The following is a 64,778-nucleotide window of genomic DNA, read 5'->3' on the forward strand; positions in this document are numbered from 1 at the left end:
CAAACCTATACACCCTTGATTCAATCCTCTGATTGAATCAAGTAAAGACCAAATGGAAAGAACAAAGACAAACAGAAAAATAGAGCTTCTAAAAAGCAGATATACAGCGATATAAATAAGAGAAAAGTTAAGAGCCCTCAAACACGTTTGTGATGAAGTAGAGGAAGGCTTCTTGAACTTTGGGTCTCCTCTTGAATGTCTGGAAGACTTGAAGGCAGGAGGAGACTTCTTTAATGCTGGGAAGAGGTGGTTGAATGGAGTTAATGGCTCTCTTCCTTCTTTTTCGTTCAAATCAGTTGCAGATGAAGGATTCTTGTTTTCTTTGAGTGGAATGTTACTTCTCTGCTTTGCTACAGTCCTCTGTGGCTATTTAAGCCATTTCCCACGGAAACTAGCCGTTAGACACACTTTACTAGCCGTTCTGCACATTCTGCACATCCTGACAATGTGTCCGTTGGGATCGGAGTCGACTCGCGCGATCTGGAGTCGACTCGGCTGTAGCAGGAGTCGACTCATGCTCTACTGGAGTCGGCTCGGCAACTGTTCCGGATTTGAATTAAAGTGAGCTTCTCGACTGGGAGTCGACTCGACTTAATCCGGAGTCGACTCGCCAAAAACTGGAGCTGACCTGGCATTTTTGGAGTCGGCTCATCCCATGGAATCCATAGAGCCATTCTTCAACTTGGCTCACTCGAGTCGACTCGGAAATTCTGGGAGTCGACTCGGCGCTCAGAGCCCGAACTCCCGATCTTCTGTCTTTTGGCTTGTGCAGTCTTGGAGTCGACTCGAACTGTTCCGGAGTCGACTCGGCTCTCAGTATCCAAAAAACAGCTTTCTGTATTTTTGGAGTAGCGCTGCCTTGGAGTCGACTCGAACTGTCTTGGAGTCGACTCGCGTCTCAGAGACAACAATTCTGTCTTCTGTCTTTTTGGGGTCGCGCTATCTCAGAGTCGACTCGGGCTTTGCGGGAGTCGACTCGGCTCTCAGTGTTCGAAAACTGCTCTCTGACTTTTGCCTTGTATAACACTGAGAGTCGACTCTTGCTTTCTTTGGAGTCGACCTGCCAACCATCGGAGTCGACTCGCGTTCCTCAGGAGTCGACTCGGCTCTCAGGGTCGAAAATTGCTCTGACTTTTTTGTCTGTAACTCCCTGGAGTCGACTCATACTACTCCGGAGTCGACTCGGTAAGCATCGGAGTCGACTCGCGCACTTCAGGAGTCGACTCACTGACAGGTTTTGAGTTGAGTCTTTCTGTTCGTCTGTCAGTTCTCAGTCGGAGTCGACTCATAACGTTCCGGAGCCGACTCGAGCCTGTGCCAATGCTTCTGATACGCCGGGAGTCGACTCGTAATATCCCGGAGTCGACTTGAGTCTCAGACTTTAATTCAACTTGACTTCTTAACTTATCCAAAATATCTTGAACCAAATCTGGATGCACTTAACCATAAATTTATAAGATTTTCACTGAAACACTAGATTGAATTCATTAGTAAACATAAGATATACTCAAATGCTTTGAGCTCATCAAAATCAAATAGGGTTATGATCAATCACTCCACACGTTCCCAAACCTCTCGACCTGGCGCACGATTCCTCGACCAAGGTCGAGATGCTCCGAGGGTCGACCGTAGAGTCCCAAACTCCCTCGACCTCGGGAAGCGTCGCAGGTCGACAGAGCGTTCCCAAACCCCTCGACCTGGCGTACGATTCCTCGACCAAGATCGAGATGCCCCGGGGGTCGACCGTAGAGTCCCAAACTCCCTCGACCTCGGGAAGCATCACGGGTCGAGAGTGCGGCCCCAGACCCCTCGATCTCGTGTATGATTCCTCAACTAAGTTTGAGATGCCCCGAGTGTCGACCGTAGAGATCCAAACTCCCTCGACCTCGGAAAGCGACGCCAGGTTGATAGCAAACCCAAGCTCCATCGACCTCGCGCTCGATACCCCGACTAAGGTCGGGATGCCCCGTGAGTTGACCGTAGAGTTCCAAACTTCCTCGACCTCGGGAAGTACTGCCAGGCTGATGACGAGCTCACGCCCCCCTCCTCAATCCGAGGAAACCGGGGACAATGCCTTAACAGTCCTCCGGGACATTCAACAGCAACAACGGAGCAACGCTCGCGAAGGCTTTCGACAACGGCAATACCCCCTGGCTCAATTGGTATGTCCGAAATAGACCCCAAGCTAAAGGATGACTCCGAAGGCCAGCCAGGAGACAAGGTGATCTACTCCACTACGAAGCGCGCAATCTCGGAGGTGCAAGAGGTACATCCTACTTGACATCCGCCTTGTTATATTCATCTACCTATCTATTGCCAACAAAATCCCGATTGAGATCGGGACCTCATCCCGGCCAAGGCCAGGTCGCCCCTACAAGTCGATCCAAGAACGAGGTCCCACCGACCTCGTGCGCGCTTCCTCTACCGGTGACCCCCATGACAACTCATGCAAACTTTTTTGAATAAGGGCCTGATTCGGCCCCCATACGTTGAGACATCGAGGTCGACCTGTGAAGATGACTTCGATTACGGGCGTGCTGATCGAGATCAAGAGGGCCGAGGTACCCTTTACAGGTTCCGACTCCGCTTGCCAGAACCTTGGCAGAGCCCAAGGGCAATAACCATGAAAGCCCCGATGACAGTTCGACTATTGGCTCATGCTCCCCTTCCAGGAACGGCCCTAACATTTTTTCGGACCTACGCTCCAAAAAGCCAAACTCAAAAGCTTGGCCAAATACCCCGATAGCGACCTATGCAAGTCTAACAAGGCCCCTCTCGGGGGTCCGAGGCCCGAGCCTGGCGCCTCAGAAATCCAAAAACCAAACCTAGCGACCTATGTGAGCTTCAAGTCCGAGCTCCAAGACTTGCTGAAGTTTCCTAGAATCCAAGTCCAGACCCCCCCCTAATTAGCGTAATCGGAACTCGGGCACTTAAACAAGTTAGGGGAAAGAAAAGCAAAACACGACCGAGAAACAGGTTTTCATTGACAAGCAGCCCAAAGGCTAGAATACAAAGTCGAAGGTCGGTAAAACAATAGGTTGAAATACTGGCCTTGCTCACAACGGAAGAAAATAAAAGGGAAAAATAAGCGGGGAATGGCAAAAGAGAACCTTGTCATTAGTAAAGTGCCGGAAGGCCAAATACAAAAGTAGAGGTCGGCCGTTCAACAAATTTGAAAACCGATCTCGTCTACAATAAAGGGAAGATAAAGGTCTAAGTCCTAAGGGGCGACGGCTGCGTCGGCGTCACCCTCGGGGTCATCTATGGCGATGACCTGAGGGCCTTCGGCGGACACGGGCTCGGGGTCTGCGCCGGGGACCTCGGCGGGCGCCTCGGAAGCGTCCTCGGTGACTGCACGAGGGAGAGCCTCCGTCACCGCCGGCGCGGCTGCGTCCGCCTCGGCCTCGGCAGACTCCTCCTCGGGCGCAAGCGCGGCAGGGACGTCGTCGTCGGAGTCGACGCCCAACCTCATCCTCGGACGAATCATTAAGAGATCGAGCTGAGGGCAGAACCGAGCCATCTGCCTCCGAAAGTTGTCGAAGCCACGGAGGAACCCATCCACGGTCTCCTCCTCTAGCATGTCGCGGAATTCGTCCGAGTCCTTGAAGAAGTCCACGGCATGCTCAGCTCGCTCGAGAGCCCTCCTTTCTCGGGTCTCAAGTTGCTTGATCTTTAGGCGCAAGACCCCGCCCTCGTATTTGAGGCCCGCGACCTCGGACTGAGCCTCCGCCAGACGCGCCTCCGAAGCGCGCAGGGCCGACTTGGCCAGGGAATGAGCAGCCCTTTCCTCCTCGAGCTCCTCAATGATGGCCAGTCGCCCAGCCTCCGTCGCTTCCCTCCGCGCCTCGGCCTCAGCCAGCGCGGCCTCCAGCTCGGCGACCCTCTTCTTGGCTGGCTCCAACTGCCGGCTCAGTCGCCGAGTCTCCTCCTGACATCCCTGGGCAATGAATACCAGGGTGTCGACCTCGTGAATATGCTGCAAAAAATTAAGAAAAAGCAATCGTAAGTAAAGGATATATATACACTAGTCGTCGAAGGAAAATTAAGAGAATGGCTTACCCGAACAGTATTGCAGTAAGTACTGTCGACAATTTCTTCCAGCGACAAGTTCTGGAACTCGGCCCGGCCCGCCGGAAGCATGGCGCGCCGAAACACCGCGCGCGCAACGTCGGCGTCATGAAAGGCCGAGCTCCCCTCGACGAGTGGGGACCCCGGCTCGCCCGACTCTCCCCCTAGGCCCCGCGAAGAGCTTGGCCCACCCGAACTTGGAGCCTCGGGGCCCCTGCTCGGCCCGAGCTCCGAGCGCTGCAGCTGGATGGCCGTCTGCCCCTCCCGCTGGGAGACAGGGGCAGGGCGGGGCAGGGCCGCCAAGTCGGATGTCCTCGCGGAGCTCGAGCCCGCGTCCCCGGCGGCCGACGCTCGCCCTCGAACGGCTGCCGAGGTCCCCACCTCCGGGCCTCTTATCCCGGCAGGGGTAGAAGTGGCGGCCGACCTGGACTTCTTCCGGGGCTGAGGAATAGCCCCGCCGGCCTCGGCCTCTCGCCTCTTCAACCGAGAGAAGAGGGATGTGTTGCTGGTCGGCATGTGAGGAATGTCTGAAACAAAGAAACCCTTTTGAGTGTTAGACCTACGTCAAAAGAACAAGAGGAAAAAACAGATAAAGCAAAGACGAAGCAATGCGACTACTCTTACCCTCGGAACGCGCCGAACTCAAGCCAACGCTCGCCAAGGCGCCCTCACTTAGGAGCTCGGTCAGGTTGAACCCCTTTCCGAGGCCCCGCAAAGCGTCAAGGACCCTCTGGTCCCTCCCCGAGGGCTCGGAGAGCCTGTTAAGGGCCTTCAGCCGGGGGTGCCCCCACCTCGGGTCAAACCCCCAATTTACCTCGGACGCAAGAAAGAAAAACTTCCCCTTCCACTCATGAATAGAGGAAGGGGCACCCTAAAAAAGCGACATACCACCCCGAAAGGCGAAGTATAGCCACCCTCCATCCGCCGAGTTTGTCTTCAACAAGAAACACCGGCGGAAAACGCTCACCGAAGTCGGGATCCCATGCGCAAGACAAAGGAACAAAAACCTGACTATGGTCCTCCACGAGTTCGGAGCGAGCTGTGCTGGGACGAGTTGGTACTCCACCAGCAAGCTGTTCACGAACTCGTGTAAGAAAAACCGCAAGCCGGCCCAGAGCGTTTCACAATGAATCGCGATCCGACCTGGGGGCAGCCGCGTCACCCTATCCTCCGGCCCTGCGGTTTCGAGACGAAACCCGGGCTGGAAAAAGAACCGGGAGCGGATTAACTCCAGCTCCTCCCCCGACAGACTAGACCCGACCTCCTCCAGACCAAAACCCATTTTGGAGAAAACCGAAGTAACCTAAAGACAAAAGAGATGGAAAAAGGAGGAAGAAGGAGAACCCCCTAGCTAACACAAGGAAGAAACCTACGGGAAGAGTCGCCGGAAATCGCTCCGAGCACCGCCGGCGAGATTCTGTTGAGAAAGAAGACGAAGGTAGAAACGGCGAAAAAGAGAAGGCAACCGAACAAGACTCCTCTTAGGGCTGGTTTGGGGGGTTTATATAGACCCCCCTAACGGCCCAGATCGGCGGGTTCGGTTTCCACACCCCCCCATCTGGATTACGCCACGTGTCGGCCTCGGAAGCCAAAGTGCCGCATTCATGTCGGACCAATGCCTCGGGCGCAGAACCGAGGCGCCGTCCCATCGGATCTCGCGGCCTCATCATGGACCTGCTATACCGGATCACCTCGAAAGGCGAGCGAGTGCCGCCCCCGCTCCCCTCATTAAAGGAGCCCCGGGACACGCGGAGCGCCGACATAATTGCAGCCTCCCAAATCCCCGTTCGGCCGATATGAAGATTAGATACGTCCGACCTCGACTAATCGGCTTAATCCTCGATTCCGGACTACCAGCTCGGCTTTAAATCCCGAGCGGCTGATCTAGCGTCCGACCTCAAGGCGTCTGGTTCAATAAATGTCCTCCGCCCAGATCATGCCACGTGTCCGCCTCGAAGATCAAGGCAGCGTATCAAGAAGGACGCCTCGAATACGGAATCAGAACACCGCCCCACCAGGTCCCAAGACTCCATCATAAGCTCACCATACGAGACGACAATTAAGGGACAAGAGGCGCAACCCCCCGCCTCCCTTCCGTTATAAACGCTTCGGGACGCGTGAGGGCGCCAACATAGTTCAACTCCCCTCGATCTCAGTTACCATAATAACGACTTCTACTTCCCGCGTCCGAGCTCGCAAGCGGCTCGAACTCGGAAGTCGGGGGGTAGTGTTGGGGGAACGCACCCTTCCCCCCCCCCCCCCCCCGAGTGCATGAAAACTCTGCCATCAGAGGACCGATGACGGCCGACCTCGAGCGGCCGAGCTTAGTGCCCGACCCCGGAACGTCCTACCCGAAGAGCTCCCGGCCTCGGAAGTCCGCCCTCGCCGTCCACCTACCGCGTTTGCATCCTGCCGAAGTCTGGTCAGGGGCTATACCCTGCCACCGCCTCCAGCGTTTAATGCGCATGACCTCTGCAAACCCCCGACTCACTCAACAATTAATGCATGTCTCCGACTCACTCAACGATTAATGCATGTCTCCGACGCACTCAACAATTAATGTGTATCTCCGGCTCACTCAACAATCAATGCGCATGGCTCCTGTTATCTACGGATCCTCAGTCCTCCACGGCAAGTCGGCTCGGCAGTGTTCGGTCAGCCGTGACAACTCTCTGATCCCGGCCTCACCTCCGACATCGAAGCATTAATTCACCTGATCGCGCACCGACTCGAGTGACGTGCTAAGTCATACGGCGACCTCGCCCCGTCACATCACAGGTAACCCGACCCCCCTATAAAGAGGAACCCCTCCTCCTCAATGGGGGGTTGGACTCAGAAAAAAGGAAGCAGAACGCTTCTCCCCTCTTCCTCTCTCCCAAATTTAAGCCCCCTCTAACTTAAGCATCGGAGGGCCAGCGCCGGAAATCCCGGCCACTGGCTTCTTGCAGGTTTTCCCCTCCACGGAGGACGCCGCTTGCCAGAATTCGCCGAAGCTCCACTTCCTCAGCCGACGGCCGCCCCCGGGTCCAATTTCCAGCAACAGGCCCCATTTTACATTCTAAGCTTAGATCTTGCAACTTGCAGGATTGTTCACTTAGTAGGATGGAGCTATACGCAAGCCAATGCCAAGCGCTTTGACTTTTTTTTAATTAAGGCGAAGCGCGGCGAAGCTCAGCGATAACAGATCGGAATATATTGTTTTCGGATTAAAAAAAAAAAGTCTTGCGAGTTTGGGGAAGGGCTGATACAGTCATTGATTATGACATTCCCTTTTTAACTCCCTAGACTCCTTTTGTGAACCTCGAGGGATGGTGTGCACCACAAGGAGTGATCACACTACCATTGATGCTTATACTACTTATCATATCTGGTTGGCTAGGAATACAAGATTATTTGAGAGTATGGACCAGTCCTTGTGTGACATTTGTGAAGGCCTTCACTTTGGCGGAGGAATCCATCCGCACTATGACTATCAAGAAAACAAGTATTGCTAGGGGAAGCTAGTATGATTTGCCTCATTTGGAAACTTCCACCTCTGAGCTATTTCAAGATCAACTTCGATGTAAGTATACTGGACAACGTAGCTAATGTCGGTGCAGCCTTTTTCATTCGCATCTTTAATTCCAGTTTGATGATTGCCGGAGGTATTCGACTCTATGACATTACAGTTTCTCTGGCTGAATTAGAGGTGCATGAAAATATATTATCTATGCCACAAATATCCAAATTAGGCTTTCTTTTTTAATTTAAAAATAAATATACTATTTATCTGGTGCATGTATGTTTTCTCTCTTATCTGCCTTTTTTTTCTTGATTTTTTGTTAATTTATCTTTTAACAAGGATTAAGAGGTGCATGTTTAGATATTATATTATAAAATTATATATGTATAGATAATATATAATATATTATTTAAAAATAAATTTTATCATTGTTAGTCGTTAGATTAAATCGTTCCCGAGCCCAATCCTTAACCCCTCAATCGTGGGTTCCCATTTCCCGAGCCCCTTCCTATCTTTCCGCTTCTTCTTGCCGACGACCGTGCTGCTAATGGGGCCATGGCTTCAAAGCTTCTTTACCTACCTTAAACTCTCTCCCCATGGCCAACTATTTTTGCCTCTCCCCTTCTCCTCTCTTGAACCCTAAATCCATGTAGTTTCCTCATCTTCTAAGACCTCTCTCTTTCGAAGTTCTCACTTTTAAACGTTTCCCCCCTCTTTCGGTGAGACTCTGGCCGACTATGACCAATGTCGAGGCTATGGATGGACTGCAAGTCTGTGATCTGCTTCGGCTGGGGGGGGGTGCTGGGTGGGATTCTACTCGGGTTGGCCAGTTGTTTAGGATCATCTTACAGAGAGGAAACGGTCGATTCTGGTGCCGGTGTCTGCCAGCCCGGATGTTAGGGTATGGAGCATGTCCTACATACCTAGAGTCAGAGTGGGTGATGTCTATGGCTTACTCCAGAGTAACCAACGGCCGGAGTTGGACAACGCTTGGATCTGGAGAGTTGGTCTCCATCCGAGAGTGGTCTTATTTCTTTGGAAGGTGGTTTGGGGCTGACTCTCGACGAGAGTATTATTGGATGGGAGGGGGTTGAGTATCCACCCTCATTTCCTTGAGTGTCAAGTGGACGAGACTGTGCACCATGCCCTGTTCTAATGCGAGCGTGCTAGGAGGATCTGGAGGATAGCAGCGGTCTCGCTAGAGGTTTGGAGTCGCTTGACCTCCTTTCTACAAATGCTTAGATAGTGGGTCGTTGCCCCGTAGTCTCGGCAAACGACCATTGGAGTGACTTACATTGCATATCAGATTTGGCTAGCTAGGAATGCCTGGACCTTTGGCGAGAGTTGTCTTTCCCCGAGGTTTGTTGTGCAGCGGGCCGGGGCACAGATGACGGAGATCAGCCAGGCGGAACTGTTGGATAGACCTTTGATAGCTCGTGGCACTTGGAGCTCTACTTTAGCTCATGTAGCGTCCCGTACGGTGCATTTCACCTGGGAGCCCCCACCTCCGAGCTTTCTCAAGATCAATTTTGATAATTGCGTGTTAGATGGTGGTAGGAGGGGCAGTGCTGGCTTTGGGATTAGAGGTCCGGATTCTAGGGTGGTTGCGGCTGGAAGTTGTCAGATCTTCGACACCTCAGTTCTGAGGGTTGAGCTGAGGACGACATAGACCAGACTTAGTTGTGCTCGATGAGTGTTGTAGTCTAGTGCAGTGTTGCTCAAGGAGGATTCGGCCACGGTGATCGGATGGGTTCAGCGGACGGTTGGCGGTGCAGACGTATGCCATCCTCTAGTTTGAAACATTCAAGTTTTGGTTTGCAGTGGGGTGGCCTTTTAGGCCACGCATGTCTACAAAGAGGCCAATAGAGCTGCGGACTGGGTGGTCTCGTATATAGCCAACCACTCTGGGGACATCCTTTGGATTGGAGAGAGTGAGATGCCTAGTGTACTCTGAGATATACTATATTTTTTTTTTGATGTATTTGTATTAATTCTGTATGAATTATCTATTTTAGGGGGGAAAAAAGAACATTTTCCCCTCTGAAGCCCTTTCGATCTTGGATACTGTTAGGGTTTTCTCCTCAAAGAGAGCTAGGGTTTTTCTCCCGTGTTGCGAAGAATGTGGGTGGAGAACTACCGGAGAGTATAGTCGTCGATGCGGCTGGGGGGCGGAGCACGCTGCTGGAGAGGTTCGGGCACCTCACCGAGGAAGCCCCAGATCGCCCGCTGAGGTGGCCGTGGGTTATAGGTAAGCGAAGAAACATAAGTGTCATGAATTTTTTGTTGTTTTGGAGTTATTTAATTTTTTATCGGTTTCAAGCATTGCTTGGGTTTGATGTTTTGGTGCTGGGGAGCTAAAGGTGGTATGAATCCTGACATTCTCGATGCTGGATTAGTGAATTCTTATGTTTGTTTTGTTTTTGATGGTCTTACTGTGTGTTTGATGGAATTATCTAGCGTTTTTCAGGTTTTAACTATTGTTTATGTCTGATGTTTTGATGCCATTGAGCTAAATGCGGCGTCTTTAGGGTCTGCGACATTCTACATGTTGGAATAGCGAATTCTTAATGTGTATTCTGTTTTCTGTGAGTGTTCGATGCGATTGTAATGCGCATTCAGTCTTGTTAGTTCGTTACAGCTCGATGAATCCCACAGGATTAGTCAAAGTGTCAAAAAAGATCGGGCTCCTTAGTGGGATTGCTGTTATGAACAGATATAAACTGATGAATCTTTTATTGTACACCGTTGGAATGAATAACTGAGGTTCAGCAATCACTTTGTCATAGGAAATGTGATCATAAAGCCTGCACAGGACTTTAGTTGTGCCAATGTCTTATCTTTCAGTCAGTTTTAGCTTTTGTTTAAGGGTATATAATCGCTAAAGCATTTCATTTACTTTATACATGTACTCCATAGCACAGTTTCTTCTGCCTGTGGTCGTTTTTATCATTCTTAGTTTCCTCTCGTGGACCCCCATTAAATGGGCATAGAGAAAAATGTGTGTGAATGGGTGTGTTTATACCATGGTTCACCAAATCGGCCGGTTCAGGCTGTATTGGATCGGTCTAGCCAGCTATCGGTACGAGCCGGTTCTGTGCCGCAGACGAAGAAGACGAAGAGAAGGAGAGAGAGCGTGGGGAAAAGAGAGAGGGAGGAGACCTGTGGCCGCCATCGGAGAGCCGCGCAGGGGGTGTGGCGGTGGGGGCGAGGGCGCGGACGTGGCTTTTTAATTTAGAAATTTTAAGTGAAATCGGCAAATCCATTGTCGACTTCACTTAAAAATTTTTAAATTTTTTAATTCAAAAATTTTTAAGAGAAGTCGGCAACCGATTTGTCGACTTCACTTAAAATCTCCAAATTAAAAAGCCATGGCCGCGTCCTTTGTTTCGAAAGAAACAAGAGACGTGGCTATGGCCTCGGCCTCCGCCGCGCCCCCACGAGTTCCCCCCCTCCCCCCCCCTCGCCGCCCCTCCCCAGCCTCTGCTGCCCCTTCGCGGCTCTCCGATGGCGGCCACAAGTCTCGTCCCTCCCTCTCTTTTCTGCGCTCTCTCTCGTTCTCTTCTTCCCCGGCTCCAGCGGGGAAGAGCTGGCCAATTCTGGTACGAACCAAAATTGTACCGATCCGGTAGGCGACCGGTACGCCTACTGAAACCATACCGATCTAGTAGACGACCGGTACGTCTACCGGTACCGGTACCAGTACCAGTACGGCGAACCTTGGTTTATACTACCACAAGATATAAAAAAAATAACGTTACACCCACTACTGAATTCAATATTGGTAGTCAAAAAATAAAAATGTATGCCATTGTACACGACCCACGAGGCCTAAAATATTTATATATGAAAATTTATTTATTTTCTAGATCTCTAATTTATGCATCTAAGTCATCCCAACATCAATGCCTTGTAACATTCCATAATAACCATATATCTGGAGTGGCTTGATGCATGGATCACAGGTCTTCAAATTGCATAATTTTTCGTCTATGGATATTGTAGACTTTTTAAAATCATATCTAATGGTTTATATTTTATTTTTTGATCACAAATATTGAATTTGATGGTGGGTGTACCAAGCCTTTTCGGAACACCCGTATGTACTAGAGCCATTCCACATGTGGCTCTCACATGCTTCTTATGGCTACATCTTTTCCCTTCATAACAAACTAGGGTTAGCTCAAACTAACTTATATGTAGGTTAAACCATTAAAAATTAGGCAAAGAGCTGATTTAAAACTTTTGAGATTTGTCCTACTATTCAAAAATCTCTCTCTTAACCACTAAGATAAAATGCATTTATTATAAATGCATTTATTTTTTTCTATTATTAATATATCTTTCTCACGGATTGATCTGATAATGTCCGCTAACCATGCTTCTGGCGTCTAGGTATTTCGTATCATGAGGTCTTCTGAAGACTGCACAAATGCCTGAAGGATATTTGTTCCTCTACCATGTCTATTGTTTTTCGTGCAGCCATCTTGTAATCTTTCCACATACACATATGGATCATCGGACTATGATTTATTTTCAGAATTCTCAATCAAAGGAGATGATCAAGAATTCTGCTGCACCATCCAGTATCAATGAAACCTCCCTCTACAAATTCGTCCTGTTTTCTGGAGCTTATGACCATACATATTTGCAGAATTTTAGCTTCTCTTTTTATACCCCTTTCTTTTTTGGTTCTAGATGCATCGGGTTTTACATTTATTACCTTTGTATCTTGATTTATTTGTTTATTGCTTTTGCTTCCTAAGAAAATGTTTTCTTTCTGTACGATGGTCTGTACTGCACCCTTCCATCACAGCAGCAAAAGCGGCGTAATCCCAAAAGCCATCTCCAGAGAGATACTGAGTGCCAATACTAGGGATCTGATGGCATCAACATAGAAACCCGAAAGCCAATAAATCGAATGAATAATTACACCCTTGCGTTGAGGAATTGTTATATACCCAGGGACACCGCAGTCCAGCGAGCACATTGGCTGAGAGCAGCTTCACCAAGCTGTCCAATTCCATACATACATAACCATACATTTAGGTACCATGAAAATCTTCTCCCGAGCATTTTGTCATAAAGCAAAGTTGGCAGACTCATCAAATTTACATGAGCTCGCAAGCAAGAGAGTTTTAAAACATATGTTATTTTTGTATATTATAATTAGCATTTCAGATCGAGTTTAAGCTTTTTATTTTTCAACCACCGACCTTTGATGATGCAATGGGTGTAAATTCGTCCCTTTATCCTGTGTATTCTATATTCACCAACTCTGTGTTCTGCACTGGGAATTTTTGCAACCTGCTAGATAGAAAGCTTGATTTCCCTTGACAAAGGAAGAAGAAGAGGAGACTAAACCTGATAGTTACCTTGATATCTGCATGGTTGCACGCATGCCGTGGGCCAACAGTGGTGCACGCACCCCGAGGCCCAGAGGTCCGGGTAAGGGAGGTGTAAGAATAGTTATCGCCAACCCAGAAAATTTATTTGCAGCAACAGTGACTTCTGCCAGTCTCATTCGTTCTAGATTTATTCATATTTTTGAAGTATACTCCCTAGTTATCGCCATTTGACCACTTAATTGGACAAAGAGCTCCTCCTTCGTTCCTCTCTTCATCTCTTGTGACGGAGCTCAGCCATGCACACCCTCCTCAAGTCAAGAAAGCACCGTCACCTTGGCATCAACCAACTGCTCTCCCACCAATTTTGATGTCCAAGTACGCCAAATCTCCAAACCCACAAGGTTCCAACATGAAGCTTGGCAGCTGACAATGATCTTCGATGAGCCTTGGGCACGATTTAAAACTCTGGGTTCGGCTCGGTCGAGTTCGTTCAGGTTAGAAGCCAACCTGATCTCAATTAGCTTGCATTATCCAGAACCAGAACCGAACCAATCAATATCAGATATATGTTTATCATAAGCTCCAAAGACAACCGTAAGGTCAAGTCCAGGATATTCGAACACTAACCCAGAACCGAGCAATCAAATTGGGTGTTGATAAACTGGAATCGGCATTGATCTAGTTCTATCTAGAACCCGAACCAAACCAACCCAACAAGATTTGTTCATGATCCAAACATATATGTAGCCCTAACAACATATATGTGGCCGAAGGAGACTTGGCCTTCCCTAAGTGGCTAACCATGTGACAAGAACACAATAAAAAGTCATATTGGACCTTGAAAGGGGGAAACAAAAAAAGAAATAACATTTTGGATGATTGAATCAAAATTTGTAAACCGCAAAGAACTACATCACCTATAACTATAAGCTTCTTTGACTTGAAAATCTTTTATGAATTGCAAAACGGTCAAATGTGGGTCTCAAAGGGATTGAAGGCAAGTCTCTTTTATTTTTTTTTCTTTTTCCTCCTGCATCCTATAGCAATTGTCAACAAAGTACATGATACTAAAGAAAATAATAAAGCCTGCTTGAGTTTCTGACATTAGGAATGCTAAGGCCCCTAAAAATTGAAGATGCAACAGTTGCAGATTTCTTTAATTCAAATATTGTCAAGGTTTACTAAGATGATCTATACACGGCACATATGCCAAAATACTGAGAATGAAATGCACGGAGTTCCAACATATGCTAAGAACACAAGAAAAATCCATGGATGTCTCGCAGCTCCAGTTTTCAGAGAAGAAATTTATGGTCCTTAGATGCCTTTCCATAGACTGATTATATAGCAGGAGTCCCAGCATCATGTGAAATGTCTGCAATCTGCCATCAAGATAAATTTCAGCTTTAGTAAACATGTTTGATTGTAAGAATTAAGTCTGTCAATTTAGCCACTTTAAGTTTACCCTCACATACTGCAATACTCTAACATGTAATATTATGACAAACCAGCGATACAAGCAGTAGCAGACAACTCAATAATGCAATTTTAAAGGATATCGTGCTCCTAGAATCCATATTAAAAGTAATTGTTGGGACAAAACAACAGAACTTAAATTTGATAAAAGTAAATCATCCTAAACTAATTCTACAGCCTAACCCTCATGAAGAACATTAACTCTAACTAGAAAGTATACAATTAATCAATTTATATGAATGTTTTAGTTGATAAAATCTAATGAAAAACATTATATTGAAAATCAAATAGAATGTTGGAAGAATGTTACTGTTTCAGAGTGTGCGAGTATCTTCCAAACACGACTGGCATCAAAATATTCAATTTTGGCTAAAGATAAAGATGCGAAACCAAAGTCTTTCTTTTTTCTCTTTCCAAGCACAGAAAGGTACACTTCAAACATCCGGTCAAACAAACAAGGTCCTCAATCAATCACAGCGAGAGCATTCAAGTCATCTGGGAAATTGTGAAAACAAAGTATAGCTTTCCTTCCCTGGCTAGTCAACAGGCTATTTTTCGAAACCAAACTCGAAGTATTGATTTGAAGTAAATTTAGAGAATTTAATTTCAGCAGCAAGCTTTCAGCTGCACCATGATGCCATGATGGTTAGCCAGCATGCAAATAAGTTGGCAGGAATAAAACACTGCCTTGTCTTGAACATAGCCTAATGTTTTAAAAGGGTGGCTGTGGTATGCAGATGGTCAAGGGACTGCCCAACACATATATAATATACAGGCCACATAGGTGGGTGCATGGGCAGCTAATTTTTTAAAGCCTTTCTCACTTTAAACAGAATCCCAGCTTAAATCATCTTAGCAGTTTTTCAAAATGGTGCAAACATTGGGTTAATCCTCCTAACTCTATTATGACACTGCTTAGATCTCATACTCTTGAAATAAGCATACATCATGACTTGGCCGAGTTGCAAGAATGTCTGACCTGATATATAGTCAATCTGAGAAGTTCCTGAGCCCATATAATTGAGGTAAGGTCATAAGGGCTTCATACCCACTCAACCTCAATGAATTTTTTTTTTTTAAAAAAAAAAGTCATGCCTGTTTGAAAAGGGCTTCGCCTTCAGCCACTGACAAGTAAATCAAACTCAAAGACCGCTGACATACCATACTTGTGCCAATGAGAACCAACTCCATCAGCCTCCAACCAAGCCCTCAGCTTGGTAACCTCTGTCATTATAGCAGATCCATACTAGTGATAAAACAGAATCCACAAGGAAACAGATCCAAAAAATTTGAATTTGAAGCTCTGTATGGACCACCTCTAAATCACATGATCAATATGATAACCACAATCTACTGAAACAGGTTTGGGTTCCTATGACGACAGGAGAAGGGAATATTTTAGAAAAGGCAAAGAAGATTTGTATTCTTACAAGAAACATTGACAAAGACATTTACAAACCTACATGTTCATGAAGAAGAGAACTGCCAAATGACGAGACAGTAGAAAATATCTTTATATTCAGTAGTTCTACAAGGCAGAATGCCTATCCAGAGAAACTTGAGAAAGAAATAATTCAGGAATATCAATAAGGATGCAGATCTTGTAAATTGTTTTGTAAGAATGGTGCATCTTTAAAGTAATATAAACATTGTCAGAAAAGTGTTGTCACCTGATTTTGTGGAACAATCTGGCTTGAGGATGACGAGCCAATTTGTTGCATATGCAGACCCTCCTGATCAGTGGAGTTCTCGATTGGCTATATATCACGAACAAAGAAGAAGTATTAGATAAAGATTATAATGTTGTTTCTAAGCCCATGCATAACTTACCAAAAGCACCTGTTTTGTATGAGATGGTGGCGAACATGTATCATGACATATGTACTCCTTTAGGAGCTGACTCTGTATAGCTTTCGCAAGGGATTCTAGTTCCACATGTTTTTGTCGCAACTTGGCATTTGACAGTCGAACAGCCTGTGCCTTTTCCTTTAAGGTGCGAACCTCCTCAATTTGCTCTGAGAACTTCCGGATGACCTCTACAAAGCTAGTTGGTTGGCTCAAAACTTCACTAGGTGAGACACTCAGTTCTAGCATGTGGACATTCCCACGCCTCTCAGGTCCCATAACCTGTGAGAGGACATCATCTTTAGCATGAACCTTTCTTGCTGTTAGATCTTTTAAAGAGTTCCTACTTCAGTTAGCATATATAGAACAGATGCATTATACATTATCAGCAAAAGTATGATAACAAATATAACAATTGTAGATGTGTATGGTGCAGTAAGGTTCTGGAGAAAACCGAGGTTTTCTCTTGCTTGTGATAAACAAGAAGCTCCTTACAGAAGATAATCTGAAAAACAGACATTGACCTTCAGCTCAAGGATGTCCTTTTTTGCTGCAGAGAAGAAGAGAATGTGAACCATTTGTTTCTGAGATGTCGTTGTATCAGAGGCATTTGGAGACACTTCAGACATAAACTGGGTCTTGGAAGGTTTGCTGAGAGAGTTATGGATCTACAGACAGATTGGCAAGCAAGGCATGTTAAGAAACGTTGCTGCTGAGGTTGGGACATGGAGATGGAGGGTGTTCTGCGGGGAATCTGAGTGGAGAGGAAAGCAAGGGTGCTCAGTGGACAGAGGCAGAGCATCTCCAAATTATTCAGAGTGAAGAGATAACTCAAGAAGTGTTTCAGATAGCAACATCAAAGCTTCATATTGTAGGGGTGGCAATCGGGTTAGGTTGAACGGGTTACGGGTCGGGTCGGATACCGGATCGATCCAAAATTTGTCAATCCAAACCCGACCTGTTTCTCAAACAGGCCAAAAATTCAGACTTGAATCTGACCATTTTAATAAACAGATAACCTAACCCAATATATAATGGATTGAATCAAGTTAAATGGAGCAAATGGATAAGCATCGCCGCCCCCATCAAATTATCATAAAGGGGCTGTTTAGAAAGTAGGGACATTAATCTTCCTAGCTGGTTTATTATATCTTTATTCCCTAGCCTTGGAGTAGAGTGCTCTACTGTTCGATTGTTATTATCTTTATGAAGATAGGCTAGACCTGGTGTCAACTATTTCTTTAGAAAATAAAAGAAGCAAATGTAGTTATGTAATGATCTAAACGAAAACAAAAGTGGAAAAAAAAAAGGAAAAATACTAGTACTTATACCTGCAGGTGGCTACGAAGGCTTGGATTTGGCTGGAAACATATGTCATCACACTTGGTCGCCTCAGAGGCCTGGCTCTTAATGGCTCGTATAGTCTCCAGAAGAACAGACAGTTGGGCTACTAGCTCCCTCTGTTTCTGTCGCAACTCAGCGTGCTCTTGTTGGATGGCCTCTAGTTCTTCCTTCAAGGTGCGAACCTCCTCATCAACCTCCATGGCCTTGGTCTCAAGAAGGCTAGTTTCTTGGCTCCAGAGATAATTAGCAGAGGGACCCAGCTCTAACATGTTGCTGTACCCATGTCTCTCCAATTCCATAACCTATGCAATGACATCATCACAGACAACACAGATCTGGTGTATCAGGCAATAAAAAGTTTTTAATTTAGTTAGCATAGCTAAAAGCAAATGCACTATATATTATTGGATAGCAATATAATTTCAAACCTAGAGCTTAATAACAATTATAGCTACATAATGATAATAAAACTACTACTAGTTGAACCTGCAGGTGGTGATGAGGGCTGCGGATTGGTGCAGCTCGAGAGGCACTGAGGGGCCTGCTTCTTGCTTGGAGTGAAGGGAGCTGAAATATTATAGCATATGAACTATTACCACACACCAAAGCCTATTGATAATGAAATAAACTAGAACTTAACAATTAAAAGAAATCCACACCTGCAAGTGGCTCCGGAGGCTGTGAACAGGTGGAGCTCGGTGGAGGCTACGAGCACGTGGAGCTCGGTGGAGGCTGCGAACACGTGGAGCTCCGTGGAGGCTGCGAACAGGTGGAGCTCCGTGGAGGCTGCGAGACCAACGGCTACGTCGGATTGGAGGGAACTGAGATATTATATCATATGGATTACTAACAAGATCTAGATTCCGTTAATGATAACCTAATCAAAATAAATTAAAAATCTAATAGTGATAGTTGATATGTAAGGATAATAAATGAACAAAATATCTGCACCTGCAAGTGGCTGCGGTGGCTGGTTATGGCTTGGTTAATATGGCCCCGATGAAGGGCACGAAGGATTATGTGCTGCTGGCTGAAGCTACGAGGAATGTGACGTGCCGGCAACCTAGTCCGAACTCTGCGTGCCATAGTAAATATGTGCAGCTGTCCTACATTAAATTAAAACATAACAGAATTTCTGAGACTTACTTTGGCATGTAAGAATGTGCTATAAATGCAAATTGTAGTGATATGAAAACAAATCATAAGAATCAAGACACATGCATCGCCAAAAAAATTAATGAGTTACATGAACACAAAGACAAACTGAAACCTAATAATAACAATGTAGACAGGTCAAGATGAGAGCTTAAATTTGGAGATAGAAAAGTGAAGGCATGATATTTAGGAGGGTATAGTATGGATTTAATTATGCATACTAATGAGTCCTATTCTAGACCATAAGTGAGCTTCTTAGCTGCTCGAATCTAGTCAAATGTAAGAAAGTAACTAAATCAATTGTCAGAAGAGAGTGAATGCAATTGAAACCATGAGTCCAATTAAGAGGTTCAGTCAATGGTTTTTCTCACAAAGTTGTGGGTTGAAGATACACTCTTTTTAGAATAACAATGTAGAAAGGGACTTACTCAACCACATAACATTTGATAATGTTACGTAAAGAAAGTATATCACCTCTTTCTACTGATGACTTTTAACACTCTCAATGATGCAGGAGCAGGAGCCCGAGTCATCCTAAATGTGCATCGTGTTTGGATCGTTGCTTGGATGTGCCCAAATTACAGTGGGTCTAAGATTTTCAGCACCTAGTTACATTGGGTTCGAGTGTTTCAACGTCCAATTATATTGAGTCTTTTTTGTTTGTTTGGGCATGTTGAGTCATATGGAGATTGAGTATTTTAGTTTGATTGTGTTGAGTCAATTGGAGTTTGGGTCCCAAAGCCATGAAATCACATTGAGCCCATGGCGTTGAGGAGTCCTTGAGTGATTAAGAGTTGTCTATTTGGTCCATATGGCGTTTGGAAAAGAATCCTAGTTGATTTTGACTCTCTTCCATGCATCATGAGGAGTCCTAGATTATTTGGAGTTTTATTTATTGAATCCATGTATCGTTTGAAAGAGTCCTAACTGATTTGGACTCTTAGTCCATGTGTCTTTAAAGAGTCCTAGTTATTTTGGAGTCTTAGTTGGTTTAGTGAATTTCGTCAGTTGATTTCATCAGTAAATTTCATCAGTTAATTTCGTCAATTGATTTATTTGATTTAAAAAGTCCATATTTAGTTAGAATCCTAAAATTATGGTTCTAAAAGTCCTTATTTTTTCAATCTCTTACTCTATATAAAGAAGAGGTTGAAGAATAAAATTCAGAAATTTTGGCTTGCAAATTGCGGGAGGCTTCTTTTTCCTCCTTTGGTGAGACTCCAAAGGTTCCTTTTTTCCTCGAATAAGATGCCGGAAAATTCTTGGGTTTAGAATAGAGGTGACTCTTCTATTCAGCTCATAGTTATCTTGTTACTATCAGAATCGCAGCACCTTCCATTGTTCCTTCTTCCACCCGTCAACCTTCATCATGCCATAGCTCTAATCCCTTAAGCGTCCAATCATCACAAAGTCCTTTAGGTTTCTGATCTAAATCGTAGGCCTAATTCCTTCCTTCCACATCCTAACCCAAATTAGCTTTGAATCTAACCAATTTCAGCCATCATCCACCAAAAATTCAGCAGCATCCACCCTCGTTCTGCGTCAATTGGTATCAGAGCAACCATCCCACCCCCGTTCTGCATCAATTGGTATCAGAGCAAATCGATCCACATAAGTACAAGAAGAAGCCGTCCCTACTATTATAATCCCTATCATGATGATTCCTACCATGACGATCAATACCATCCCTACAACATTGAACAACAACAAGATGATCTGATGGTTGAAGTTCAAAATCAAATGGCTGCCCTAGCATAGAAGATGGATATCGTGGAGGCAGAACTACGATGTCATAGCCGTGTCAAACCACAAGTTGGGCGACGACCTTCAGAACGCAGCAACAAAGGCACTCCTCCTCGAGGTATTTTTCCATCTATAAGATCTGAAATTTCTGCAAATAAGAAAACATATCTGGAGTGAGGAACAACAAAATTCAGTGAAGAAACAATAAATCCCATGCCGCAAAGAAAAGGCAAACCCGATTGCTCCAAGTGCGGTGGCCGAGGGCACCTCGCTGATATTTGTCCCACTAAAGATCAGCAGATATTCAAAAAAGATCTTGATGCTGATTTTGAAAATTTAGCAACACTATCTGATGATGTCCCTGCCGCTAAGATCCCTTCTCCTTCCTCTGAAGTTCCTCATAGACCCGCTGAGATTGAGGACAAGAAAGAAGCCAACGTGGAAGATAAAATTTCAGAGGTGATCTTTCTGATATAACTCCAGAAGAATTGCCTAAGAAAGACAATTCAGAAAATTCAGCAGAGATTGGCCATGAAGATAGAACCGTGTTCGCATCGGTTGGTTCTGAAATTTCAAAAGAGATGCCATCAGATTTCGAGTACAATAATCTGACTTTTAGTCAAAGCCGAAAGGAGCACAAGCAGCACCTTCAACAAGATCTTCAGGTTCTTCGATCGGAGAAGTTTTATGTAAGTCTGAAAAGATATTCCTTTGCTGATTTTCAAGATCTCTTTCTAGAATTCATAAATTCAAATCGAGGCGATCAGCAGATTACGGCATGCCAAGAAGGATATCAGAAATTCTTGGTGAAGTAGAAGAACCAACCCCTTTCAGAGTATTCGTGGCTGAAGACAGAGGAGATCCCGCGCCTTTGCACGAGCTCTTCAGCCCCAACTCGACGGAGTCGAGTTCTTCTCAGTCGGAGAGAATTGATGCAGGAGCAGGAGCTTGAGTCATCCTAGATGTGCGTCATGTTTGGATCATTGCTTGGGTGTGCCTGAATTACAGTAGGTCCAAGATTTTCATCACCTAGTTACATTGGGTTCGAGTATTTCAACGCCCAATTATATTGAATCCTTTTTGTTTGTTTGGACATGTTCAGTCATATGGAGATTGAGTCCTTTAGTTTAGTTGTGTTGAATCAATTGGAGTTTGGGTCCCAACGCCATGAAATCACAGAGTCCATGGCGTTGAGGAATCCTTGAGTGGTTAGAAGTTGTCTATGTGGTCCATGTGGCATTTGGAGAAGAATTCTAGTTGATTTGGACTCTCTTCCATGCATCATGAGTAGTTCTAGATTATTTGGAGTTTTATTTATTGAGTCTATATGTTGTTTGAAAGAATCCTAGCTGATTTGAACTCTTAGTCCATATATCTTAAAAGAATCCTAGTTATTTGGGAGTCTTAGTTGGTTTAGTGAATTTCGTCAGTTGATTTCGTCAATTAATTTATTTGATTTAAAAGAGTCCATATTTAATTGGAGTCCTAAAATTCTGGTTGTAAGAGTTTTTATTTTTCCAACCTCTTACTCTATATAAAGGAGAGGTTGAAGAATAAAATTTAGAATTAATTTTGGTTTTAATTGCTCTTGTGATCTAGAGGCAAGAGGCTGCTTCTTCCTCCTTTGGTGAAACTCTAAAGATTTCTTTCTTCCTCAATGAGACATCGGAAAATTCTTGGATTTAGAATAAAGGTGAGACTCTTCTATTCAACCTATAGTTATCTTGTTACTATCAAAACTGCAGCACCTTCTATTGTTCCTTCTACCACCCGCCAACCTTCATCATGCCATAACTCTAATCCCTTAAGCGCCCAATCATCACAAAGTCCTTTAGGTTTTAGATCTAAAACCGTAGGCCTAATCCCTTCCTCCCACATCCTAACCCAAATTAGCTTTGGGTCCAACCAATTTCAGCCATCATCCACCAAAAATTCAGCAGCACCCACCCCCGTTCTGCATCACTCAACTTCCCAAACTTTCTATAAGGAAAATCTTTCTCTCAACTTTATATGTATTGACAGATGCACATGCAATATACAGGAAGAGGCAATCTAGCAAGCATTTTTGATGTCTTTATATGAATCTTGTATTTCAATACTAGCTTTTAGAAGAATACTTATGTGCTAAGATACAGAACTTATTTTGGACATTCTACTTGCTTTCTTACTTTCCAATATGAACTTTCTTAAACTACCATTTTAACTACTTCATAGTCCATTGTGAATCTAGTAGTGTGCATGGCTCTAGGTCAAACTGAGAACCAAATTGAACCATCTTATTGGGTCAATATGGGCATATATCACATCTTTCCAAGTTGAGGGTTTAGGTAAGTCAATCCAACCCAAGGAATGTGGAACAGTCTCGAACCGTCCGGTTTGGGGTGGACCAAGCCCTGCCGGCAATGGACCGGGATAGTTCCGACATTCAAAATAGTAAACCGGCATATGGGAGGAAAGTGAGAAGGAAAAGGAGTAAAAAAGAGAGAGGGATAGAGGGCCGCTAGAGGCCTCCAGAACCTAAAATTTTCAAAATAAATAAAATAAAAAAGGGGCCCAAATTTTAATTAAAGTCGGCAAGGGGCCAACTTAACTTAAAATTTTTAAAATAAAAAAGGGGTCCGGAGAGCGGAGCCCCTACTTTGGTCCTTCGAGGCCCCTTCGACGCCCTTTCCTCCCCGCTTTCTCATTTTCTCTCTCCCGTTCTCCCTCGCCCTCTCAGTTGTGTACAGGCCCGGCACTAAACGATACAGGGACGTACCAAACCGTGCAGCCGGCCGATCAATATGGGCTCCAATACTGGCACAACAGACCTTGATCCAGCCTAAATTGAACCTAACCTAACCAAACCAAACTTAACATAACATAACCTAATATAAAGTAGTGTAACGCAATGTAGCGTAATGTAGTGTAATGTAATGCAATGCAATGTAATACAATATAATATATATTACATTAAATTTTGTTGTGTCATGGTCTCATGATTTATGTTTTGTTTTGCAAGGTAGAGTATCATTTCTTTTCCATAACATGTTATATCCTTTTCTATAGTTCGTCTGTTGGGTTCTCTTGTTGCATGATGCAGTTGAAAGACTAATTGTTGGTTTATGTTGTTATTGGTCCAAAATGGGTTTTCCTAAATAAAAATAATAGACTATTTCTCTGAATTTTATTTTTTTTAAAAAAGAAAATTGGGTAACCCATGAACCAAAGCATGGTTGGGTTGATTCAAAATTTGGTTCCAGATACAGAAATTGAGAACTGACAGGACTGCTTCGTTTCTGGATTGATTCTAACCTTAACCAACCTGACGTGTAGGCACCTTCAGTGATTTTTTTTCCTTCCTCTCATCATTTAATCTTGTATGGAATGTCTATTTTAGAATATATCATGCAGCTAATGTCACTAACTTGATAACACTTCTAACAGAAATTAGCAATAATAGGACCATCAATCTTTTTATATTTTAAAGAAAATGATTTCACACCATTGATGGGCACATCAAGTCCTAATATCCTCCTTTTTCATTCTTATTTTACTTCCTAATTTATATGCTTGGAATGATTATACAACCTTGGATTTAGATCAATATCCATACGACTACATGGATTTAGCACTAGCTCAGTCCGGATCACAACTAAATCCATTTGGACTAAAACAACAAATAAAGTACATGAGATTGGTTTTTCATTCCTGAAATTCAATTGAACAATGGTTCATGGCTTCATGCTCAGGTAAACCAAGAAACCATGGAACCTCTTATGAGCATGTCATTTTCTTGGCTGTTTCCTGCAACTTTCTTCACCGCCACTACAACTACTCATTTTATCCCCCAAGTATTGTCTACTTCAACTATGTAATTAAACAATAAAATATTTTAATTGATTTGAGAACTACTACCCTTTGAAGATAAACTAATCCCACTACCCTGTTGACTTTTCCTTGCAAAAAATTAATAATTAGCAAAGCTTGCTTTGTCGAGTTTTGGAAGACATAAGTTGGTATGCATATTTCATGGTCATGCTGAATGTTTCCTTCCTTAGTATTGCAATAATGATTAGCCTCCTTTAGTGATTCTTGTTCAACAAAGGTACATCTTTAAGTGGTCGTATGATTTTGATCGGATGAAGATCAATATCCATAAAATTTCCTAGATTTACCATGTAGATCAATCTATCAAGTATACAACTGGAGATAAAAAGATTCAATTATTTATCTACAACCAGTTGTTCATTCTCGCAATGCAACTAGAAACAATGCTCTATAAACTCCAAAAAACAGAAGTTTTCTTGAAAAAAGTCAATATACATTTTTTGTTATATATTACAAGTATGTTTTCCAAAGAATATGCAATCAACAGTAAACTAAATAATTGGGAAGACTCTTAACTTACTAGCTCAAACTTAGTTTTTAAACCATACTTTTCTTCTCATGCAAATGAAAGATAAATGCACATACATGCCTTCATGTAAAATGATATTCCCATTTAAGTCACTCTTTAAGCTAAAGCAACATTTCATGTTGTCAATCAAATCAATTGAATTTTGTGTTTAGAATTTCTTTTTGATTACTATAATATGCTTCGATTGATCTTCTACTCTTATTTAAGTCACTCCAAGTTGCAACAGGCTGGGGCAACCTAACACAATTGGTCACATCTTGAATAGGAAATTTTATATGATCTAGTCAAAAAGTAATGGAGATCTTATATAATGTTGAATTGGGTTGTTTAACCAACACAATGACACATGATATTGGAATATACTGCTAATTGGACCACATCTCTTAGAACAATGTTTTCCTAGTTTGGATGTTAAAACCTTTTTTAGTTTTGAGATGACACTATACTAAATTGAGGACATGAACATCATAATTTTACAATATAGTCTAGATCGGTGGCGAAGCAAGGTTGAGAAAACTCAAGCCAAATCATTTGCATGCTGATAAACAGCAATTTACAACTACCAAAATTATTTTCTGCACCCTTCTGTCATCATTCAAGTACTTATAAGGCGAACGCAAATTAGGAGGATCAGAACGGTACTCGCCAAATGCATGGATGTTGTCAACTTATAGAACTAAAGCTGTACCTAACAAGGCCTAGGATAAGTTAGACGACCTTTGCTACCATGACCAAGAAGTATCTGCAACATGATGATATGATAATGTAGGACTGGTTTGGTAATGTTGCCGATTTTGTGTTTTTGTTTCCTAAGCATAATTGAGACACTGCATGAAAATTGTTGCTGGAGACAGCATTTGCACGGAACTACTGACATTCCTTGCTTTTATTTCACTTTTTTGAAAGCAATAAATATTTGCTGCCAAGTTTTGCAAACAATTCAACGAACAAAATATTTTCATGATAATATTCATTCAGTCTAGTTCTTAGAAAACAGAAGCATATAAACAACAGGCCCATAACTACTTTTTGTTATGGTCATTAGAAAAAATTTCTTAAAGTTGCCATGGATTGTAGGAAGCATAATTTTAAAAGAAATATATCATGTCATCACGATCTTTACAAAACATCACAACAGTTTACAATAAGACACATTCACTATTACAAGGCTATATATGTAAAAGAATATAAGCTCAAACAACAACGCAATCACTACAACAACAGTTGCCAAGATATGGTCGATCAATGAAAAATTACAAGGTGAATGCGTGGAAAGATCAACTAACTTGCTCACTCCAAACCTCTTTCCAAAAAAAAATCACAGAGAAATTCATAAACATGGTTCCATAAAATTTCTTTTTTCAAAAAAAAAAAAAAAACTAGTATAGGGCTAGGGAAACAGAAATCACAACCCAAAATCTAAAGGAAAAAAAAATCGAAGAAGAGATGCCAATAGAAAAAGTGGGGAGTAGGATCTCGAGGCTTAGGGATAGGTTACCTTGTGATCTGGCTCGGAGATTTCCGCCGTGGCGATAAGGAGGAGGAGAAGGAGGACGAGGAGGAGGAGGACGACGAGGGCTGCGCGGCGAAAGGGGAGGACTAAGAGGAATCGGAGGCCAATACCTCCCGTACTCGAAATCGTCGGGCCAGTGCGGCTTAAAAGGTGGCTGAAAGAGATACGGCCCGCCGCTAAAATATAGATACGGGAGTGCTGATCCATACTTTTATATTGTTGCCATTAAGTTTGACCCTGTTCATTTGGGTGTGGGTTTCGGTCAACCCGGGAACCAAACGGAACCAGGCATGTTACATTTGTTTGATTTGGTACAGATAAAATTTGGCCTGCCCCGACTTCTAGAAAACTGATTGGATAAGTCCGGATCTAGGCCAAGGAGTTGGATAGTCTCTAACCCCAACCAATTTGATCTATGTGCATCTCTAGTTATACCTAATCGTATGCAAAAACGTTTTCTCTATCCGTAGAGATTGCACATTAAGTGGTCAACAACATGAGAATTAACTCTTGTATAGCAATCAAACAAAGAGGAGATACTAAGTTTCCTTCTAAAACTAAGGAGAGGACAATTATCAAGTGCTTACATGTACACCATAATTTTCTATGAATTTTTTTTTAATCAATAGTTCAAGTCAATTGTATTAAAATAAGCATATAATTTGTAAATCACAATAAGCGTATCATTGAAAATAAATTAACGTACCATTTGTATAAATTAAACACAATTCCAAAAACTATATATATATATATATATATATATATATATATATATATATATATATATATATATATATATATATATATATATATATATATATATATATATATATATACACATCTTTCTCTGAAAAAATGACAATACATCTACGGTCCCTTCACTAGTTATATGATTTGAGGTAGGGCATTTCGTGTATTTCGATTCAAGAATTTCTCTTATAATTTAAGAAAGATCAAAATCTTTCGAGACTTTCTCCGGTAACATGTGAAAAGGACTTGCTAATATGATCTATCCTCTACATTAAAGAGCAGTCTGCTGAAAAGATGTGTGCAATATGCGTCCAATTTTACCGCATTTATATATAAGTGTCTAATTTTTCCGCATTTGTATAAAAGTTGCAGGCCTACGAAAAGATATATGACAAGTGTCTAGTTTTTCCGTATCTACACATGGGTTGCAGGAAAAAAATTATGTTCTCATTAGAAAACATATGAGTTGCAGGCCTACTAAGAGATGTGTGACAAGCGTCCAGTTTTCAGATAAATATTGTTGAAGAACACCAAAGAAGTGGGAGAAGACGGGAAACTATAGTACAAGAGTAGACAACGCATGATAGGATAACTCTATACACACAATAGTGACATAACTTGCAGAAAATGGCTTACAAGAAACCCAACATTATTGTTTCTTGATGTATCAAAAATGTTACGATTGAAGAAGAGGTTGCTAGGGATCATAACGAATCTAGCCAAAATTATACAATTGTTTAGGATTGGGCAAGTGAAACTTGGGTTCAAAATATCAGAAAGATTGTAAGGTAAAAAAGAGGTTAGAGAAGAATACGACCCTCTACAAGAGATAGGTTGCAGTAGTGAAAGTTTATCATCTCTAGAAGAATCTTTTTTCCGGGCCACCTTAGGATTCCTTCAACTTAATCAATCTGAGACCATATGTACACAGGTGTACAGATACATGCAATTAGATAATCGTGAATTTAAACGACAAGAAGTGTTATGTGTATACGTATATACATGCAATTAGGTTGGATTGGGATTAACTTTTCCAACCAATACAAATCCCAAATTAAACTCAACCCAACTTGACGTTGGAATAGAGTTTCTCCCATCCAAACGGCTGAATCAGGTGAATGATAGGTTGGGCAACATTGGACTGGATCATCAAGTTAGGATGGATAGTTTAGGCAATTTAACACTATGAAAATATTTTGGATATTTTTAAAGGCTAGTTTTAGGTTGGTTGTGATATTTTTCACATGAACTTGACACAAATAACTTAATGGGGTAAAGGCATCTTTATCTAAAAGAAATAATAAATTAAGACATGCATAAATTAAATGTATAAGTATGCTGATAAAAGATTAAAGTACCCAAAAAATAGTAAGGCACCATTCAAATTTAAGATCCACAATGCATTGACGTACATCATTAAAATAAGCAAAAAAATAATATATTTTAGGGATCTTTAATGCACACAATTTTTTGAGAACTAAGAGTGAGCTTGATCAAAACCAAATAAGATAAACTCAAATTACCGATGCCCAATATCTCAAGTGACACTCCTAGCCCACAAACCAAATGGATGCAAATGTGAAGGGTATCAGTTACCCTAATATGATGGAATTCGCAAAATTAGAGAATTTAAAGATATGTTTCATGGATCATAACCTATACTTGTTAAAATATGATAGATTTGGTCGATTTTGAGCAGTATATTATAATAAAGGATTTTTTGCATGAATACCCTCCTAAATATCGGATTTTGCATAAATACCCTTCCAAAATTAATATTTATATATATACTCTCGTAAAACACTTGTTTTGCCATTCTACCCTTTTTTATTTTTGTTTTTGCATATGTACCCATGCAATCTAATAACGTTAAAAAATTAACGATTTCAAATTAAAATGACTAAAATACTCTTAATAGGTAGACATGCAAATAGAGCGCGATTCCGATAGCAGAAAAAAAAAGACAAAGACAATAGCATAATTTTTTAAAATTTTATTTTATTTTTAATTAATATAAATATGATTTTTCTTAACACCGTTAGAATAACCTTTATATTACGGGCATTTGTACAATAATAAAGTTTTACGAGGGTATACATGCAAATATCAATTATGGAAGGATATTCATGCAAAATCCAATATTTAGAAGGATATCCATGCAAAAAAAACCCAACAATAAAATATAAAATTAAATTGTTAAAATGCCTAATTTTGTACAAATTGATCGTTGGGTTAAAGACAACCAAAACATCATTAGTGTCTAGAAATTGTTAATGATGCAGATTATGTATGACTTTGAATCTTCAATTTGAAAGATCCATCATTGATTTCGAGTTGCTAAATGATATCAAAGTTTTAATAGTTAGATAAAACTTGATTTGGATTTAAGCTCATCCTCCATATCCAACCCAACTTGGGGTTGGAACTTTTGAGCCCAACCCAATCCAAGTACATCCAACCTGGCCCCAACGATCTAGCAAGTAGATTGAGCTGGTTGGTTCCAGGTTGAGCCAACCTAGGTTGCTCCCCTCGGGCGAAATGGGACAGGGCAATGAGACGATTAAAAGGTGATCCAGTTAGCATGTACATTAGCTCCCCAGCGTCAAGCAGGAGGGTCTCCACTATTGTTTGATGAGGTTCCAGTACCAATCTCACCAGGTAATGGCCTTGCAAATGACCTTGGACGCTAAGGGCCTGTTCTTTGAGGGTTAAATATCATGAAAATATTGGTAACTTTTTCATTGAGGAACTTACTCATGTTCTCATACTCCTCACAAAAAAAGCTATATTGCTAAGTTATTTTTCATGAGCAGCATTCTTCGATGAATAGAAACACTTACCCATTTAGAAGATAAATAAATTAGTTGCCCATCAGCCACTAACGTGACCCTTTTTTCCCCTAAAATACCCCTTTATAACGATACACTGACAAACCCTAAGCTCTTGCTCTTCATCTACAATGAATTCTAACCCAAGCGGCACCACTGCAATCCCTACCAGTTTTCAACCACAAGATCGATGAATTCCGATGAGTCTTTTATATTTTTATCTTTTTTATTAAATTTCTATAATTGATTTGGTGATATTTCTACTGTTTTTATCTGAAATTGGTATTGATCAGCAAAAGAGAAAAAAAGGATTGCTTTTAGGGAAGAAAATTCATCATTCGGATCCTAGGATGTTTCAATTTGTTATTAGGCACCATAATTTCTTTTAAAATTCTCTCTCTTCTTATACCATTGCTCATGTTTGGTACGAGAAAGTTGTGCTTCAATCACAAACAGGTGGTACATGATAAATATGTAAACTGGGTTTGAAATATAAGGAATATTATGGAAAATATAGATAGATCTTAACAACTTATTTAGAAAAGTAGTAATACAAAAAAACACAAGTAACCAATTGTGGAGAAACTTTTCAATGCATAAAAAAATATGAAAAAAATAATTTTTCTATTAAGTGTTGCTTGGATAACACTTATCAAGAAAAATACAGATTCCTATAATAAGTTTCATGCCTCTCCAAAGAATGAACTTTAAGGGAAAAACAACAGCATTTTTTTCAGCCAGTGTGTAGATATTTAAATAAAGATAAATTGAATTCGGATGAACAATGAAAATATCAAAATTATGGTCCACATACTAGAATAACAATCAAATGATGGCTGTCACTTAAATTCACTTCATCCATATAAAACAAAAGGCAAGACCTCCAAAACCATTACAATGGCAGTTGTAACGTTACAGCAGACATTATTCTAAAACTTGGTTTGGAGATTGGTATTATCTCGGATAGCAAACATCAAAAAGTGCATTCAAAAACTGTTGAGCTTATCAAGGGCAAAGAGAAAGTATGAACACGAGTCTTCGACAGGGGTGGAAATAAAGACTTTCATCCACATAAACAGCAGCTTCTCTATATTCCAGTAAGAAACTTGGAGTCATTACTCAATAGCAAATCTAGCAAACATTCATGAATATTTGAAGCATCAACTAATTAAATAAGTCATAATTGAATAATCTGAAGTTTGTTGACCTCATATGAAAAATATGTAACTTAAAAAATATCTAACTGTAAATCACACACAAAATGAATAAGTTACAATCACATATTCGGCAAGTTTTATTGACCTCAAATGAAAATTACATGGAGCTTAAAAAAATTTATTGTCTACATTATAATCACTTAGAGGCAAAAATTATCTAATATTTAGATTTTCCATAATGCATTATTGGTCATTATCCTCCATGTTCCTTCAGGGTATAATCAGTAATCATATACATGATAATGCCTGTGAAACATTCCTGGAAATCCTGTCATGTATTGGCTCCTGTACAAAAATAAAAAAAAGGGTAAGACATCTGCGTCTACAAAATAAATGAAGTCTAAGTTCGTCCTCTCAATACCTCTGCTTGCGGCAACTCGAAGTTTGAGTTTGTAATTGTTTCAAAGAGGAAGATGTATCTGTCATACACAACGTGGGTCAGCTCTCTGTATGTGCATTAAAAGATGGCTATTCCCTATCTGAGATATTAAATTTAATTCAATGTGTGAATGGCAGTAATGAAATGTCATCAAAAAATTACATTCAACCTCAATCTTTAGCTTTTGAATTATCATAACAAAACCATAACCAGTAAATCGCTTGCAAATGTGTGTCCAATTATTGTTGCATGTCAAACACATTGTGCACACACGATGAATACAGACGCATGCACATGGACCACCACAAGCTAGCACAAACAGGAGTCTAAATGGTGAGAGTATTATTTTACCACCATCCACTTAAACAAACATGTTTGAAGAGGGAAAACTAGGGGTTTCAACCTACATCAAGTAGAAAATTTGGTAGTAAGATCCAGTATTGGAAGCCAGACACAAGATAGATCAAGGTTTAGAAAATTCGGTTCCAGTTTTTGATTTTGGTTGGGCTCATCGAGTTTCAATTTGAGCAGTTTTTGACAGTTTTGCCCCAAGTTTTGGAGCTTTTGTAATAAAAGTAGGAGAAATAGAAGGAAAACAAATGTAAGCCAAGAAATTTATCTCCAATTTGACAGTTTTAGGATGAAGTTAATAATGCACATAAGTAAAATTGATAAAGTATAGAAATATTTTGGACCGTGAACATATTCTCCATCAATTTTAGTAGAATTTACAAGTATATTGAATTTGGCCATTTCTTCTTCATAATTTTAGGGTTAGCTACTTGATTAAATGTATGTTGTTTCGAGAATGTTATATTTATTTTATATAAAAAAGATGTCATTTGTATGAAAGGTGTTGCTTTCTATTAGCTGTTTAGATTAGTTTTGATAATTACTGTGATAGGGACCTTTTCATAATCCTTGACCATCAATGATTATATTTACCAACTATCCCTTCTTTTAACTTAAGAAAGGAAAACTAGCAAAAATTGGCATTATATATTCTACATAGACAGTAAACACCAAAATAAAACTAAAAAACAATCAATAGCTGCTTTCAGTCGGTTCTGGCTGCAGCTGGCCTGAAAACCAGTCAATTTCAGCCGAACCTAGGACCCAGATCCTTATATTCTACATTTCATAGAATGATCAAACAACCATACAAAGATAAGTGTAGAAGGAGGCATACCGCCATGCAAGTTCGCAAACAAGTTCTTCAGGAGCCTCTGGCAGCACCTGAGAATTTAAAGCCACCAGATATCCTATACTAAATGCAAATACAATAATAGAAATAAGTTGACAAAAGTATAGATGGCATACCTCATCTTCATATGGATTGCAATGGTCCTTAAACCACAATCTCAAGAATTCCTATCAATAAAATAGAGGTATCAGAAAATTGCCACCAACCAACTGGGCTCTAAGGTGACAAACAATATATAGGTATAGGGAGCACAAGCTGCATACTGATAATGAAATAATTATATTGGGGAAAAAAAGACTACCCAGAAAACCATATTTAATATTGTCTTAGATTGTCATGTTTTTACATGCATAAAGCACCATAAATACGTATATGCACAAATAAAGAATGCCAAGTTATACACCTTATCAACATTTTCAGGTTCAAGCCCAGCATTAAACCGCTCCTCATAAGAGTTAGCAATCCAATATCTACTGGAATCAGGTGTATGCACCTAAATGATCACATGGGACAAAAATATGGTGAGTGTAAAAACAATTCCAGAAAATATTAAATACAACATATTCTCATCTCAATTGTGAACACTTTCATTTCAATCAAGACAAATTTACTGAAACAACTGCTGCAACTACTAAATTATAAAGACTCAGGTTGCCATGGCATAATTAAATTCACCAGTCAGTTTCTGAAAAGATCAATTTGAGATTCCATATTCAAGTATGGCAGCTTCGATGTATTCTAGGAAATTAAAAAAATGGCAACAGGATACAGTACATTTGACTGATTTACCAATCTTTTTCCAAACTATATACAAATGCATTTCCATGTTTATGATGAGTGAATCAGATGTGAGAACTGAGATAAAGAGAATGTTTCAAAGGTAGGACATAGAAATAATATTAAACCACATGAAAACAGAGGTGGTATTTGGCTCAAATAAGAAACAAGTATAGTTTGATTTGGCTTGGAAGTCTGAGCCGAATGCGTCCTCGTTCTATTCCTTTGTAGTTACGGAAGATTAAGAAGGATGACCTCCTGGAGTTGCTGAAGGAGCATTAATCATATAAAATCTGTGCAGAGACGAGACGACTATGCAGGCAGGGACGAGGAGTAGCATCAAGTCTGTCCATTTTCATTTTAAGGGCCTTGCTGTGCATCTCAAGAGTTTGCCTGAATAACCTGTTTCCCAAAATGAAGTTACATCTAAGTGACTATTTTATGTGATTTGTAGAGCAGTTTGGTAGCATTTACCATGCTTAGATAGTACGAAATACTCTTTTACCTTCATTTTCAGAAAAAATGCGCCTTTTGACATCTTTTCTCTTTGTAAATCAAAAGCCTTGCATCCATTTTGTGAGCAAAGGAGGAAACAAGCGAAGGATATGCAAAAGTAGGAAACTAGTTGCTGCACCATTACTGTCATCAGCGATGGCCAAACTGACCAAACCAGATGGTTGTCCCATACCGAACTGTGCCGACGCCGACCCAAGATGGTTCAACCGCTCGAGTCAGTCCAGCCCTCCATTTATAAAAGCCCTTCCCCCGACTCTCTCTATTCAGCTTCAAGGGTTTTGCTTCTTCTCCTCTCTCATTCACTTGTGCCCATCTCACCCTCGACGACCAATGCCATCACTCCTAGGTTAGCCCTCCCCCTCTCTCCCTCCCTCTCTCCCTCTCTTCCTCCTCTCTCTTCCCCCTCTCCACATGTCTTCTCACCAGAAACCTCTCTGTCGCTCTAAGATAAGCCCCCCCATCTCTCCCTCTCTCTCCCCTCCCTCTCTCTTCCTCCTCCTCCTCCTCCCTCTTCCTCCTCTCTGTGAGTCTTCTCACCAGACACCATCTATCTTGATGTCATGACCCCCCTCTCCTTTTTCAGTATGCCTAGGTACAATACGACATGAACTCATACCATACCAAACTGGTCGCCAGCCGACATGAGTTCTGGTATCAGTCCCGCAGACCTTGACTACCATTATACTCTTATTTATTGTCTTATTGTGTGAGTGCCTTTGCTACTTATATCTCTTGTTACTTAAAAGAATCATCATATGGTTGTCCTGATTCTTAACAAAAAGAATCCCATGCAGCAAAGTTTGGATTAGATGGTGAAGTATAAGAAGCATCAAACAAGTACCTACTTTATACCAATTTAGGGGCATGTCAACTGGACTCGCACATCATGCTTTTTCAAGTTAAAGGTACTGGAATATGAAGAGGATGCATACAGATTAGATATATGTATAGGTCAAGAAAAAGAATTGTTGAAGCCAAGGTCCGTCGTACCGATTGTACCGATGGACGTCAGTATCGGTACAGTACAGAACCAAACCGGTACCGTACCGGCGAAGACAAAAGCAAAAATTAACGCGCACACGGACGCAGTTCGCATGCGCGTTTGCGTTAAATGCCACAGAGTCACTCTGTGGCATTGAATGGGGTGAGCTGTCCCGTGCGCGGGCTGGGGAACCGCGCTCGCGCGAGCGTGGTTCCCAGCTCGCGAGCGTGCGGCCCCGTGCCCACGCGGGTGCTTTGTCCCGCGCGGGGCGTGCTGTCCCTCGCGCGGGCGCGCGGAGCGCCCGCGCTTGGGCCGATGCGAACCAGCCACAGCGAAAATTGGTCGGTTCCGGTCCCTGTAGAGCTGGAACCATTTTCAATAGCCGAACTGTACCGGTGGGTATCGGTACCGGTACGGTACGCACTGAACCGGCCGATGCGGACTGGTTCAGCAGACCTTGGTTAAAGCTAAAAGAAATAGCTCATAATAAGTACATAATAAAAAGCTGAATGAAGGATCAAAACAAGGATTAACTAAAAATTTGAAATGAAGAACAGCTCATGACTACATCTGAATGTTATGATATCAGATAGGAGACCCAAGAATAACCCAAGGAATATGGCATGGACGAAAGTATCCCTAAGATGAAAGCAAAGGACAAACAGAAATACATAAGCTTGAGGCCAAATAGAAAGAATGAGGCTTCTTACTACTAGTTATGCTGAGCAAGGAAATTTGCAGAATATTTTCTAGTGAATAATAAAGACATACATGAAAAGTAGCTAAGATATGGGCAAGATATGATGATTCAATAAACAAACATACGTAAAGATTACATCTGTTATGAATAATGCATTAAGAAATCTTACTTAAGGAGCAAAAGGGTAAATCTAACTGGTCAAATCAATAAAGTTGAAAATGATATACTAAGTGATATTGAATATTAGACCTCATCAATCAACATAATCGTCCCATCAGCTCCTTTTCCAAATTCATACTTCGTATCAACTAATAGCAGGCCATTCTCCAATGCCACTTGCTGCAAGCACCAAAATCAAAGTAAAGCCAACCTATTATAATATTTACATCATGTAAGAAAACAGTTTGCATGCAGACATTCATATCTTCCCATTAACTGATTGATGTATCCATGCATTGCTGCAAAGTCATCATGTAGTCTATGTCATGCTTTATTCCGACATGAAACACGTAAGTATATGTATGATCCCCACTTGTAGAAATAGCTAAAATAACAAAGTAGATTGAGACCTTTAAGATAAGCATGATCATAAATGATTTCTAAACTGCAGAACTTTCACCTGTCCATATGCAAATAAGCTCAAGGCTTTGCTGCTTACTTCATCGTATTCATCTTGTGTCATCAAACCCAATTTGATGATCTGGACACCACCAAGCAATGCATTAGTAAGTAGACATGGAAACCAGCAAGACCCAAAGAGACAAGTTAAATACTCACTTTTAAATGATTACCAGAGCAAATAGAAAAGCTAATAGTTGAAAAGCAAAAACATGTCCTGCCCAGCATGATATTTAAGCATCCTAGATTCTTGTATCCAGCTCAAAAAACCCATGTTGGACAACCAGCGAGATGTAAATGATGACTATAGACATTTAGATATTTATCATTATCAAATTCTTTCACTGCATTCTTTTAAAGACTGCTGGAGTTTGATTCTTCCAATAATGAGTTCTACTAAAATAACTCTATCAGAAGTAGGCTTTTGTAGTTTAGGGGGCTTAGTCAATGATGTATTTTTTTTTAAGAGGATGAATTTCATATATCTTGTATTATCAAGCTAATTTTATAGTTCTCGAATGGGATAGATGTATTTCAATACCAATATTGGTAAGACTTGTAACACCAGGCTTTTAGTTACTGATGCCTTACTTCCTTTTCTTATTATTCTTGAGATTTCCTTTGACTGTAATTAGACATAAAACCAAATAACCAATGAACAGTCTTATATAGACTTGTGATAACCTAATACAATCTTTGAAAGCATAGTCAATTTACCAGTGTTGGGCTTCCTAACATACAAACAGGACGTGTAACACTTGTTCAAATTAAGTGTCATCGTGAATCAAGTGATCATTTATCAGCTAGTCATTAATGAGTCATCAATAACAAATATGCACTTGGTCATCATTACATAAAAGATGCTGTAATAAAATCTATCCTTTAAATTTTTCTAAAATATCAGAAAAATCAATTCATTTGTGTGACTATCATATTTAGTTAAATTATCTTTTCCCAGGTGTCATTGAATCTCTTTTTATCTCCTCCTGCTGAATCAATTGCTTGAATATAAATCCAAGCACCACTCTCATGTCCGTGTCTATGCAGCAGTTATATAGTTTGTAGGATTAAGCTTTCTTTCTCCCCTTTGAAGGACAAGCTAGGTTCCATCCAATGATTTCTATAATGTTGACCTATAGATTTTATTAACAAATTGGTGCCTAGTACATTTGAAGCATTATATAACCCATAATAAGGCAGCTGCATACTTATGCTTTCATGGTTAACCAGAGCTATCAGATAACTAAACCTCACATTCCTTGAAGTTCATGAACCCTTTGTGGGTGATAACTGAGATCGTAGTGGTTTATACCATACCAAACCAGTAAGGAACCGATACTCATACCCCCCTTCCCTCCCCCCAACCCACCCTCCACGCCAAGCATCAATACCAAGAGATATATCATATTGACACTCGGTACAGGTATTGACCCCTGGTATGACCTATACTGGTTGGCCGCTATTATGGATTTCCAGATCAGTACTTAAAACCTTACCAGGGTGATCTGTCCAATACTTAAAACCTTACTAAAGAGGGTGATCCATGAGTAATAAGGTCGGACTTCATAGGACAAAATTTCTTTCGGTGTGTTTAAATATGAAAAAACCAAAAAACATATTAAGCAGCAGCATGCTTGTTTTATACATCTGCAAATTAAGACCTCCTTTATCCAAGAAATTCTCCAATAGGACCCAAATTAGTTTTCTATCAGTCATAGTGAAATATATATTGAGTTTCTTCCATTACTCCAGTCCCTTGACCCTCTAGAGCTTCTAACTGAAAAAATAAATTGCTCCACAACACTACTATCTCCAAATCTAAGATAAAATCAAAATCTTAATTTGATCAATGGTGATAGTGAAGAGCTAAAAAATGACGACTACAAGGTCAACAAGCATGTGTGACTCACTAGTTAGAAGCTCCAATGGGCTAAGGGGAGAAATGATAAAGAATACAATACATATTCCATTGATAATGGAAACTTAAGTTAGGGTCCTATTAGAGAATTCATTGGATAAGAAGTTCTCAATTTGAAAACATATAAAATAGAGGTCTTTATATGCAATTAATCTACAAAGGAAGGGTTAAATGTGAAAAGAAACCCATATCAATACAGATATAAAAATCAAGTATTATAAATTTAGTGATAGAATATCTTCCGATTTATATTTTATTAGTCCAAATTAAATATATAATCTTTCAACTCTGTTTTATTATTATGAGAAATTTTGAGATAACCCTTTATCTCATGGGTATTTATTGAGAAGCCCCTTAACTTTCTCCATCCTACAAATTAGCCCAGCAATTAATCAGGTCAAGGTTTTAAGTCCCAGTGAGATGAGGGGCATCCTAGCCGTCCTATCCCATTCTTGTGAGAAAAAGGGACCAAAATGGGTTACCCATCCATGCAGGAAGAAAAGGAGAAAGAGGAAAGAAAGAAGGGAAGGAAAGATGGAGAAAAGGAAAAAGTGAAAAGAAAGAAGAAGAAGAAGAAGAAGAAGAAGAAGAAAAAGAAGAAAAGAAAGGACAGAAGAAGAAAACAAAGAAAGGAAGGAAATAAGGAGCAAAGGAAAGAGAAAGAAGAAGAAAAAGGAAAAAAAATAATGGAAGGGACAAGAAAAAGAAAGAAAAGGAAAGAAAAGGAAAGAAAAGAAAAGAAAAGAAGGTAGAAGAAAAAGAAGAAAGGAAGGAAAGAAAGAAGAAAAAGAAAGAAACAAAGAAGGAAAAGGAAGAAGGGGAGAGAAACAGAGGATATCTACTGGGATGCATGGCTAGGGGTGGCAATCTATGACCCGACCCGTGAATGACCCGCTTTAAGTAGGTTTAGGCTTAACATAAATGGGTTTAGGTCGTAAATGGGTCAACACGTCAAAACCTATTTATTAAATGGGTTGGGTTCAGATTTAAACCTTTAACCCGTTTAACCCGTTTAATAATTGGGTCGGTTTATAACCTGACCCGTTTAACCCGTTTAACCTATTTGAAATCTGCTTAACCTGTTTCTGCCCTATTTAACCCGACCTACTTAACCTGTTTAACCTGTTTAAATCTATTTAACCCGTTTAAAATCTGTCTAACCCATTTAACTCGTTTAACCTATTTAACAAATGGGTTATGTGGGTCGGGTCGGGTTTCTTGTTTAATAAACAGGTCGGATTCAATTGAAATTTTGACATGTTTAACAAACAGGTCGAGTTTGGGTTGATAAATTTTTAACCCGACCCGTATCTGATCCGACCTGACCCGATTGCCACTCCTATGCATGACCAGGACTGCCCCTGGGATAGGGTGGGACAGCAAGGCATCCGGTTCCATGGAGAAACTAGGATACCTCCATCCCATAGGATCTAAAACCTTATATCTGGCAATTATTTTTTTTGATCCTTAATTTTTCCTTTTTATCAAAGCCATTGACTAATATAATCCTAGTTTATATAATTATAATACCAAGGTTTCAAGTATAGATATCAAGCCTGGTACTAGTTTTTAGCTGAACCAATACTGTATCAAACAATCCCGTACAGACACATACTATAGGGATTTGTAGTGATCCCATACCGAGATGGATAAGTTTTTTATGACTTTTTTGGTTTTTTTATCCGTGATAAAGATATTTAGATGACCTTTTTTGTATTTTTTTAATGTTTAAGGGGTGTTTTAAAGGGTATATGACAACTAAGTATCAATACTAGTATTGACACTCAATGACCAATTAACTAACAAAATTTATGAGGAAAGAATGGCAAATACAACCAAGTTTTGTGAAAAAGAAAATCATAATAACTCACTTTATAACTTTAATCCCTTGTAGAATGTTGATCTCTCTCATATACATCTAGGTCTTGCTAGTAATCTGGACCAGGAACATTATACCCCATCCTTGTTGGGCATCAAATGTTGGATAATAACCTAGCTATGGCTCTTGATGTTGTGGATATATACGTGGTACTCGTCAAAGCCCAGCCAATTTTTTGGATTTTTGCCAACTTTGGATGAAAAAAGAGAAATATGAGGGCATCTGAACAAAGTTCCCTCCCTTGTTGATTTGTTGGCATCCCCTCCTTGATGAGAGTAGGAAAAACCCTCATCCCCTTCTTCCCCTCTTTCTCTCCTTCTCTCTCCTCTTTTTTCTATCTCCTTTTTCTTGCAAAATGGGTCAAAAGAGGCGCTTTGTAGTCCCTCACAAGATGTGTAAATCATCACAATGTCCAGATAGCCCTCTCTTTAAAAGAAAATTTGGTTGGTGCATCTTTGTTGGGACAACTTCAAATAAGTAATATTGGGATTGATACCAATCTATATCAAACTATTTCGATCGTGATGATCAATACGAGCATCATGCTGGCCAAACCGGGGTTTATACCACCGGTACCAACCTGTCTCTGATGGGATGCCCCGTTCTGGCTAGCTTCCAGCGATCCGAGGTTTGTTCTAATACCGAAATCCTGTCAGAATAGTACAGTACCAATAGTTCAATCCTATTCCAATGGTTTAAAAACCTTCTATAGTACCCATTTGCCCAACAAGGCACATAGGTTTGGTAAATCCTGGCTGCAAACAATGGTTGCATTGGGAAGATTCAAAACAAGGCCAATGAGGGTGTTGCAAAACAAGCTAGTGGCAACTATTATTGATGTCACAACATGGACAAATTCATGGTGGGAGATATGGAAATCCCAATTGATGGAGGAAGGATCTTGGGGTGCTTCATGAAGAGGGAGGCCATGGCATAGGTCTTCTAACAAGGATGAGAAGATGGAGCTGATATCAGCACCAACAAGGCTAGGGGAGGCTTTGGGGTCTGATAGGGGTGATGCAACAGATGAAATAGATAGTACCTAACTGATGGTACGTGATTGTATAAATGTCATTGGTAGCAAAGGTGGCAAAGCTGGGAAAAGAGACCAAAGAGCCACAAAATCCATCATAAATCTCTTAAGGTATTCCTACATAACTGCACTGCGTCTTCCTTCTTTTAAGTTTTTCCATCTCTTTACCTTTGTACTTCTAATTTTTAGTTCATAGTCTACTCGGGGAAACATCTGCTTGGAATCTAGAGGATTTGGATCCCCACTTAGGACCTAGAAATTTGCTATAAAAGATCAGATTGTTCATGCTGATTGGCTATAATAATACTTCTTTGTTGTTTTACTGCTTAGATTGTACTGATTGCTCTTTAGGGAACCTAGAACTTGCGTGCCCTTCTCTTGTTTGCACAGAATTATGGGGTTTTGGAGATCAACAGTCCTCTTAACTTCTTCCGCGCAAATTCTATTAACCTAGAAGCCAATCATATAATGCTTCATGCTAAGATTACCCCATCGGTCCACTTTAACAAGGCTGCCAGCAAGTTAGAGTTACAAGAGGCTTGCAAGCACTAGGGAGACATTCCCTTGCCAACATTCCTTGATACTTGTCAAGTTCTCTCCATCTCTTGGTAAGGAAAGATGATGAAGGGATGGAAACAGTTCAACCATGGACTAAACAGTAAGGAAATCAAGAGGGGGATGATATTGGATCAAAAGTAAAAACAGAGCATAGAAGAAAAAAATATTCCACTTATAAAGGCAAATATGTCATTTATAAATTCTCAGAAAACCTCTGACTTCTGCTTATGGCGACCTATATACTAACAGAAGGATGTCAGAAGAAATCACTCTCATTAAGGCTTGGTTAATCTGTAAAGATGGAAAATATAGGAAGTCTCTTAAAAACCAACAAAAGGCAGGTTGATGTATAAAAATTTCCCTATTCTACAAAAATTATTGCACGAAAGAATAACAAATAACTGCATCCACTTAATCACAAACCTATTTAATGGATCAAGTAACTATTTAGAGCTACAAACTTAAGGTTAAAAGGCGGATTAATAGGGATTCGAAAATGCAACCCACTAACTTAGAGATATCACCATATGAAGTAAAGTTGAAAACATATGACAGTTACAACTTATTAGCCAACATAAGTCTGAAAATGGATTCAGATAACTAGTTGGATATTTTTGTATATGCAATCTTTTATCTGCTCTTATTTGATGGACACAAATACAGGTACAACTATTAGTCTGATGCTAAACATTGATACCCATATCCAGGTAAACTCGAATTATCCAATCCATTTTCACCATAGCATTATGTACAAAACTATACACAATTCAGAGGAATAAGTTGTTTACATGATTTGGACCTCAGTTCTCATGACAGTGAGACTAAGCAAGCTTCCAAGGATAACAGGGATGAAGAAGTCAAGAAGATCAAGGAGCTCGACCTTAATGACAACAACAGTAAGGAGCACGACTCAATAATGGTGACAGCAGGAAGCACTGTTTTAACAATGATGATAATAAGAAGCAAAATGTCTATGGTGGTTGCGGCGAGCCTTGAACCCGATGATGAAGGCAACATGGTGGTTAACCTTAACAACGGCAGCAGTAAGAAGCAGCCCTATCAAAGGAAGTGGCAGCAACATTTAGGAGAAAAACAACATTGTGGTAGCAATAGGAGCCTAACTTGGTGAGGATGGTGGCAAAGAGCGCAACCATAGAAACTAACATGGCAAGGATCTTATTTTTAAAGTGGTCAACAATAGGGAGGCCAGCCACACTTGAGGTTTGGGATTCGAGTCCAAAATAGCTTGTGGTGCGGAGGTTGACCTAATGATTGCTACCATGAGAAGCCCAGCCCCAAAAAGCATGGTGACTAGGAGCTCAACTCTACCAGCGGCAGCACAAGCACGAATGAAATCAGCAGGCATTAGCTCTAAAGGAGGAAGCAAGCTGAGTCAGAAGCAGTAAAGGTAGGTTATAGAAGTGGTTAGTGTAGATACTGGTGATGACAGATTACCATTAAGGGTATTTTTGATATTTTAACTTGATAAGTTATTCTTGATGTCTAGCAGCTGATGGAAACTTAAGTTCGTCCCCAAAGAGAATTCCTAAAATAAGGTGGCATTTATTTGCAAATATTCGAAAGAACAGTTTAATAAGAAAATAACATATAATGAAAGGGATTGAATTCAAAAAAACCCAAAATTCAGACATTATGTTTATGCAAGTCAGTTTACTTGAAATATATGAAACAACAACCAAATCAAACCTCATCAGGAGACACAGGAACATCGTGATCACTCGCTTTTGTTGTAGGTGTAAGTATATTTGCAGGTAGCTTTTGATTCTTTACCATACCTGCATTATCAAAGAGAATAAGCTTTAGTTCAATATAGCTATAAATATGAAGCTCACAATATATATGTAAACTCAGTTCAACAAACCTTCAGGAAGGACAATGCCACAATAATTCCTTACTCCTTTGCTATAAACTGTCCACAGTGATGTGTCAGTGCTGCCAGATACAAAACCTCTTACTGCAGGCATACACCAGTTTATCTAATGTTAGTTATGGTACAAGAGTAACCAAAAAATACAAGGAATGAGAAATAGAAATGTCGATTATTTAAAATTTTAGGAAAAAACACAAAAAAGACAAAAGGACTAAACATATTGCTCAATATTGATAACTTCTGTGTGATTTCCCTGTCCAGTGATATTTGCATAAGTAACTTGGGGTTTAGGTTACTAATTTATACCACAAGTCAGTCTTTCATAGTAACATATGCCATAACTATAAATATGTAGTGAAGAAGCCTCATGACCCTAATGACCATAATGACAAATCAAGGTGACCATATAGTTTAAGAAAATTTGCAATTTCATTCCCTCAAAAAAGAAATGGATAGACAACAAAATATTATTGTTGAGAATTTGCACAAATCTATGTGGATAAATGACACTTCCTTAATGAAATGATGAGCTTCACAGCTAGTTTTTGTGGATTTGAAACAAAAGGTCCTAACCATGATCATAATCAATTTGGCTTGTTCCATGGTGTACTTGGCCAATTACTCCTATTAAGGGCTACATCTCCTACTATGGCAGACTTTTCATATCTTATCTTCCATCTAAGTTTCCCAAACTTGTTTCTACCGTCACTCTTTACCTTTGAACTTGGACCCCAACTTGATGGCAAGTAACTTAATGGTCATCATGATAATTGTATTGAAAAATTCAGGCTATTGACTTTATCTTGCTTCTTTATAAGATGCTATTCCATGCATATAACATTCATAATCCACCTTCACAAGATCAAAGAGAAGTCAAATACATGAGTGTCAAATGGAGCACAAGAATAACAAGTAGTGTCTCACCAACAAATTCAACTGGGAAAACTGTGCATTTTTTTGCAATTGTAACATTTTTATCAGGAGTAGAAACCACTGCATTTGGGGTAATATGTCGAGTCTTACTGAACCACCATAGACTTGCCTCATTAAGAACCTGAAAGTTAAAGCCACTGATAACATATGCCAAAAACACAGATTGCTGAAGAAAATAATGGACGACATCTTTAATTCCAAAATTAAACACTTATCATTGGCAATGTCTTAGCATATTTTTACACTTTCTAGCTAGACTCAAGTTACAATTCATAGAATTAAGAAATTTAAGGATACCAATGAAGATTCATCTGAATTTACAAAAGCCTCAGAAATGCACAAATTACTGCCAGAATGAATTTAAATGCAAGCAGAAGATGTCATTTTGGGCAACGGGAAACAAAAAAAAAAAAGAATGACACCATTTTCCTCATGTAAGATGATTAAATTGAAGATGTTTGGGTAAAAAAAATATGATTTAGGCTAAGCTTAGGCTTTTACAGATCAAAAGCAAAATTAAGGGAACGGAAAGAACAACAAGCAGTCAGGAAGGATTACAGGAAATTATTTCTAACAATAGAGGTAGAACAATCATAGAATGTTTGGTTGAGAAAGAGTTAAGCATCAATTCTCTTTGTGAGACCCACATAATAGTTTTCTTTCTTCTTCTAAATGTTTCAACAAGGAAAGATCTTTGTGTAATTCTTGCAAGGCATTTTTGGCATAAGGCAACCGTTTCCTGCATTATCATGCCAAATATTTCCTACAATAAAAACTAATTGGATATTGCTGGCAAGACTCTTCGTGAAGAGTTCTTTTCCTCTTAGGTATAGGGTAATTTATTGAATTTTTAATATAATGTTTTATGCCAGTTTTAACAAGGTTGAAAATTTTTCTTCCTTTCCATTGACATGCAAGGGATTCATACATGGAAGTGTTTACTGTTATTTCAGGACCAAGCTACAAGTTTTACAAATTGATTTGATTTTCAAATCTTGAGAAAAAGGATTAGAAATTTTCCATATACCAGCAGAAAATCAGAAAGTAGGGAGTAGTGTTTTATTGCTGTTTAATCAAGGTTGAAATTTTCATTCCTTCCAATTGACATGAAAAGGATTTGTACATGGAAGTGTTTACTGTTATAGATCTATGTTTTAGATCAAGATACAATTGTTACAAACTAATTTGATTTTCAAATCTTGAGAAAAGGGATAGAAATTTTCTGTGTATCAGCAGAAAATCAGAAAGTAGGGGCATTTTCATGGCCCAAGATTGGAGTAAAACCCAGAAGGAAATGAAAAAAAGAGCAAACCCACCAAACTATACATATACATATAAACATACATACAAATATACATACATATGTATGTATATATAAGCATATATGCATATATAAGTTGGGGAGGTCCCATCATGTAGCCAGCACTCAAAATTTCCTCTTAATTAGCATTGAACCATAAAAGTTAACGGTTCTGCAATATGTTCACTCAACTTCTAATCTAGCCCTTCATCAATTAGTACCAAGTAAAAACAAATAACCAATCTAAATACCTGAAATCAGATCTAAGCCCCCCAAAAAACCAAAAAAGCAGAACAATATACAGGAAACTGCCTCCAAACTGACCCCTTTTTGCACTGCGTTTCTTTTTTTAACCATCACAAAACAACCTTAAACGTTGTCGCATCATTTTGTGTGTTTACACTGTTAAAGAAGCCAGGCTGCTATTGTTGTGCAATCTTCCAGCATTCAAATTTTGCTATAAACAATAGCAATAGTCGCAATATTATTTAACTTTATTATATGAATGATAAATCCAATCATAATTATCCATCTTGTTTTCTTATTTAACTTGTAGTAATTTTAGCAGAAGAAATCCCAAAATCAACCTTATGCCCAAATTTAACCTCATTTTTTTAAGAATCATGAGAGCCAGTCCAAGTAGATTTTTGAATCCTAAATCAAAATGGAAACTCCTGATGGACTTCCAACACTAGAACTATTTAAGGATAAAAAGAAAATATTGCTGTATAAAAAGAAAAAAAAGGAATCCTAACAAAAGAAAACCTAGAAACCATGTTTCTTATTAATTTGCTTCCAAAAGACCTGATTTCATAAACCCTTGAACTCTAATTTGCACAACTCCCACTAAAACATGATGATGAAGGTCCACACAGCTGATCCAATTACATGATTAGCTTGGACTTGGAAGCGAGCTTTATATACAATAGAAATAAAGCAAGCACTGTTGTCATTAACAGACTATAATTATGATACTTCTAAAGCTGCTCCAGTAATCATCTTTCACGGTATGCCCAAATTCATAATAAAGAATTAGAGCAAACCATCTAAGTCAAATGCTTTTTATAGTATAATTCAAAATTAGCAGCCTATTTGCTCCATATTTCTTTTGTCAGTATTCAAGATAGCATCATCCAACATAGTGAATTGAAGCCTTCTGTACTAACATTCAGAAGGATTTTCCTTCCCCATAAGAAGTAGAAGGCCAAAAAAAAAAAAAATTCTTGAAAAATAAGGGAACCAAATTCCACTGATTATGCCTCTCCACATTACTATAAGGCCGGCAGCTTTATACTACAATTGACTTTGGCACTCCTTCCACTGTTACTCAAATTTACTATATTTAAAGTGAAAGGGCAATTGAATTTCTGATTACAAGGGTTCGATTCATGAAAACCACAAATTAACGTCAAACTCTACTGTTTGCAAGACACCTAAAGAATAGAGGTGGTTCCACTTCACATGGCTCATAGAAAATGATTCGTCCAACAACGGCAGAATCGTCCCAAACCACCCAATTCGGGGCGTACTGAACCATACCGGCAGGGACCGAGACGAATCCAGCCTTCAGATCAAGAAATCAACGGAAGGGGAGCAGGAAAGAGAGGAAGAGAGAGAGGGGCAAAAGAGAGGGGGCGAGAGAGAGTGGCTGGCAATGGCCGGAACAAGGGCAAGGGAGGGGGAGAGAGGGCTTTCAAAGCTCTATCTCCTCCATGTGTCGGAACAGGGGTAGAGCCCCTGTTTTGAAACGAAACAGGAGCTTCTGCCCCTTTTTATTTTTTTGAATTTTTCAAGTGAAGTTAGCCGCCACTGTTGACTTCACTGATTAAAATCTCTTTTTTGAAGTTTTCTAAGTGAAGTTGGCCGCATGATGTCAGCAGTGGCTGCCAAATTCACTTAAAAAATTCAAAAAAATATATAAAAAGGGGTGGAAGCCCCTATCTCATTTCGAAACAAGGGCTCCACCCCTATTCCGACACACGAAGGAGAGAGGGGTCTCAAGAGGGTTTCGAAAGCCCTCTCTCCTCTCTCCCTTGCCTCTATTCCGGTCACCGCCCTCTCCCTCTCCCTCCCTCCTCCCTCCCTCCCTCTCTCTCTCTCTCTCCTCCCTCTCCCCTCGCTTTTGGTTTTGCCTATTGGTTCACGTTGGGACGACGCGGCACGAGGGCATATTGTACCATCTTGTTAGCCAACCGATACAGATGTTGCTACCGACACTGCCTTTCTTGGTGCTATCTGTTCAACAAGGGCCGGGCCGGCTTTCAAGCCAACTGGAAGATTGGATGCAAGTTTTCTTTTAGCTTACCATGTTCTAAAAACGAGTCATTTTACTATGATTTTCTGAGAGTTTGGTAGCACAATCATTCATCAATAATAAGAAGTACTAGCAACATTAAGTCATGTTGCCCTCACCTCAATTTTGTGAGTAGGACTCTGACCTTTTCCATGTACTTATTATAATTAATTGTCCTTCATCTTTTTACTGAAGTCAATCTTGATATTTTTCCTCCTTTGGATAACTATCACTTCTTAGATCAATCAAGTTCATGAATCTCATTGTTTCTCATGCTTGCATTGCCTCATATCTCTAGGTGAGACTCTTAAATGACACCTTGAGGTCATGGCTCGAGTTATATAAAGTGTGTCATATCCATCATATATAAAGATTTATGTGATGCACACCTCTTGCACCCTACATTGCACCATTAGTGAGAGGCATACCACACTAAATTCGAGTATTGAAATGAAATTTTCAGTATCAATTAAAGAGAAGCAAGGAGATTTCTATATATTTTGCATGATCATTTTTTTTGAAATAAAATGTGGATTTTAATTATGATAAAAGAAATACATATTATTCACTTCCTGGCTTGCATGAACATTAAAACACTACTTGTTAACATATATGCTTCAAAATTTGTAAACATGTGCAGAGTGCAAGGTAAGAATTCTACCAAATTTCAGTACCAAGCCTTATACAGTACCCATTGCTTTTATTTCCTTTCTTTTGGCATGCATGATTTTGATGCCTTTTGAAGTATACCTTTAGTGTTATAAAAAATTAATAAATCTTAAACTTTACTCTTCAAGACTAATCGATTTGTCTGGTCAAGAGTTCTAAATTTCTTCTCCAACTCCAACTCCTGAGACATTGGTTTAGATATCATATGGAATAGAATTAAGGTTTTAATTTCTCTCAACATTGTCTCCCTACAATCTAGATTTTTCCTCAGAGACTTTTATGGACCTATACTATATCAGAAGGAGTAATGGGGCAGCTTTGGGCCTTTCATATTTTCCATTAGATAGAATATTAACAAGATAACACTTAAAACTGTTATATCATAAGAACAAATATTGGTACTTCTGGAAACAAAATCCTAAGTACAGAATTCCTAAGTAGATCTTAAAGCATAAACATTATTTCTCCCACTCTCTCTGAATTTTCTCTACTCAACCAATTCCCTAAGTTCTCCCTCCACTAGACTTCCCTAAATCTAATTAATAAAAAAAGTCTTGACCAAATCAAAGTATTTGAATTTCTATAATTTATTATTTAGTGTTCTCTAAACTTCTACAAGTTTTACCCTTTTTCTTTACGAAAATCATTCTTCTGCTATTTTTTTAAAAAATCAGATTCATATTTTTTTTATTTCTAAAGTGCATTGCACCATCGGATAGGAAACAGGTTTTCTCCAGTTATATCTAATTTTGATTTCATATAGTCAATTTTATATCTAAAGTTCTCTATTCTATTATAAATTTTGTTCTAATTATTTTATTAAATGATTTTTTAATAAGTTAATCTCGTTTTTATTTTTTTTACAAGATTTATGTTTTCTTTTATGAAAATCACTTTTATTTTAAAAAAAACTATATATTTTTATTTAAAATATAATTATATATTTATACTTTTAATTTTAATGGGCATTACATTACCAATAGGAAATATGTTTTGGACTTTTTGTGTATGGAAGATGTTTTGGTTTTTTTCACTTATATTTGGTTTTTGGTATCATATATCAAGTTTACATATAAAGTTTTTGTTTTCCTACAATGTATTTTATGAAATATTTTTACTCAGAATTTTTATTTTATTTTTAATCATCTTCCTGTTTTATATTTTCAATTATATATTTCAATTGTTCACAATTTTCTTATTCTTATAGTCTATTTATAGTTCCCATTGCATTTTCCTAATTTGGTGTGGTTTATTTTTTGTTTGGTACCTCATCCTTTACCAAAAATCACGATGCCATTTTGTTGTTGATTGCTCTAACCTAATTAGATTTTTTTTGGTTACTGAATGTGCATTACTTTTTGCCTATATACTAGAAGAATTTAGGGCAGATTACAGACTACCATCCTCTAAAGTTGCCCACAGTTATTCCTTAATAGCCCCTTCCAACCTTGAGTGCACAAGCCACATCTTTTAAAAGTATAAGCACCATATTCTTACCACTATCCTTAGTAGTTTCTTCCAATTTCATGTGCTTTGGCTGCATTTGCTAAAAGCCATATCCTATTTCTTCCCATTATTGTTCAATGGAATAGAAATCTATGTAAAAGTTGGTATATGAGGACCAATATGGTGAATAATCAGAAAATGTAACCCACTATCCACCATAAAAAGAACATAGTCACTGCTTGTCATTGAAGGATTGCCTATAAGTTTACTCCAATGAAAGTCATCAGCCATAAAATGACTTCACATCAACTTTCTCCTCAAAATTCTAGAAGAGACACACATGTTGCTACCTAAAAGATTGTTTACCCTTTCAAAGGTAAGCTTGTAAAAATTTAACTCAATATACTCCTGCCAATATCGTATATAATATATAAACTAAGCCAAAAGTAAAATTAGCTCTTCCCATCATTAGTCTCGCAACATTAGTAGAGCTCATGCCTAATCATTCTTCGTGACCATGATATCCCAACTTCCAAGAGACCCAAGCAAGGATTTAAATTCCATGGGATGAGGATGTCTCGGTTTCTCCATGAAACAGGATGCCCCTTTGTCCCGCCCTATCCTAGTAGCCATCCCAATCGAACATCCCAATAGATACCTTCCATCTCTCTCCCCTTCTTTCTTTTTTTTTCCTTTATTCATTTATTTTTCTTTTTCTTTGTTTTCTTCCTCTTTTTTTCCTTCCTTTCTTTCTTTCTTTTCTTCCTTCCTTTCTTTCTTTCCTCCCTTTCTTTCTTTCCTTTCTTTCCTTCTTTCTTTTTCTTCTCCCTTCCTTTATTTCTTTTCTTTTTCTTCTTCTTTCCTTCCTTTCCTTTTTTATTTTCTTCTTCTTTTTTTCCTTTCTTCCTTTTATCTTTCTTCTTCTTTCTCCATGATAGGTTCCAAGGAGTTCCCCCCAACCTAGTCCCATTTTCTCACATAAATGGGACAGGGTGGCCTGGACACTTGCTGTCCTGCCAAAAATTAAAACCTTCACTCCAAGAGAAATTACCCCATCAAGAATTGTACTCCAATGAAATTAAAGCCTTCCACTACCATAGTCACACCTAGATATGTGGTTCCTCAGAACACATCACATAATGCTTCACTTGCACAAATATGCTCCAATTCAAATGACATTGTGAGCTCTTCATGGCTCAACTAGCACAATCCCTCTTCTGTTCTTGCATTAGGATTAACACTAGAAACTTCTTTCTCTGCCCTTGCATTGAACCAATGCAGTTTTCTTCTCAGCTGACTGCCCCAAGTTTCTTCATCATAGTTGTCTTATTCATCCCCGTGGTTATGATGTTTCAGCATTTCTAACAGTCTACGTATATTGAAGATACATCTTCACCAGAAACATCTGAGTTGCAAAAGACATTATTTTCTTCCTTCCTCAGACCAGTCAAAACAGATAACCAGGCAATATAATATCCAAACATACATATGAAGTTTTGTTCAGCAAATGAACAAGAGCAAAGAAAATTAAGATCTTTGACTCAATTCTTAGATGACCTTAAATTCAATCACAAATTTGTAAGAAATTATTTTTTCAGGATTCCTACAGGACCAACCTCAAATAAATAATGCATTTGAACCCGAGGGAATGAAAGAAGTCAATTTTCAAAATGAAATCGATCAATAAGCATGGAAAGGATCAAAATGTTAGATCAATCAGTCAAAGAAGGGATTTTAAGTTCAAACTGAAAACAGTAGAAACAATGTGAAAGATAGAAAAGGAGAGAAGAAAGACCTGGCCTTTAAAAGGGATGGAAGCGAGAACCCGATCAAAAGCACTCTGCCGGTCGGTGGTGACCAGAACCAGATAGTCACCACCATCATAAATGTCTCTCACCTACAGAAACCCATCGGCTCTGAGAAAGACGCCAGTGATAAGAGAAGAATTATGAGAAAACCAAGGAAGACCGCCTCACCTTGCCCCTGGCCTTGGCCGTGAGGCCCGGAACCGTGCGATCGAGGTGGGTCTCTGAGAGGCAGTTGGAGAGGGCGCCCCGGGCGGCACGGAGGACGTCGTCCCGGTGGCAGGCGTCGGCGGAGAGAAGGGAGGTGTCGTGAGCGGAGCGGATTTGGGTCTTCAAGCCGACCGCGAGGTTGGAAGCAGGGGGGCGAGAGGGGCGCGCGATGGAGAGGCGACGGGAGCGAGAGAAGGAGGGGAGAAAGGGGGTCTTCGGGAGAGTTTTGGGAGGGTTTTGCGTGGCGGGCGGCACGGAGAGAGCCATCAGATGAGGGGGTTTTCAGAGGGTGGGCGAGCGAAGAGTAGGATCTTTGTTCGGTTTTGGGCCATTTTAAAAGGAAAGCGAGGGGAAACGGTGCCCCTCGTACCGCGGTTTAAACAACCGGCTCGCACGGTATTCCTGCGCGGACGCGAGCCATAGCCCGACGGAACAAAAGGAATGCGACGACGGCCGTGGGACGAAGACGGAAGGCGAAGACGGCCACGCACGATTCGGCGAATCGACAATGACAAGCAGTCACATTCCTGGGTTCCACCTTAACGTATCTCTACCATCTGGATAATCGGAGCCAAAGGTTATCGGAAATATTAAAAAAAAGTAAAGCAAGAACCAATTATGGAAAAGATTATCTAGTGAAAAAATTATTAATTGGACTAGATCTACTGCCAAACTGGTGGATCAGCTCAATTACAAATAAATACAGCTAAACATGAAGAAAGAAAAAAGAGAAAAAAAAAAACGCCATAGCTCATAGAATTAATGCTTTACTGATTGAAATTTGAAGTGGAGTTTGATACCACCTAGAATCAAATCTCTAACCTTTTGCTTAAAGGGCTAGAAGTGGTATTGTCATAACTAAAATTCAACTGGATATTGCATCGAGTGGAAGCTGCCATATATTAAAGGTGTTGTTGTCTCTTGTATGTCTAAATAGACTTTGTGGTGAAATGGAAAAGAAAACTTAAGGCAATGCACCAAGTACTAAGAGGTTAGACCTACAGCTTGATAGTGAAGGCTCAAGGATGCTAGTTTGAGGGAAAATTAAATTGATGAAGACCTAATTCTAAGGAGAAGCACCTTGTTTAGAGGCAAAAGTACACTAAATAATATCTATCCTAGTATATTCTCGTATGAGAATCTATATCTGAATGTAGGTACAAATTTGATCATATGACTACTATGCATATGTATATTCATATATCTAAAAAAAAATAGATACAAATATAGATAGACAATTATACAATCCATACTTAAATATTTTTCTTCAGTTATAATTCTATTATATAGTACTTGTAAGCTTTTAAAAAAAATAAGTAATTGTACTAATATGTTATTGATCTAATTTACCTTCTACTTGGTGATATCTTTGGTATAAATGAACAAAGTTTAACTATCTAAGTTATATTTGTATTTATATTAATATATTTAGTATCTAGTTTATATCCATATCTATTTAAAATAAATATGGATATAAAATTTTCATCTAACTAATATTTTAACTATAACCAATTTATTTTCAACCCTATCTTTAATGCACAACTCCGAGAGAAAAGATGTAACTTGTGTCATTGAAAAAGAAAGGGAAGAGAATTTGAGACGTGGAAGTAGGAGGTAGTTTTAGGGAATATAATGAAATATAAAGGAAAGAAGTTTGCTAGAAATAAGTTTGCTTGTCTTAAAGAAAAAGGGGTAAAGTAAAATTATAGTATAAACCGTAAATTTAGATAATTAGGTTAAGAATAATAATAAAAAAAGGCCAGCCAACTTGGCCTTTGCTCAGTTGGTTAGAGCGTCGTGCTAATAACGCGAAGGTCGCAGGTTCGAGACCTGCATGGGCCAATTAATTTAAGTATCAATTTAAATTTTTTACAACCTTTATTTTTCCAGAAAAAATATTTTCAAACATTAAAATTTATTTTTTATTTAAGCACCTCTATATTCCTAAAAAAAAAACTTTTTTGAATGTCTAATACTGGCTTGATCCAATTAAGTTAAATTTTTTAGTTTAAGCACCTCAATTTTCCCAAGAGAACATTTCAGAATGTTTGGGGCCTTTTCAACTATTTTCAACCAAAAATATAGAATGTTTAATATGGGCCTAATCCATTTCTCCTTCGGGTCTACTTTTGGAACCAGTCTAAACACAAGCTTGCATTCAAGCAATAGGTCAAAAGACTAGGTTACCATGAGAGGGTTGGATTTGAGCACCTCTATTTCTTAACAGTACACCCCCCCAGTTAGTTCAATCTTTCTGTTGGGGCAAAAACAAGTGAGTATATATTCCAAAAAAGGTAGTGCAGCTGACAAATTATGAAAATAAACCCCCACCATGTGGGGGAGCAAATAATGTTCTATAAGAAATCCTATTTTAACAACATTTCTGTATCTATTTGAATAATTTAGTATTAGTGATTACCATCTACGACTAATAATCTTTGTACCTCTTATCCTCTACCTTAACCATTTGGTTCTGAAAATGATGGCTTTGTTGTTCTTACTTCATTCACTTCATGAAGATAGCTGAAGCTCTTGCTGGTTATATGTTAACTAGTCATAACAAAATTTAAACTTACCTAGATTAATACTATAATGTACCAAATAAATCATAGACAATTTCATGAGGAGCTATATTACACCATATCCATGTTTCACTTAAAAAAAAAAAGGTTTGCTCTATATCTAAAATATGTAACCATAGTTGTTTGTCGCACATGCATCATAACCAGTTAAACATAGAATATAGATTTATCAGTGTTCAACAATATATATATGGTATTCATCTTCTATCATGCAATGGTTAGTGTATAGATTCAAAGATAAGATCTTTCAAATTATTATTGGAAGGACTAATCTTGTTGTCATTTATGTTTAATCAAATAAGGATCCTAGCATTTTCTTATTCTTTTTTTTTCATGGAGAAGGATGGGTGTTAACATATGCTATGTGCTAATATAGTATATAGATTATGTTTCCATGGCAGTAAGCCACTGTAGGTTGACATTTTCTTCTCATTATCATAATCTGATCATTTATATTGACATGGAAAAAAACTAGCCAACAACTTGATTAGCTTCCTTTGGAACATGGAAATCATAACCCTAGCTCATATGTTCAATAATTAAAAGCAAACCTTCATTTACATAACATCATGCATTTGAACCTATATCTCTAAATGATGTTCATCATGCATGATGTTTTCTAGTTTTGTTTACAATAGTTTAAACAAAGAACATAATAAGATTCAAATTGACAAATTTTAACTAGGTTTATCTTTTTTATAAAATAGTATCCCATTTTATACTTATAGATTTTATTCTATAATTAAAAACAAACATTCATTTGCATAAAATTCCACATTTGAAGCTATATCTCTAAACAATGAGCATCATGCATGATGTTTCTAGTTTGTTTACAATAGTTTAAAAAGGAATATAATAAAATTTCAAATCGACAAATTTGAACTATGTTTGGCTTTTTATAAAATAGTATCCCATTTTATTTTGTGGCTAAAGCAAACATAGCCTTTTTCATAACACATCCATAATATATTTTATGATAACCTTGATTTTGTTCATCAGTTGATTTTGTTGTTGTAAATTCGAGAATATACTGATTATTTAACATCAACCAAGTTATACCTGAGATCTCAGACTTGAAGAGATGAAACGAATACCAAACATCTGAGCTGTATATCTCTTTTACTTTTCACAATTTCAAAGTTAATTGTACATATTATGGCGGGTTTGATTCTTTTTGAATATAGAAATAGTTCATAATTTAGCCATTAGTTAATTAATTATATAATAGCCAATACAATGAAATAATAATTAAATAACTATTAGCAATTGGACGTGTATCTCAAATATATATATATACAACACGAAGGTTCTAAAATCACCATATATAATATTGTAGCAGTCCTTATTATGGATCATACCATGTCGATTCTTTTTGCTTTATTATTGTATTATTAGACTTAAAAGTCCAATATTAAAAGAAACCTGCTTTTGATAATTTTATTTTGAAGCTAACAAACTCGTCCATATTCTTTCACTATCTCATATGTAGGCTCTGAAAAAAGAAGGCGTTTACTAAGGAAAAAGAAGAAGGTAAACCAAAACAAAGGAGGCGATAAAGTATTGCTCAATCACAACAGCTTTCACACGAGGGAAGAAAAATAATATAGATATGTTGGTCTGTATATTTCAGGCTCATCTCTATAAACTAATTTAATTTATTTCAAATCCATACCAACTAGAAAAAATATATTATTATTTTTTTGCCAAATATAGTGAGAACTATTATCTTCCCAAATCATCCAATGAATATTATTTTTTGTTATTACAGAATGTAGTGGTATTGGTTTGTCTTTTTAGAAACATATAGTAGAAAATCTTATTTGCTCAGGTAAGTATTTTCTCATAAACGAGACTCATTCCAAATAACAATTGTTTTTTCTATTATATAACAGCCATTATAATTGGATGAGAACCAAATAATAGCTATAATTATATAAAAAATTTGGAATCTTCATTTTTGCAAACAAGTTGTACACATGATTTTTTTTTTTGAATGAATAATGATCAAACAATAGCATTGCCTTTTTCCTTTCCCATTGCTTTTAATTTAACACCATCATATTCGCTACTATTATAATCATTATTTAATACTAAATATAATTCAGAAAAGCAGATGATGAGGCAAATGGCAACCTGCAATAACTGTTATAATGGTTCATAATTATTTTGCATCCATACTGCCAAATAAAATAATATTTTAAAATTTAATGTTTTCTATCAATATTTTTTAAAAAAAGTTTCTCTGACTTGAAAGTTATTTTTTATTAAATAAATAGTGATTCAGCCAATAATATACCACTATGGTAAATTATTTTTTTATCAATTATTGTTATAATGGCTATCATGATAACTGCCATTTTAATTATATGAAGTTGCCAAGTGGAAATCACTAGCAATGGACAAGTAGTGAAAGCCTTTTGGAAAAAAGAAACGTAAGGTGGAGATCATTATCTGTGGACACCTTCGCTTACTAATGGCATGAGATTGGCCAAGGACCCTCCCACGCCCTAAAGAAGGCCTCACTAGTGGCATTTATATTTGGTTAGTAGACCAATGTCACCATTTAATTTGCCAAAGGCCCACATGCATAAGAGACCCTGAATCAATGGGCATTAATATCATCAACGTGTTCCAAACCAATTTTTATCTCTCAAAGAGTCCAATGGGACATCATGCCACGTTAATGCTATCAAATTAAACCTACCTTAGCTCACTCTACTAGAAAAAAACCTACCATTGTTTTTGTTTTCTTCTTATCTTTTAAAAGGTCGCCCACATTTCCTCCATCAACCACTTTGTTTCATTAAATGGCATCACCAATTCAAACGGTGCAACGAGGATACATTCCACAAGCTGAGTGGCGCGCTTGGGAGGGGATGAGGTTGTATCTTTTGTGAAAAAAAAAAAAATTCTTCCTTCAGACGAATTCGATCACCATTGAATCACACAATGGTTGCTTCGAAATCCATACAGATGAATGAATGAAGGAGTTCCGGTGTTTTAAAATCTGTGTGCAGTGCGGTCCAATGGTCGAAGAAGATCCATCATTAATCTTGTTATAAAAATGAAACTTAAGGTAGATTAGTGTTATGGTAACTCAGAAAACATCAAAAAAGTCCCTCAGCCGTAGGTTGCACCAAAGACTTTGCTTCATGAAATGTCGACGCACTTCAAAGTACCGATTCAAAAGGAAGCAATGAGAATTCACCTTTTAATCATTCTGGTATAAAATATCATCTCCGACCTTTCCACCCTTCACATTCTTTACTCCACTCATTTATTCACGCATCTTTCTTTCTACGATTCAGTGCATTTAGACCTTCCGGAATTCCTTGACGCCAAACTTTCCTGCCACCTCCGAGCTCGTAATAAATTATTACAGAGTCTTTTGGTGGATTAAGACCTTCCTGAATTCCTTAGCACAAAGTCTTCAATATGCAACTTTAACAACCGAGAGCCGAAGTTCTCGAGATCCCGAATCCACTAAAATAAATAGCCGCTAAACTCTCCAACCTAATACCTCTACTTGCACCATGACCACCATCACCAGTACTAGACTCTCCACCCACGCTCCCAAGCGTTCCCTTTGCTTCCTCACCAGCTTCCTCGCCCTCCTATTACTGGTCCAAATGCAAGCCATCAACTTCCCTCTTTCCTTCTCCCTGTCTTCCTCCTCCTCCCTCTGGCCTATCTTCCACCAGAACAAACTCGAGCTCCATCGCACCCGGTCCATGCTCCAAGACTCGGTCACCTTCCTTCCACTCAAAGACCTAAGGTTCGCGAAGGAGCCTATGTCAGGCAACACCTGGTTCATGAGCTCCATTGATGACACCCATGAGGATGGCGAGGCCCAGCACCTCTACTTCCCTTCCAGTGCATCAAAGGGAAGGCTGCTGTGCCTCTTTGGCAACCACACTGGCGATGGTGCCAAGAATTCCTACGCCCTGGCCTGGCCCGAAGCCCTTCCACACAATGCTACTCTCCTTGGGGGGCTCACATTCATGTCCGACACCTACTACGATTATCATAACATCTGGCATGGACTGACGGCTATAACTCCATTCGTTGCATGGCACCTGAGGAAGGAGTGTGTGGCACCGGCGAGATGGGTGCTGTTCCATTGGGGGGAGCTGAGGACCAGAATGAGCCCATGGCTCCAAACATTGGTGGAAGCCTCGATTGGGAAGGTGACGATCGAAAACTTCGAAAATGGCGGTCGCGGACCGGCGTGCTTCGAAAAGGTGGTGGTGTTCAGGCACAGCCAAGGCGCCATGGGGAAGAAGAGGAAGGAGGAGGTTTATGACTTGATGAGGTGCAAGACGAGATCTTATTGCAACATCAGTCAAGAGATTGGTGATCCAAAGGCTATTCGATTGACACTGTTGCTTAGAGATGGATCACGATCGTTCAAGGATGAGCCGGCAGTGATTAGGATCTTTGACAGGGAGTGCGGGAAGGTGGATGGATGTAGATTTAAGGTTGCAAGGTCCAATAACTTGACGTTCTGTGATCAGGTTGGTAGCTTCATTTTATTAACATCTTTCAAAGTTTTCGCAGTTTTTTCCTTGCTTTTCCAACTATATCTTGGAAAAGGATTTATGAATTTGTTTTGCAACAAACTATTTAATGCCTTATCATCTTGCAAGACGTAAAAACTTTAATTGTCTTCTTTATTTTAGGTGGTAGTTGCTATGGTGTATTTTAATTACTCAAAATGAAGTCCATCATAATTCTTGGACCTTGGTGGATCATTTCATTAGAATAATTAGTGTAAGATTTACTGTTAAAGAAAAAAGGTTGTCCATTTTCAGCCCTACGACGAAGTCTTCCTAGTAGGCTTCGTATATGATTCGTATGTGTCCCAAACCTTTTCATAAAGACAGCTCGATTCGTAAAATAATAAAAATAAAAATAATCATCATCTTTCAAGTCTTTTGTTGGTTGTCACTATAAAATCAAGTTATGTAACTATATCTCATAGTTTTAGTCTTTGCCCATGATTGATGCAGGTGAAGCTACTGAGCGACACGGATATATTGCTTTCTGCACATGGAGCTCAGATGGCGAACTTGTTCTTCATGGACAAGAATAGCAGCATAATGGAATTCTATCCGAAGGGATGGCGGGAGCTGGCCGGTGCAGGGCAGTACGTCTTCCGGTGGCTCGCCGAGTGGGCGAGGATGAGACACCAGGGATCATGGTGGGATCCGAAGGGCGAGCCGTGCACCCACAGTGATAGGGGCAGTTGCCTCTCTCACTACAAGGATGCCCAACTTGGGCATGATGAGGCATACTTTGCCAATTGGACTGCCAAAGTTCTCAATGAGGTGAAGGAATACAAGTTGACAGGGGCATCAAAGAACAGCAGCCCCCCACAGCCTAGATCAAGGCCCTGTCCATGTGGCTAAGCCAACCAGATCATTTTTCAATCTCTTTCCCTTCCTATTTTATATATCAAAATCTTGCCAGCTCCAAGCCATTCCTCAACATGTAGAATATTATTTTGGGGGTAAATAAGATGTATTTATCTATGCCAACCATTCGAACAGATAAGCAAGAATCATTTCTGAATTACTCACAATTTACTTGAAATTTTCCTCGCAAAAAAACCTACTCATGCTGTAGTTGACAATTTTATTGAAGAGATACTCATAGGCTACAAATGGTTGATGCTATATGTAATATAAAATTTTTACACATCATTTCGTTTTAATTGTTTATCTAGTTCCACTCCAAAAGTCTTGATACTAGGAGAAATTGTTCTAGCTTTCAACAATGGAAACTACAGCAAAGAAATAACCTGATTCATGGAGCATAATGTCAAACAATAAGCACGATGGTTTGAGCAAAATATTAGTAATTTGAGAAGCTTTTACAATCAAATTAGAGACTTAATATGTTCCAATCAACATCAATTTTACGGGATAACCTTTATATCTTTATGAATTATGTTGGCAAGACTCCAATAACAAGGCAAATTGAAGGCTGGAGAAGACATGAGCCCAGCGGGAAGCCGCTTTCATACACTTGGATGTAATCTTTTCATCTTCTAGAGAACTTAGACAAGAAATATACTACAAAGAAACAGAGTAGTGCAAAGAGTATCACATGCATGACATGGCTCGAACCCTGCTGGATGATTTTCTTGTTCATCCTTCTCATGTTGTTCTTTACCGCAGCCTGAGCTTTTATGAGAGTCATTTGCTGTTCAACAACCAAGAGAACTATGTCAAATGCATGAAGGGATATAAGATGACCTCAGGCCAAAATAGCATAGTAAGTTATTAAGTGCTGCCTAACATTAAAATAAGAATGCAGGACACATTATGCTGCTGTGGATCTGGACTAACAAAAAACTTTGTTGATTCTCCTTGCACAAGTGTGTTGTATTACGTCTTCTTGGAGGGTAAAAGAAACCTTAGAACTTCTTGAAGCAAAAAGTTCAATCACAAGATATATATTTTTTGTCCAATTTTCAGATGATGCTGGCTCTCCTATGAAAGACATTTTAAACTGTGTGTTTATTGGAAAATCTCCATTATGGAGGGCTCAATATGACCATGTTTACTCTTTAGCCACAAGGTTACTAATCCTTACTGCAGTTATTAAAGGTGAAATGAGACAGGATTTTTCATATTAAGATCATATCAATTGTTATTCATAGCCTACTGCGGTGTGATGAGTATTAAGCAGAGAAAGCGAAAAGCTTACCAGACCATTTAACAAGAAAAATTAAAGACATTCTTTTCACACTAATTACAGAAGAATTGAGTCACTTATTTGGTCATATTAGGCATGAAGATTTGCTGCCTCTGAACCTTCGACCTTAAGTTTCTCTCCTTGCTGTAGTTATAAAAGGTGAAATGAGACAGGGATTTTTCAGATTAAGATCACATAGTCAGTACAAGTGTGATGCAATTGTTATTCATGGCCTACTATTGCATGATGATTATTAAGTGGGAAAAAGTAAGTCTAAAAGCTTATGAACCATTTAACAAGAAAAACTGAAGACATTCTTTTCACAATAATTACAGAAGAATTGACCCACTTGGCCATATTAGACATGAAAAATTGCTGCCTCTGACCCTTTAACCTCATGTTGCTCATGATAAAAAAGCATGCAATAATTACATTATCTTTGGTGAACTGTTGTTTGGTGAAGGCTCAAATTACAATGCAAAATAACAGTTCAATGGATTCCAGATTAGAAGTCAGAAATTGATTTAGCATTGTCAAAGCAAAACTAAAAAGTCTTCAATCAGATCTTGCAATATCTTGTAGATGTTTGAATAATTAGAAAAGATTCCCAGAGGCCGGTGTAAGAAGCAGAGAACTATACATTCCCAACAGAAATAAATAATGGCTATTTGCAGAGGGATCATCAGATGCATTTTCTGCAAATTGAAGTCAATTTATTGGGAAGATCATCTATTATGATAAGATGACTTTACATAAATTAACTGCCCAAGCTTTATCTTTATCCTTCTGGGAAGGTATTCCTCCATCATGTAACAATATGTATAGGGGGCTTAGCTCCATCAATTACCAAAACTAAGAGATATTGCAAGAACCATTCGCCAAGGATCTTTATCTCAGAGGCCAACATACATTTCAGATAAATGGTTCCGTATGAAATTTGAGCCATGTCTATTGAAGCCGGCAAAGAAGAAAAATGAAAAGATAGTTTCAGAGTACCATAACTATAACTCATGAAATACCATCATCCCAAGTCAAAGACTGCATACATGCAGAAGGAGAGTCAGATCTGTGCTTCACTTTTTTATTTTTTTCAGATTTCACTTATAAGTTCAGGAGATTGCACATAACACCCAGTAAATAGATGGCTAAAGTTTAGCTGCATTTATGAATTTAACATACATCTGCCTGCTCTGATTAGCATGTAGGGATTGAGCAGAATTGTAGACTACAAAGAAATTTTCAACCAAAGGTTTAGACTGAATATTGATAAGTTAAATATTTGGTGCAAATGGTTTGGGGGAAAAAGCAAAATAGTACAATACAAAATTGAAAAGCAGAGAATGCGAAAGGTTATAAATTTGAATAAAAATGGAATATGTCGAAATAAATATATATAAAAAGATTAAATAATATGGCGAATAACTTCATATAAAAGGAATGCATAAAGATAGAAGGCAAATATAGAACTTGCCAAAGGGGGTCATAGTCATATCCAAGGTCGGAGGAACCGGCACCGGGCACCGTATCGGTTTTCCGGCAGAACGACTCGGCACGTGCCGTGCCAGGCCGGTACAGGACCGTGGAAGAGAAAAAGAAAAAGAGAAAGTGAGTGGGGGAGGAGGGTGGCGGACGCCGGCGGAGGCCACGACAGGCGACGTTGCGGCCAATTTTTCTGTTTCGAACGAAATAGGACTTTTGCCGTGGCTAAAAAATTTCGTGTTTTTAAGTGAAGTCGACAAATTTCTTACCGACTTCACTTAAAAATCGCAAATTTTTTTAGGGTGCGGCCGGATCCTGTTTCGAACGATCGGACCTATTTCGTTCGAAACAGAAGCAGCGGTCATAGCCTCGCTTTCCGCGGTCGAGGCCAGCCTCCACCGGCGTCCCACCCTCTTTCTCTCCCTCCCTCCCTCCCCCACTAGCTCTCTCGTTCCTTCTCCTTCTCCAGCTCCGACAATGGGTTCCGTTTCTATTGCCGAAACCGTACCGATCAGCCACCGGTATGGCTCGGGGCGGCCAGAACTATCCGGCTCAGGACGGTTCCGCTGACTCTGGTCATATCACATCTCTGTCAAACATTATATTTTATCAAGTGTTTAAAAAATATTAACATGTGACACATAATTGACTAAACTATTATATGTTACCACTATTCGTAAATTGAGGTTATATTTATATTAAGTTTCTTTAATGTCATGCATAATAATATAATCTTATAGCCTAAAATATCCAAAAGCCTGTTTTTATTGATTAAATTCATTTCATGTGTCATTCCATGCCTTCAGTTATTTATTTATGAAGGCATATGATCAAATGCAGCAAGAATTCTAAGAGAACTTATTTTATGTTGGTTTATATGAGACTAAAGATTCAATTGTACAAACTTCTTAAATTTTTGTTAACGCTATCAACTTATAAACCATCATTAGGTTAAAACAGAGACTTAAAAAAAAAAAGAGAAAGAAGTTCACCAGTTGATTTATGAAGTCATTCTGGAACCTTGCTTCCGTCCCAATCTCTTGAGCCACCTGTACAATTAATTCAAAAGATATCTGATCAGAGACACGAACAAAATTTGGAAAAGTCATACATGACTACAACTACTACCATCAACAAGTACAAATAAATTAAATAATAAGGAAAAGATCATTTAATAAAGAATTACATGAATTATTAAATCGATGATATATAGGCCAATTTCAGGGTGCCAAAGCTTAGAGTCACTAGGAATTGGATATCAGTGGTGTGGCTTCCATCCTGTTGTCACCCCGACTTCAGTCGAGCTTCCTACTATCCTAGTTTTCAGGAAGGAAAGGAAAACGAACAATAAGCCAAATTATGTGCAAGAAGTTCAATGAGGAAACTGGTTTCTTTCAATATTTTAAATAAATATCCCTATATATATATATATATATATATATAAAAGGCCTCATAAGTTTTTTTAGAAGTTAACTGCAAATAATGTTAAAATTTTCATGGCTAAATTAGGTGACTTTCATCAAGTAGAAAGAAATGTTTGTTTCTTCAAAATTTTCATAAATAGTAGCAATTGCTTCATAAACAACAAGGTCGACTCATGCATCCTTTTAAAGCAATAACTCCCATGCCACCTATTACCATAGGCTGCAGCAACCTCTTGACCAACACCTAAAAAGCTCTGCTACCACAACATTGTTAACATTTTTGAAGGGCAAAGACCTG

The 64,778-nt window shown here is 39.3% G+C and overlaps 3 protein-coding genes and 1 non-coding gene across 5 annotated transcripts; 2 read left to right on the forward strand and 2 right to left on the reverse strand.

The window, feature by feature from the left end:
* Positions 1 to 14,038: 14,038 nt before the first annotated feature.
* LOC120103749 lies at positions 14,039 to 26,578 on the reverse strand. Its single transcript, XM_039117005.1, has 8 exons — positions 26,376 to 26,578; positions 18,532 to 18,681; positions 18,240 to 18,401; positions 18,067 to 18,147; positions 17,568 to 17,882; positions 16,222 to 16,518; positions 16,062 to 16,148; positions 14,039 to 14,297 (listed from the first exon to the last, which is right to left on the reverse strand). The coding sequence occupies exons 2-8, from the start codon at positions 18,664 to 18,666 to the stop codon at positions 14,256 to 14,258; spliced, it is 1,119 nt and encodes a 372-aa protein (XP_038972933.1). The 5' UTR covers positions 18,667 to 18,681; positions 26,376 to 26,578; the 3' UTR covers positions 14,039 to 14,255.
* A 4,539-nt stretch (positions 26,579 to 31,117) lies between these two features.
* LOC103719087 (phosphoribosylaminoimidazole-succinocarboxamide synthase, chloroplastic) lies at positions 31,118 to 52,765 on the reverse strand. 2 transcript variants are annotated; one of them, XM_008808160.4, is made up of 12 exons: positions 52,258 to 52,761; positions 52,077 to 52,178; positions 44,565 to 44,694; positions 43,632 to 43,724; positions 43,457 to 43,545; positions 36,363 to 36,443; positions 35,993 to 36,082; positions 33,172 to 33,261; positions 32,885 to 32,935; positions 32,754 to 32,800; positions 31,547 to 31,604; positions 31,118 to 31,470 (listed from the first exon to the last, which is right to left on the reverse strand). In XM_008808160.4, the coding sequence occupies exons 1-12, from the start codon at positions 52,561 to 52,563 to the stop codon at positions 31,414 to 31,416; spliced, it is 1,194 nt and encodes a 397-aa protein (XP_008806382.1). In that variant the 5' UTR covers positions 52,564 to 52,761; the 3' UTR covers positions 31,118 to 31,413. The 2 variants fall into 2 exon arrangements, with proteins under 2 accessions (XP_008806382.1, XP_008806381.2); XM_008808159.4 differs by having other exon boundaries at positions 31,149 to 31,470; positions 32,754 to 32,935; positions 52,258 to 52,765.
* A 1,301-nt stretch (positions 52,766 to 54,066) lies between these two features.
* Positions 54,067 to 54,138, forward strand: TRNAI-AAU. The gene has a single exon. It is a non-coding gene; the product is annotated as a tRNA-Ile (tRNA).
* Positions 54,139 to 58,335: 4,197 nt separating this feature from the next.
* LOC103719100 lies at positions 58,336 to 60,353 on the forward strand. The gene is made up of 2 exons (XM_008808177.4): positions 58,336 to 59,392; positions 59,888 to 60,353. Exons 1-2 carry the CDS (start codon positions 58,412 to 58,414, stop codon positions 60,284 to 60,286), a joined length of 1,380 nt encoding a protein of 459 aa, XP_008806399.4. The 5' UTR covers positions 58,336 to 58,411; the 3' UTR covers positions 60,287 to 60,353.
* The last annotated feature ends 4,425 nt before the right edge of the window (positions 60,354 to 64,778 follow it).

This window comes from Phoenix dactylifera, unplaced genomic scaffold, assembly GCF_009389715.1.
Source record: "Phoenix dactylifera cultivar Barhee BC4 unplaced genomic scaffold, palm_55x_up_171113_PBpolish2nd_filt_p 000153F, whole genome shotgun sequence".
In the NCBI taxonomy this organism is placed as follows: domain Eukaryota; kingdom Viridiplantae; phylum Streptophyta; class Magnoliopsida; order Arecales; family Arecaceae; genus Phoenix; species Phoenix dactylifera.

Bases quoted from the DNA above. Each gene is read 5' to 3' on its own strand.
- LOC120103749 (XM_039117005.1), bottom strand. From the start codon at position 18,666: ATGGCACGCAGAGTTCGGACTAGGTTGCCGGCACGTCACATTCCTCGT. The intron at 18,402-18,531 runs GTGCAGATATTT...ATAATATCTCAG, and splicing joins GCCACCGCAGCCACTTGCAG to TTCCCTCCAATCCGACGTAG. The intron at 18,148-18,239 runs GTGTGGATTTCT...ATAATATTTCAG, and splicing joins GCCTCCGGAGCCACTTGCAG to CTCCCTTCACTCCAAGCAAG.
- LOC103719100 (XM_008808177.4), top strand. From the start codon at position 58,412: ATGACCACCATCACCAGTACTAGACTCTCCACCCACGCTCCCAAGCGT. The intron at 59,393-59,887 runs GTTGGTAGCTTC...TGATTGATGCAG, and splicing joins ACTTGACGTTCTGTGATCAG to GTGAAGCTACTGAGCGACAC.
- LOC103719087 (XM_008808159.4), bottom strand. From the start codon at position 52,563: ATGGCTCTCTCCGTGCCGCCCGCCACGCAAAACCCTCCCAAAACTCTC. The intron at 43,725-44,564 runs GTGAGACACTAC...GTATGCCTGCAG, and splicing joins TTTCCCAGTTGAATTTGTTG to TAAGAGGTTTTGTATCTGGC. The intron at 31,471-31,546 runs GTATTGAGAGGA...ATTTTTGTACAG, and splicing joins TCGAGTTGCCGCAAGCAGAG to GAGCCAATACATGACAGGAT.